We start from the raw sequence: 72089 nt of genomic DNA on the forward strand, positions 1-72089 counted from the left end.
AGTTTTCCAGCATTTCCGAACAAATGGTCAACTGTCATTTGCTCACATCCATAACCATGTTTTTGTTCCAACCAGCCAGATCTGAAGATAAATCTGCATGTGTATGGCCACCTTAAGTGGGCGCCCAACTAACATAAGTACCTATATTAATTCCAAAATAGATATTTTTGTGCATCAGGAAAGATATATTGCACACCCCTCATATATACATACAAATAAGGCAGTATCCTATTAGCTGCTGATTGATCCCCCCGAGGGCTATCCAATTAGCTCCATAAACTGGCACTTCTCGGCTGAAGTGGCACCAGGAGACCAGTTTTTCAGCTGATAACACAAAATCGCTGATAAGACCCATGTGTTATAGCTCAGTAGGGATGCAGTCATTAGGTCTATACCAACTAGGTCAACAAGCATTGGGTCAACACGGGGCAAAGTCGACAGTCAAAAGAAGGTCGACATGGGGTTTTTCACTGTTTTTGAGCGGACAGGCTGTATTTCATGCCCTACCATCCACTAGCATGGTAGGAGAATAAAATAGTGTGCCGAGCGTAGCGAGGCACCGTACCCGAAGCATTACGAACGATGCGGTGCACTTGAAACTGTGTCCATGTCGACATTCGGGTCGAAAAACAGTGAAAAAAAAAACATTTCGACCTAGACCCATACCCGCTCGGTAATGGGTCATTTGTTGCATGGGGGGAAAAAAAAAAGGGCTGTAATTGGCTAGTACTATGGTGCTGGTTACCATGCAGTAAATTGCTGAATGTTATGGGATGCCCCCATAGTGTGAGGTCAGAAGAACATGACTAGTTCTATACAGAAATAAACAGCAACAGGCAGGTTGGTGAAGATAGAAAAACTCTAGTATACATTTATTCATGCTGTATATAACACATTTACGTTTGACTATGTAGTTACATCATTGTCATTTTCAAAGTCTGAAAGTGCAGTTTATTTTCCAAAAAGGGAGAATTTATTAAAAAATAAAAAAAATAATCTAAAAAAATTTCCCCTGCATTCTTAGTCAATGTGGCCATCATACACATGTAGACCTCAGTACATAGGAGCCTCGTTCTACAAATGAGTAGACATGCTGGACAGACATTACGGTTCATGTTTATGGACCTATGAATACTTCTAGTCCATCTACTTTGTATAAGGCATGTGTAGAAAAACAAAAACAAACAATGCACCATACAAGGCCGCGATGACACAACTGTTATATTGACACTATTCAGACTCATTAAAAGTGTAACATATTCCTTACATCTGCATATATAAACAGAGTTCCCAGCATATTACATTCACAGGTTGGACCCTACTGGCCAGTAATGGCTATCAGTAGGCGTCTGTAGTCTCCAGTTGTATCACTGGCAATCATGGTGGCAAGGGTCTTCTGGTACATCTGCGTAAAGGCCTGTTTGATCTGCACGAGATCAATCTGGAAAATGAAGTGGAGTGTTAATATAAAGGTGTTCATTTATGTTACTTACCATGTAGACTATTTTCTTTCAGTCACTGAGTAACTTTTAAGTAAATATCTTCCAAGGGACATGGAACAAAGATTGTGGTCTGAAATGTAAGCAGGTCCAGGGGAGTGACAATACGTCACACAAGAGCACTGATAATACTATTTCAATGGGGGTATCCTTTAATACTCTGGGTCCAAGTTGCTGCCCCTATGAGGAAGCCGCCGATGCACTAGAGGCAGAGAAACGCGTATGTAAGCCCCAAGGAAGGAGACCAGATACCGCTGTTAAACTGCAATTCATTCTACAGGAAGCTGATCAATGGGAGATAATCTCTGACACTGTGGACCTGATTATTGTCTTAGCCTGGGAGTGTGGAGTCCAGCAAAAAGTGCTTGAAGGGGGCACTTATACCCCATATAAAAGACTGCCTAAATCACACCAGGAAGGATTACCCCATATAAATGACTGCCTAAATCACACCAGGAAGGATTACCTTTAAAATACATCTACATGGCCACAGGAGATACCAATTCTCTGATGCGGGACTGGAAACTATGTGATTCCATTGCCTCATATTTATCTATAAAAAGCCGTGATTACCAAAGCCTCATTATAGTCACCATATAGCCTCAAAGAATTGATGCTGAATTTTTATGTTATATGTATTTTGTCTTGTGTGTATTTTTATTGTGTTAGAAGTGCACTTCAAAAATAGTTTTTTATGATATTTAATGAAAATAAATATTGTGTTTATTGAATACAAAATTGTGTTTATTGTCCTGGGTGTAGTTGCGCCTCCTTTAAACGGGAGCTGGTGATATATTCACAGACTCCTACCCCCACAATGAAATGTAAGCAGTCGTTTAAGCACACCGGAGGGTTGAGGACATACAGTAGACACCAAGATGAGCACTCAGAATCCCTGTCTATAGGATGCAGTCACCAGTAGGCACAATACTGAGAAAGTAATACAGTACGTACAAACAATAGAGAATATCATCTGCTCATCGGACGATTGGTGATTAGAAAATATCCTGTAACTATTGGCACATGTTCTTCTCTTATCTCTCTATCGTCGTCTTATCAGTCATGACCAGCTTATGGTATCACGCTATTTAAAGCTTTTTTCCCTCTTGGTACTACACCATGTGGCAACGGCTTCTTATTTGTGACCTCTGTGTGCCAGATTCATAGGTGCACGCAATGTTGTCGGACGCAGGGGAGAGATTTTTGTTGCCAAAGCCGCACTGCACACAGGCTGCAAATAACAATTAACTACGCACGCACGCTAAGTGATTGATAGTGACCGCTATTGAACAGGTTTTTCTTCTACGTTATGTATCTGAGTTACCAACACCTCTTCGATTGTAAGCTCATTTGGGCAAGACCAGGTTTTTCTCATTGCGGTCAAGTTAAACAAATGACACACAAAGTGCCTGAACATAAAGTAGCGCTGTACTGTATAACTAAAGAGGTTGTGTTTCATTAACATTGAGGGTTATTGTTTTGTATCTTTTTCCCCCCCAAGATTAAAGCCACAGAGCACTTTGCAAAGACCTTTTTTTGTATGTGGATGTTTGAGGACAGATACAGAAAGGATAATGCCTGGGCCATTTTCTGTTATAAATGTGTATAAGATGGTGGATGATGTTCCCCACTGAACTGCATGGAGTGAGGGAAAACAGGATGTATTCCAAGAATATAAAGGCCAGGGACTGTAAATAATGATTTGGACCATATATTAAAAGGGGATGCGGTCATTTGGTCTACTGCATTATGGTCGAAAGCCATTAGGTCGAATCCATTAGGTCGACATGCTAAAAGGTCGACATGACTAGGTCGACATGGGAAAAGGTCGACATGATTCTAGGTCGAAAGGTCATTAGTTCGACAAGGTCATTAGTTCGACATTGTCTATGTCGACATTCACAAGGTCGACATGGAGTTTTTCACTGTTTTTTGAGCCAACATGTGCTGACAGGCGGTATTTCATGCCCTACCATCCACTAGGGCGTGGCGGGAGAATAAAATAGTGTGCCGAGCGTAGCGAGGCACCGTGCCCGACGCATAGCGAGCGCAGCGAGCGATGCGAGGGGATGCAGTGCACTTTAAACTGTGTCCATGTCGACTGTGTTGACATTCAGGTAAAAAAACAGTGAAAAACCCCATGTCGACCTTGTGAATGTCAACATAGACAATGTCGAACTAATGACCTTGTCGAACTAATGACCTTTTGACCTAGAATCATGTCGACCTTTTCCCATGTCGACCTAGAGTCATGTCGACCTTTTAGCATGTCGACCTAATGGATTCGACCTAATGACTTTCGACCATAATGCAATAGACCAAATGATCCCAACCCATTAAAAGTTATACAAGTATGCTGTTTCTAGAATACCAAGTTCAGAAAACGTATACTTTACCTCACTGCGAGTTGCAACAATCCTGATTAGAGTGGAATCATCTGTGCCTGCTCCCTTCATGGACTTGTAAAGTCTTTCCGCAAAGAACGCTGGACGGTTTAGCGCACACTGCACTGTAGAGAGAGTCGATGATTACTACAAAACTCACAAGAATGAACCAATATACAGACACTGCCATGATTCTCAGGAAGTTAGGACGGCAACAAGAGCCACGAGGCAGACTACCGCCCAGGCAGGTAATGTCGCACTGTCTACACATGAACAGTGTTACAATAAGCATTGCTCAGCCAGATTAGAACCAGCAGCAAGCCTAGAATAAACGCAGTTCTCTTATCTTTCTGCATGAAAGGTACAATTCATAAAATCTGTAGTTCAGGACCAATATGCAATTTAAACTAAAGGATAAACCTCTGTAAGCAGTTTTGAGCTCACGTCAATGTCCATTAATAAAAAGGTGTAGGCGGCCACTGAACCTTCCTATAACAGAGGTTAGTCTCCAGTGAAAGTCTATTAACAATAAGGATGGCAGCGGCTCCACCCTGAAGCACAGGGGTCCTATCTCTGGCATGGGTGTGGATTATTCCAGAGACTGGGATTAGGTTGACAGTCTTTGGGCCAAACACTATTGACAGTTGACAGTGAAAAGGTTGACACATAAAAAAGATTGACACGAGTTTCACAGTGATAGATCTACATAAAATAACGACAGGGGTCTACATGCTGAAAAAGGTAGTGAATACTTTTTATAGTAACTTTAGACATTTTAAAACAGTGCACAGGCTCCTACCATTACATGAAATACGTATACTTACATATGGCCTTTAATCCATCCTCTATATACCCAGAGAATTCTCTTCCAATTGTACTAAGCAAGTCCCTCTTTGAAATCTATGAAGCCAAAAATAAGAACAGGCAGTCACATAATGGACCTTATTTTGATTGCTTCGGTCCTCCGTGTGAACCGATTGCGCTGCGCGCGTTTCTGCGCATGTGCAGACACAGGGTGCGTGCACCCACTGCAAACTTTCGGTTCGCCGGGTGCACGCACCATACACGCCGAAGGGGGAGCGGAGAAGGGCGGGGGCCTTCCCATTAGACGCTGGGCGGTCTCATGCTAATGAAGCAGTGATGTGGGCGCCGGGCAGCTGACATCTCTGGATGTCAGCTGCCCGCTCACTTCCTTCTGAACGTATATGTGAGACCACATACATGTGTGCACGTTCCACAATATCAGATGGTCGCCGACCAGCGTATGATGTGGGTGTTCCCCTGCACGCTGCAAATGGATGTTCATGTACAGCAGCCATTCGCAGCCAGTGCAAAGGAACGCGCCTTGCAAATGGTGGGCCGGCGTACCACCATTCGCAAGGCTGGGATAGGTTGACTCAAGGATGCGAACAGGCGAATCAACCAGAACAACCCCCTTAATGCAGATAACAAAGACAGTTCTGTTCAGCCATAGATTCAGGAATCTCCGGAACACAAAATAAATGTAAAAATGTTCTATTCAAACAGGATATAATTTTGTTCGCTTCTGTTAGGTCTGTGCAATAAACACAAGAATGTAAGTGAACAATAAATAAGTGAACACGTGGAATTTCCATAAATAACTGTTACAGGAACGTATACAACAAAGAACTTCTACACCACAACAGAAAATGCGTATAACATGCCAATATTGCTCACAGCAGAAATGGACTGCAAAGCTAGGAGCAGCACATGGCACAGAAAGCATTGTGTGTAGCCTAGTGTCGCTCGGCTTCTAACTAGTGGGGTGGAGGAGGAATATGTTCTACCAGGCAAACCATTACATTAATGGACAGCACTGTCCTAGATAATAAAGCAGCATTTTAACATGTTCTGAAGTCAGCCTCATCCTCAATAAAAAGAACTCCCTTACCCTGGCGTATGCTTCAGCCACTGCCTTCAACTGTGGGAAGCTTCGGCTAGCCAGCACCAGATTAAAGGACGACTCGTCAGTGCCTAGCTTCCCTTCACCCGCTTGGTAGAGTCGCTGAGCATCTTGTTCTGCTTGTTGCATGTTCACATTGAGATTCTCATCACGGTTTCCCTAGGTAGAGACAAGAAGAATTCTTACTTTCTGGAACCACCGGTGTAAGAAGACATTTCTGGAACCTGGTAAGTAATGTAGTCACAAGCAGTAAGGATGTTTAGCAAGATACTTGGTTGCATACCTTTAAGGGATTTTAGCAAGATTCAGCCTACCAGGTGGGATCTAGACTTGGAGTATATTTACTAACCGTTAACCAAAGCCACAGATCATCTGACTATTTGGCCAACAGTTTTAAAATAACAAAACTAAATCTATGCTATACTATTTGCCAAAGCAGCAGAGCACTGACAAACTGCCCTCTCGTAAATCTACACCTTCCTCTGCATTTCTGGCCTCACCCAGACCAAGTAGCCCAGCAGCAGCATTTTAAAATCCAATCACATACATAGGGCCTTATTCTGGTTCACTCCTTCTTAGATGGACAAAACCATGTGCACTCCAGGGGGCAGATGTAAAATGTGCACTGAGAATTAGATTTGGGTGAGTTATTGTGCAGGGAAAATACTGACTGCTTTATTTCTACACTGCAATATAGATCTCACTTTGAAGTAAAACCCCACCCAAATCTAACTCACATGTGATGTTGCTATGGGCAACCAATCAGAAGCTACTTATTTATTTAGCACCCTTTAGAAGATAGACAGAATCTGATCTTAGCTGAATACACATCTTAGTACATTTCCCCCATAGTGTAGAGATGCATCCAAACAGGTTCCTGTAAAAGGGACTTGTCAAAAGGCAATGTGTAGAAGCAGCCCAATGAATTTTACAATAGACAAAGTACAAAACAAATAAAATAGGTTTGCCTAACTATACATGACCATTTCATTCTAAACATATGCATTCCTTGCTCTGAACAAGTTTAAGTTCAATTCGAGCATAACCGGCTTGACATGGAATTTGCAATGTACTAAATCTGGGATTGCCAAACCAGCCCTCGAGATCTACCAATGGTCCATGTTTTCCAAATCACCTAGCTGATGCACAGCTGTAGTCATTACTAAAGGTGCCTACAGACGCATCGATCCCGGCGTGCGTTCTGTGCTTAACTAGCACACATAGCATCGCATTGTATGCCTTGTGCATGCAATGTGCATGCGATGCGATAAAAAGCTAGTACAAAAAGTATGTGCAGCACATACTTTTTGTACTGTGCGATGAGGTGCTGCGGGAGCGGTGCGTGTGTGGGCACCATTACGGTCACATTTCCCAGACTCCCTAGCTGGTGCACAGCTGTAGTCATTACTAACAGTCACATTGTCAAATATGCTGCATTCATTCCTACTATAGATCCACAGGTTGCCTGAAAAACATGAACGGTTAGATCTTGATGACAGGTTTGGCCACCCCTGCTCTAAATGGTAAATTGTCAATATGTCAACACCAAATGGTGGAAGTGCACAAGGTCAACATGGGTAAAAGGTTGACATGGCAATGGTCCTTTTTCAGACTATATACACTTTACCATCCATGCAGACTCCAATACAGAATGGTAAAGTATCATAAAATTAAAAAAGAAAAAAACAACTCCCCAAAAACTCATATTGACCTTCTCATGTGAGGACCATTGCTATGCTGACCTTTTGTCTATGGTGATCTTGTACCTGTCAACAATTTGGTGCCGATCTATTGAACGCATACCCGCAAGCTTACTGCTCAGAAATGGTTATTGTCAAAGAAGAGAACAGTTCAGCTGACCTGGCACATGGACACAAGAAGTCTCTCGAAGTGACCAGAAGTGTCAGATCGGATGTCCTTCTCAATGTCCCGCCCAAACTCTGCCTTGTAACACGCAACAATGTTCTTAATCTCGTTGTTTGTCCTTGTGCATAAGATCTCAATGAGCACTCGTTCCTGTGTTCCTGCCCCCTGCAAGAAATAGGATACAGGTTATAGATTTATAGATTATGTAAGATATGAGAAACATGGTATATTGTTTAAAAAAAAAAAAAATGTTGCGATTTTCGATTTCTGAAATAATTATTTGTACAGAGGCCTAAAGAGCATACATATTGCAGGGAAGTTGCAGACATTTTGGGTAATAACTTCCATGGGTTCCATTTTCCATGCACAGAAGGTACCAGATGAGGCAGCCATTTTGTGCACACTATGTAAGATTACCCTGGGTGAAACATGTTACTCGAGCAGAGATGACACAAAATGGGTGTTTGCAGCATCCTTACTCCTGGAGAAGATTCCAAACATAGCCATTAGGTTACAGTATTTTTCATCCCATCCATGAGCATAAAAAAAGGTGATGCAGCCATGTTGGAAGCACTACAAAAGGTTACAAATAGGGAAGCCAATCCCAAACAGATTTTTCAATCCTGCTAGTCGGGATTAAAAAAACATAAATCCCAGGATTGGCCTCCAGATAGGCACACTGCTGCATCTATTACCTCTCCCCACTGCCATGGTCACAGGAGAGGGAGACAAGCGTAGGGAGACAAGCGTAGGGAGACAGTGGGCAGCTGTGCCCTGTACACGGTGGCGGCTGAGGCTATCCCAAGGATTAGATCCCCAAATCTCTGGATTATAGACTCCAATCCTGGGATTCAAATCCTGGCCAAAATGCCCTAAATCCCGGGATCCCACCGACCCCTGGATTGGCATCCCTAGATACAAGGACTCAAGTATTCATGGGAACACTGACAAGTGTGTGTCAATAGGATAAATCCTGTACACCTTGCTCACAGAGGATGCACTTCACTGAAGGTAGATCTTACAGTGCTAAATCAAGGGAACAAAACACAGCACATAGAGGTTGGGAACAGTCTATGGTGGGACCACGTACTGACTAATTCAGGCAGCAGTATCAGCAGGTGGCAGGATAAGGGGGACCCAATTTATATTATTTTTAAAAAAAGTTTGCAGAAAGAACGTGTAGAAAACTTTAGTTATCCAGGTCCCTAAACAGAAGGTTGGTGAGGGGGAGCAGCGTTCTACCAACTCTCTAAAACCACAAAGACTAGTATCATTTGTCTGACAAGAATTAGAGGTGCCATTTATCATATCGTAATTTATAACGGTTCTTTTTAATATTACCTTCATGGCATAACGCAAGCTCCATGCATCATAATAGGTTGGTGGCATAAACAGTGCAATGATCAGTTCTTCTACATTTCCACTTAATTCAGATTTCAGATCTTTAATCAGATCCTTTAAAACAAAACAAAAAGATCAGAATATTAGTAGAGAGATGTATGTATAGTATGTACATTAGAAAAGGCATGGAAATGGTCAAAGTTTCTTGGAGATAAAACATAAGACAAAGACCCTCTAGCCACCTGGACTGAACAAGGACTTATAACTTAATAAAAGTAGGTTTTGTTTTTTTATTATTAGCATCCCCCCTTTATTTATTTATGAACTGAGGTTCTGCTTAACTTTTTCACACCATGCCTTCAAAATCTAAATGCTTTTCTTGTTACTGTGGAAACCAGTCACACTTTTCTAGAAGGGGTGAGCATCCAAAGTTTGAAAGCTCATTTCCTGTTTTTATCTAGAATCTATAGACACACAAAACACTACCATACCACTCTACATCAAGAACGGCAATTGTGCGGACCACTTTTGGTTTTTATGCAGACCGGAAGTGAGCCGCTGCATCACTTCCGGCAATGACCATACAATTTATAGAGGGCACACAGTGACATTTTCTCTATTTTTCTATTCAGTTTTGTTTACAGAAGGATTCGATCCCAATGCGCGCTCCCACGTAGTGTAAATCGAATAGAAAAAAATCTAATAGTAGATGGTGCAAATCTAATGTGTTCACTGTTGCATTAGATTCAGATTTAATTTCAATCTCCTAAAAACAGAGGGGAGAATCGGCGCTCAGAAAAATACTGTTTCAAGTGCTTGCATCAATTCAATGAAAATTATTTAATAAATAAATTCATACACATGTATACGATAAACACAAGAAAAATAATAAATATAAAAACAATAACTAGCAATGGACCTATTGGGAGAGCTGGGGTATTTGTATAGTCACCCGTGTGGTGTTGATAGGACCTGCACTGATCCAAGAAATTGTGTCTATAAAAGTCCAGAGAGCGTCCGTGTGATTTATGGCCGTATGATGGTATGTCCTGGTAACTGCCTAGGAGGTGGGCCATGTTGGCAAAAGATGATATATGATAGCCAGCCAAAAACCAACGCGTTTCACTGTGTTGGCTCACAGCTTTATAAAGCTGTGAACCAACGCGTTTCACTGTGTTGGCTCACAGCTTTATAAAGCTGTGAGCCAACACAGCGAAACGCGTTGGTGTTTTGCTGGACACTATTGGAGAGAGACTCATCAAGTCCCCTAATGAAGTGCTGACGACCTGCTCTATTTACATCTGATCCTGTCCTAAAGACCGTTCCCTTGAAACCGTGCAGAGCCTAAAGAATCCTGATTGCCAAATCCAACTGGAAGGACATCCCGGGCTGCATATCATATATCATCTTTTGCCAACGGGCACACCTCCTAGGCAGTTACCAGGACATACCATCATACGGCCATAAATCACACGGACGCTCTCTGGACTTTTATGGACACAAGTTCTTGGATCAGTGCAGGTCCTATCAACACCACACGGGTGACTATACAAATACCCCAGCTCTCCCAATAAGTCCATTGCTAGTTATGGTTTTTATATTTATATTTATTATTTTTCTTGTGTTTATTGTATACATGTGTATGAATTTATTTATTAATTTATTAAATAATTTTCATTGAATTGATGCAAGCACTTGAAACAGTATTTTTCTGAGCGCCGATTCTGCCTCTGTTTTTTGTTGTTCTATATTCTTACTTGGGGAATTGACCATCCCCTGAAATCGGCTGCTCTTCAAGGGAATAGACTCATATAAAAGCACTCTAATAGATTGACCTAGGTCAGTCTTTTCCAATTTAATTTCAATCTCCTGCCTGAAGGATCAGGAACACTGGGATTTAATTGAAAGCGAATATCGAAAAATCTAATCAAACAGTGCGTACGCACTATTATATACATGGTGAGTTATGCACTATTTTTCTATTCGATTTTGCTTATAGAAGCGGCATCGAATGGTTTTTCGACTTTCGATGCAGATTCAATCCCAATGCGCGCTCCCGTGTAGCGTAAATAGCATCGAAAAATACATTTTGGCAGATCTGTACTATATAGTCAAATCAAATATCAGGAGGACATAGCTACTATGGGGACCTTTTTAACCACCACAAGGAAGAGGACTGGGAAAGCCTTGAGAAAACACTACTGGCTTGAAATGAGTCAGTCCTGTAACCGGTCATCCATTTATTTGCACAGGGTTTTGTTACATTTTTAAGTTTATTATATCATTCTATTATAGGTAGTCATTAAAAGGATCTTATCAGTTACAATATTTCTGCATCATAGTTTTTTATAGCTCTGAGCAAGTATGTTTCCACACACAGGATTGTACTATATAGGTTTATATTTCCAGATCTTGAAAATACCATTCAATGTAAGAAAACGGCTTATTTTCCTCTTCTGCATGCTTTTTACAGCCTAGCACCCAGGGTTTTATACCAATTTGTTTCTTAGGCCTATATTTATCTGTGAATTTAGGGATTTCCCTTGGAAATGATCTTATTTTCAGATTGTATACATAGCTTCACACATTTTCTGGAAGATCAGATTACAATATGCCTTTCAACATGCCAACATACGTAACAGTGAATCATGTTCAGGAGTGCAGCTGTTGGAAAGTGAAATACTAGAGAACCAAACCTGGGGAGTATGCTTTGTGGCTTCTCAGCAAACAATATTCTCAATATCCATAACCGAAACAAGATACACAAGCCGTCAGTTGCAGTAGTATACGAAGTATAATTTAATATTTGGTTGCAAAAAAATTCTCAGTGCAGCGCTAGAACCAATCTTTCACACGAAAGATCAGGTAAGATACTTTGGAACAGAGGACCCTACCTTATGTTTTGAGGATTCGTACAGGTATATGCATGAATTAGGAAAGATTAACAGGAAATGGTTGGCTTTTTGTTGATGCACTAATGTATTGCACTTATACTTGATACGAATTGTAGCTTTATACAATTCTTGCCTACCTTATTGACCAATATATGTATGATATAAACTTGAGAAAAATAAAATAATATTTAGACATGCAATAAAGACATAGGGGGGTATTCAATCCAACGGGGGAAATCGCAGCGGGTGCTTATTCAATGCTGTCTTTCCCAAAAGCATTTAACAGGTATCTTGGGCAGAACGGACCCAACTTGAGAAGCAGTCGGGCCCGTTCTGACCAGTATGTCCGTGGATTGTCAAGCTCCGGGCCGTATCTTGACTATCCACGGCCGTATCTCGCGTCACGCCCCCTTTTCGGCATTTGGCAGGCGGGACATTAAATCCCGCCTGCTGAGATGCAGTCTAGCGTGCTGAGAACGGGACCAGGTCACGAATGTCGGGCCGGCCCAACAGTGGTGACCCGGGATTAAACACAGCCCATAATAGAACTTGTTTAGAATTACTCATTTCTTTTACTCTGTATAAATTTGCTTTTATTTCACAAATCAAAATGATTTTAATTTGGTTGATTAAAAGTTACATTTATTATACCTTTCTAATGCGCCAACAAAAAGACAACCTTCTTTTCCCATTAGTCTATTTGTTGTCCCAGGCAACCCCCCCCCCTACCAGTATAAGACCAAATGGATAGAATCTGATCTATACGTGGTAACTTATTTGGCACAGTACAATAGCGCAATGGGCAACTTGCTCTCTTTGGAGGGTTAGATTTATCTCCTCATTAATAAGTACTGCACCAATATGCAGTTACAGAAACAAATTACCTTTCCATAAGCAGTTTTGAATGCTGCTTTTATCTTTTGTCTCTGGTCATTAGAACGATTAGAAACCACATCAATGATAGCTTGCTCATCAGTTCCTGTAATTGTATTTACAGACAAAAATAAATAAATACATAAATATAAAAACTCCAACTGGTGGCAAATCCTGGAATTATAGAAGCAGATAAAGCACAAGGTAAGAGACTCTCGAAAATAAAGATCATTTCGTACCAAATCCCTTCATTGCCTTCCTGAGTTTTTCTGCATCTCCCAGCGCATCGAAATTTGCAGCTGCTCGGATGGTGCCCTGAGTGGCTGTCATCGCTGCTGCATAAGGCTGCAAAACAGTGACAATTACACAAGATGAAAGTGGGAAAAACAAGGTAACACATATGTATATATATTATAGTGTTTATAAGGTCCATGATCATTACAAAATGTATGAAATGGAAGGTGAGGTTACATAAATACAGAACAAAGAAACCAAATCTCTAAGAAATACATTCATTTACGTTCAGTTTTAAGAGTAGGAATAACCGGTACTTATGTATTATCTGGGCTCCCATGTTAAATGCACCCCATTTTTTCATACCCCTACTATCCAACTACGCATGGAGTTGATTTTATATAGTGTGGCGAGCGCAGCGAGCCCCGCGAGGGGATGCGGTCTCATAAGAAAAACGGGAGCCCAGATATTACATAAGTACCGAATAACCACAATATCGGGCTTGTTTTGCATGTATTACCATCGCCCTTTTATATCCGATGTAGCTGTGAAACTAGGCACAGATTGCTCTGTGTGTACACCCCCAAGTGACTGCGATACCTTGCGTCCTCACTGCCTGACTAGATTTATACCGCATGCAGTATAAATCTAGATAGATTACTACTGTTCTCATCAGGGAACACACTGCATAGAATGATGCTTATATGCTACTCTTCAGCAGTTTATAATGTGAAGCAATGGTTGTATATCTGTTGTAGAATGAGAATAATATAGACTTCACACTGTGAAAGTAGCCCAAAATGAACTTTATGGAGTGGGCAGAATGAACTAGGGAAGACTAGAAGATGCACCCAGATGTTAGAAACTCTTAAGTCAAGAGAAGACCAAATAAGAGATCCAGAGGCAGACCTTCAGATTAGTTTATAAAAGAATAAAAATCCTACACTGATCGGACACGAGCTACAGCTTTGTAAACAAGAAAACCCATTAGCAATCTATTCTAAACCGCATAAAAAAAGCTTTTCTTCTGGTAAATGATCAGGAAGAGATTAGGCATGGTGAAGGAGTGCTCCCTTACAAGTTGTTTTCAGTAGGGACTCAAGTCTGCACAGTTTCAACAATTTTGGGTACTTGTGTATTATCACGGCGCCCACGATATTAGGTCGAACGACATATAATCGCATGGCATACACCCGATGCGATTTTAAATTGTAGAAGCCCCCTATACGATGTTTAATTGTATAAGCACCCTAATGGGGGCTTACAAAGTTAAATGCACCCCCACGCCACCCCCACTATGAACGCCAACCCGAAGCGTGGCTGCGCTTGCCACACCATATAAAAATCAACTCTACGCCGACGTGGATAGTGGGGGTATAAAAAGGTCGTAGGACGCGTACCGCTGCGCTCGCCATGCTTCGGGTTGGCGTTGATAGTGGGGGTGCTTTTAACATACTAAGCACCCATCACGTTTAAATATCTTATAGGGGCCACTTAACATGGAAAAACCCATTAGGGTGCTTATACAATTTTAAATCGCATACCATTGTATATGCGATAGAATGGCATACAATTTAAAATTGTATACCATCGCATACCATTGCATGCCTTATGGTCTGCGATGCGCGCCCAATTTTGTGCTAGAACAAGGCCAGGCAAAAGCTACAGAAGTCATGTAGCTAAGGCACCCAACACCTGCAAAATATTCATGAGGAACTCAGGGAGACAGACACTGTGGCCCAGGTTATAGACAACTTAAAGACACTGTTATAGGGTGTGTACACACACACACACACACACACACACATTTCGATGTGGTCTATTTTTCGATTCAATTGAATCTGGATGGAATAGAAAAAGAATTGTACCATGTGTACACCCTTTTAGTGGCTTAGCTTGACACATACTTGCATATCTTATTATTTCCCTCTCCAGGAGCACCCCCCAGGAGTAGATACATGTTGGTGTGACAGGGCGTAGCCAATATTACCATTAGACCTCAACACAGCATGGAAGAAATTACCATGGCTTGATCAAATTAGCATCAGGGATGGGACAAAAATGTAACTCTCCCATATACACACACCACTAGGCCCCAGCCTCTGGGGACGCAGGGATTTCCTACATAAGTCTTCCAATTCTTCCTACTTCACTAGGAAGTGTCCAAATGCAGGAGGGGTATCTACTCTTCCGAGGCTGTGGTGAACAATCTGAAAAACTGTGGGTCTCCCACAAGATCAAGGATAGCAGGCAAGTGTTACAAAACAGTTAGCGGGTATTCAACAAATTGCCCTTTCAACTTTTTAAGAAGGCCTATAAAAAATGCCGCAATTGAAGTCAGATTTAAAAAAAAAAAAACCTTGCTTTGGCTGCTTATCAATAATTACCACACTTTATGAAGGCAATACTAGCCAAAATCATGGAACCAAGTGGGGGGGGGGAAAAACAACACATTTATATGGATGGCAGTATCTATATGGAAACAAAAAGACCAGATTCTGAGTAAGAAAGTAACTGTATGTGGGGCAAACCATGTTGCAATGCAATGTGTGCATAAACAAATGCATTTTTGCATGCAGTGTAAATACAGTTTGTTTTTACATGTGGCCTGCAAATTCTAGGCTGCTTAATTATTACACTGCCAATTAGAGCTGGCCCACCTGCAGTGCAGCATAGTTTTACCAAGATGCACAGCTTGGGAAGTTTGCTCCCAACTCAGAATCCGTCCTTAAACGCTATATTTGGAGAGTGTATATTCACACACACACACACACACAAAAAAAAAGTATTGATTATGGGAGAAATTGGTCACACATACATGCAGCAATATACACAAACACAATGCACACACACATGCAGTCACCTTGCTCCAAACTAGCTTAGTGCAATTAGAAACACAATTAAGAAGATATAAGGAAGAATTAGGAGCAGCAATAAATAAGGCATCTTTGGTAAATTCATATTAGTTTATAAAAAAAAAAAAAAAAAGTGCAAGGTAGCATTTTATAACAAAAAATAGGATATTGCATTTAGAGGGAACAAAATAAAAGGCCATAAAATAACACACATTAGTGAGTGGTATGGGGGTCACACTAAATGGTTTCATTAAAAATAAAAGTACTGTACATGTGATGCAGCTGCTCTTCTGTGCAATTAAGATGAAGAATAAATGCATGCATTAGCCTAAATATTGCCAAGCAATTTGCTTACAAGCATGACATACCTGATGTTGCACACTAACCTATAATAAACAAAACAGTTATCGACTCTTAAAAAACAGACTAAAGTGGGGTGGATGGGGGAGGGGGGAGATTAGGCAGTGAAAAAAAATAAAAAAATAATTTCAGTGTTGTCTGACAAAATACATTAGTGATCGCAAATACCCACTATGGTAGTGGTAATGTGAGTGGCTGCATCCACAGTTTATAGTGTTCCTGCTAGGCTGTTATAGCAGGCAGTGCAACTTTTACCCCTTTAATGGTGCCCCATTAAAACAGCCTTCACTATCCCTTGCTGGCATGTGAATAGATGCGGTGTCCTGGGCAGTTATTTGCATATAAGGGAGAGCTTGGGGGAAGCCCAGCACCTCTGTAGGAACTGGGTACGCCCTCATCAGCAATGCTGATGGCTGGGGGAAAGACATATCTCAATGGCCACCGGGCATATGGCAGAACAATAAAAGCTGCCATTTGCACCATAAAATAAGCTGGTTAAGAATGAGATTTTATATTTATACATACTAGAGCCAGGCAGGTTATCAGTGGGAACTACTATAGGAATGGGCTTTCAGAGCAGCATCAAACATGGCACCAATATATTCTATTTATCCCTTTGAGTGCCAAATGAGTTTCTCAAAATTGCCAAACATTTTTATTCATCATAATGACCTGTAATGTTTTCCTTCTATTGGAAACTTTATTTTTTACACAACATTCTTTATAAAACAAATGTGAGCGACACTGGCATTTTTAGTAGATATTTTGCACTCAAATGGTTAATCGCAATAAAAAATATTTGGTACTTATGTATTAGCCGGGCGCCCAATTAGCATACGTACGCAGGCGTAGGCTAGCTACGCTGTCAGCATAGTCCAACGGCTGCCTAACGTAGTCACTCCACGGCAGCTTGGCTCTGTCCCCGGGCATCCATGCCAAGTCTAGTGAGTGCCTCTCACACAGCGCCGGTTAACCGCCAGATCCCCTGCGTTGGTGAACACCGACTGAGAGGGGATCATGCGGGCGCCAGCGGAGAGGCGCTCCAGCTGTCTCAGACGCTCCTGCATCTCAGTAATTATTAGCACGTGCGCCTCATGCATAAAGGGGGTAAGTGGGCACAAGTGCGTCCTATGCACAATAAAGAGTGACGCGCAACATGTCCGCTCGCCACGCTACGGGCTGCCGTGGATAGTGGGGGTGTTTCAGGAACACATTCAGCGGTGGCAGCGGGAACACAACGCTACTTCTGACTGACTACGCTATGCGGGAATACTACGCTGATTCCGACAGAAGCTGGCTACGCGGCTGCGGGAACACTACCCTGATTCTGACAGGGACGCTCGCAGGAACACTACACTACTTCTGACTGACTACGCTAATTACGCTGGCCGCGGGAACATTACGCTGATTCTGACAGCGCTGCTACGCTAAGTACGTACCGGGCGCCCGGCTAATACACAAGTACCAAATATTTTTTTATTTATTTAATTCAATTTTATCACTATTAACCATTTGAATGCCTTTTTTGCTTTGGCTTGATAATTTCAGCTGGAGAGTACATTCCCTGTGAGATACATACCGTAGGCGACTGTCCAGGTACCGGCCCCGATTGATATCCACCTTACCAGGAAACAAAGAATGTCGCATTAACGGTCTACATTCTCATTTACACAAAGATGTAGAAATAAAGCAACTTTCACCATCATATAATATACCTATTGGAGTGGAGGCACCACGGACATTTGTGGCCACTTCCCAGCAAGGGGAGAAGGAAGGGGTGAGACCCTTAATAGGGTGACCAGTGTGGTGAATGGGGTGGTGCTCAGGCTGCAGATGATGACTATAGAAACCTTATATGGTAACAGAATGCAGAGATCTTGGTACATATATTTGCGCAAGTGTATGAATAAGCCCCCAGTCATCAAGGCTTCTCTGTATTGGGGGCCCCTAGCGCTATATTAAGTGTGGGGTGCGGTGCCCCTTGATTGCTTGGGCTGGATGGCTCTAGTGAGGCACACCATTACATTCTATTAACACTCATGTCTTCAGTACAGTAAAGGTGCCCATACAGCAGGGCTGGGCAACACCGGCCCTCCAGATGTTAGTGAACTACACATCCCAGGATGCTTTGCATTAGTTTTGCTATGTGGCCATGCTGAAACTGATGCAAGGCATTCTGGGATGTGTAGTTCACTAACATCTGGAGGGCCGGTGTTGCCCAGCCCTGCCATACAGGGTGCGATGGTCGAACCCGTTATGGGCTAGATCGCATCGCAAGGAATGCAATCTGAGGGCATCCCCCACTGGAGCGCGCATCGCACGGTGCTATCGCACCATGTATGGGCACCATAACACTATCTTTAATATTTGAATGACATTTCATTTTTGTATCACTTTCTATATATAGCTTCAGCTTCCTACCACTTATATTTATTAACACTTTAGTTTTTTCACTGGTGTGCTGCTCTGGGCTTTCTGGCTTAAGCTGATTTTTTGGGGTGCCGCACTCTGCACCTAGATATAGCGCTAGGGACCCTCAATATACAGAGAAGCCTTGATGATGGCTTGGGGGCTTATTCATACATTTGCACAAATATATGTAACCAAGATCTCGGAATTCTGTTACCAGTCAGGATTTATATATTGTTAATGGTATCATTCAGGGTGCTGGGGGGAAACAAATTGTGCTTTTCCTACATCAGAGGCTACCCTTCCTCTTACTGACACAGTGTATGACCTAAATCCTACTCAGTGTGCAATGACTACAAATGGAAAGACATTACATACTGAACACAGGCATGCAGAATCTGCATCCTGACTGTCATTAGTTGGATGTTACTAGGAGCAAATAGCTTACTTGTTAACCTGGCAAGTAAACACAACACTGAACAAAACAAATATATTACAAAATATCATACATGTCTGTGTAGCCAAATCAAATGTTTAATTCTTGTTTAATAATTCTGAGTGATTGGCTCGCAGTCATGAGCAATAAAGTTACATTATGCAGATTGGGACACACCCAGTGCACTCCCAGAATATTCCAGTATGGCAGGGATTCACAGGTAGACACCAGCCTCACAGGTTAGTGTGATCACATTTGATTTTGTTTAACCAAATGGGCCTCACACACACTGGGTGACCTGCTGAGCAATCGGAGTGATGCTAGATCGCTCAGTATGATCACTCACCACCCAGCAATGTGCCCTCAGCGATCTGTCTGCATGGAGAACACTGGCCCCAATGAATTAAGAACCTGCATGCGGGTTAATAATCGGCTGCAGATACAGACCTGCGGGGTGCCCACACACAAAGCGATATGCAGGCATTTTCTGAGCGTTTTAGTGAAATTATGTAAAAATCGCTCAGAAAATGACTGATAATCGCTCTGTGTGTAGGCCCATAATGAGAAAGAACTGTTCTGAGCCATTTAGTGAGAGATTTCCCAGAGTCTAGATCGCCAATAAACCCTGAGAGATTTGTGCCGAGTTATTTAATATAGGAGATGAATTTAAATAATGCGTGGGTATTACAGGAGTGAGGTCAGATCACTCCGTAAAACAAAGGCAATTTGCAGTTTCTTGCTAATCGATCTGACCGGATAGAACACATACAAAGCATGCATGAAAGATCTAGACCAGGGGTGTCAAACTCAAATTCATCGGGGGCCGCATCAGTAGTTTGGTCACCCTCAAAGGGCCGCTGTATAATAATAATACAATGACACCACAGGCTGCTCCCGCTGTATAATAATAATGCAATGACACCACAGGCTGCTCCCGCTGTATAATAATAATGCAATGACAGCACAGGCTGCTCCCGCTGTATAATATAACAATAGTAATGCCATGACACAAATTATTATACAGGGGGAGCAGCTTGTGGTGTCATGGCATTACTTTTATATTATACAAAGGGAGCAGCCTGTGGTGTCATGGCATTACTTTTATATTATACAGGGGGAGCAGCCTGTGGTGTCATGGCATTACTTTTATATTATACAGGGGGAGCAGCCTGTGGTGTCATGGCATTATTATTATACAGGGAGAGCAGCCTGTGGTGTCATGGCATAATGCCATGACACCACAGGCTGCTCCCCCTGTACAATAATAATGACACCACAGGCTGCTCCCCCTGTATAATATAAAAGTAATGCCATGACACCACCACCAGATATATTGTTTTTTTATGTAACTTACTGTATTTTATCCCTCAGGCTCCTTTACTGCTGCTGCGGCTCCAGTAATTTCAATTCCACTCTCTGCGCCGCGGCCTGTCCTGCTGCAGCCCCCCGACTCGGCCTGCCTTCCTTCCTCTCTGCAGACGCGTGAGTGGGAGGCGTCATCGTCATGACGTCCCCACCCAGCGTCTGCCACTGCCTCGATAAGAGGGAACAGGCTGCTGGGCCCTCCTCCACGTAGCCGTGGAGGCCGGCGGCCATGTTCCTGTGGCCGCAGACATCTTAAAAGACCACAGGAACATGGCCGCCGGCAGTGCAAAAAAAAAAACTCTCAAAAAAGAGAATAAAAGGTGAAGGCTGGCGGCGGCTGCGTGGGCCACATGACTAGGTCTGTCGGGCCGGATTTGGCCCGCGGGCCTTGTGTTTGACACCCGTGATCTAGACAGTCGATAGTGACACCAGGGGTCGTGCATCGCCATAAGGCACGGGTGTCAAACACAAGGCCCGCGGGCCAAATCCGGCCCGCCAGACCTCGTCATGTGGCCCGCGCGAGGAGATAGCATGCAGGGGCAGTGTGTCTAAAACAGGAGTGCTGCGGGCCTCGACCACGTCCGCCTTACCTGTTCCTCCACTGTCGGCGGCCATGTTCCTGTAGGCACATATGTATGCGGCTACAGAAACAAGGCCGCCGGCCTCCACGGCTACGTGGAGGAGGGCCCGGCGCCTGTTCCCTCTGATGCCCGGCAGTGACAGACACTGGGTGGGGACGTCATGACGATGACGCCGCCCGCCCATGCGTCTGTAGAAAAGTAGGAGCAGGCAGGGAAGCTGGACCGGGAGTCGGGGACAGTGTGGCCGCAGCAAGCAGTGAAGAAAAGCTGGAAGCCGCAGCAGCTGCAGGACAGACGGAGAAACAGTAAGTGAGGATGAGGATCACACTCACAATAAAAAAATATATATATCTGCTGTTTCCTGAGGTGTCCCCGTGTATAATAATAATAATAATAATAATAATAATAATGCCATGACACCACAGGCTGCTCCTCCTGTATAATCATTTATGTGTCATGGCATTACTTTTATTATATTATACAGGGGGAGCAGTCTGTGGTGTCATGGCATGCATTTTATATTATACAGTGGGAGCAGCCTGTGGTGTCATGGTATTATAATTATACAGGGGGACATACAGATACAACCGGCCCTTTGAGGGTGACCAAACTGCTGATGCGGCCCCCGATGAATTTGAGTTTGACACCCCTGCCATAAGGTATACAAACTGAGCGATTTCAGCTTAATTTCTAAGCGATTTAGCCAAATAGCTTACAAATGAAGCATACATATACCAATGTGTAGGCATCATTATATGGCCTACACACTGGGAATATGAGCTTTGTGCTGAGCGATCTAGCATCTCCCAGCACACCAGCTATTTGTGCGGAGCGATCTGACCCTGCCCGTGTTCTCACAAGAGAGAATAAGGACCATGAATAGGATTCGGAATGAAAAGCCGGCGGTCGGGATCCCAGGGTTCAAAATCCCGACGCCGGAATCCCGACAAGGGGGGGGGACGTGGATCGCCCCCCCTTGCGGGCTCGCCACGCAGCGGGCCCGGCGCCTCGCTACGCTCGGCACACTAATTTATTCTCCCTCCGAGGGTGTCGTGAACACCCACGGGGGGAGAAAGTGTTGGGATTTCGGCGACGGGATTTTGAACGCCGGGATCCCGACCGCCGAAGATTTAAACTGCATCCCCATGAATAGATATCTCAAACATGCTTGAAACATCTAGCCCATTGACAGTGACTTACATCATATGGGCCTTACACATACAGATCGCTTAGAAATCAGGTACAAATCACTATGTGTGTAGGCTCCATTAGTCACAAAGCGTAAATATCCACAGTTTACACATAACCAAACTTTTGCACAGGTGGTATAAATCAGACTGACGTCCTAATTAAGTCACCTGTGCCTATGAATGGCTAGACTTAAAAACTGGACTGTTAAGGAGCCCTGAGGACAGAGTTTGAGAATCACTCAGTTAAGGTGTTATTACAGTCCACTAACCTGGTGCTTGGCCTGGTCCCCCTCCTCCATAGCTCTGAGGGGAAGGCTGCTGGTATCCTCCATAACCTGGCATACCGCCTGCAGGAGCCCCATATCCACCAGCTGCAGGTGCACCTCCTGGAGGGACACCATATCCACCAGCTGCAGGTGCACCTCCTGGAGGGACACCATATCCACCAGCTGCAGGTGCCCCATACCCGCCAGCAGCAGGAGCACCAAAGCCAGATCCTCCATATCCAGGACCTCCAGATGGCGCTCCATAACCTGGACCACCAGGGGGAACAGCATATCCTGCGCCTTGACCTGGAGCTCCATATCCTGCGCCTTGACCTGGAGCTCCATATCCTGCTCCTTGACCTGGAGCTCCATATCCAGGAGCTGAAGAAAGAACAGTTTGTTTTAAACAGAAATAAACCAAACACACACACACCCCGCAAGACAAGCTAAATACCCTTTTCGGACTACCACTATGACCCGGGTTGATGCAGGGGCACCCTGGGTCACAAAGGAGCCAGGATAATTGACCTGCCTTAAATGACCTTGCAATAAAATTCGGGCAGCGACCAGGGTTGGAGACTAGATCAACCTGGGTTACAGTGTAATTTGAACAGTCCGACCTAAGGTCACCTTAGAAACATAGAATTTGACGGCAGATAAGAACCACTTGGCCCATCTAGTCTGCCCCTTTTTTTAAACATGTTACCTCAAACCATATTTGATCCTTATTTTTTGTAAGGATATCAATATGCTTATCCCAAGCATGTTTAAATTGTACTACTGTATTTGCGTCTACCACCTCTGTTGGGAGGCTATGCCACTTATCTACTACTCTTTCTGTGAAAAAATTCTTCCTCACATTTCCCCTGAATCTTCCTCCCTCTAGTTTCAGTGCATGTCCTCGTGTTCTGTTGCTCCTCTTCCTGTGAAGAATGTCTCCCACCTGTACCTTGTTAAAGCCCTTGATATATTTGAAAGTTTTTATCATGTCCCCCCTTTCCCTTCTCGGCTCTAAAGTATACATATTAAGATCTTTTAGTCTTTCCTGGTACGTTTTGTGATGTAGGCCATGCACCATTTTAGTTGCTCTTCTTTGTACAGTCTCTAATGTATTTATATCCTTCTGGAGATATGGCCTCCAGAACTGAACACAATACTCTAGGTGAGGTCGTACCAATGACCTATACAGTGGCATTATTACTTCTTTCTTTCTACTGCTGATACCTCTCCCTATGCAACCAAGCATCTGACTTGCCTTCTTCATTGCTTTGTTACATTGCCTACCTGCTTTTAAGTCCCCTGAAATAGTGACACCTAGATCCCTCTCTTCCTCAGTAGTTTCCATTATAGTGCCATTTATACTATATTGAGTCTTTGGATTTCTGAGACCCAAGTGCATGATTTTGCATTTTTTGGCATTAAACTGTAGTTGCCATTCTCTTGACCATTTCTCTAATCTGCCTAGATCCTCAATCATTTGTTTTACCCCTCCTGGTGTGTCTACCCTGTTGCATACCTTTGTGTCATCTGCAAAGGCACTTTTACCCTCAATTCCATTTGCAATATCACCAATAAAGATATTAAAAAGCACCGGTCCAAGTACAGATCCCTGGGGTACTCCACTTGTAACCTTTCCCTCCTTTGACTGTACTCCGTTTACTACAACTCTCTGTTTTCTGTCCTGCAACCACGCTCTTATCCATTCAACTATCTTAAGGCCCCCATACACTAGCCGATTTTGGTCAGATTTCGGCCAGATCAGTCAGATCTGGCCGAAATTTGACCAAAATCGGCTAGTTTTGATGTCCCCTCAGATCCGATGCGCGGTCCCGTGCGCATCGGATCTGCGTCGGGTGGTCGGACCTGCTGCACGTCCGACCACCCGACTTGGGACCTAGTGGGGCGGCGCGGCGGTGGAGGGAGCAGAGGGGGGCTGGGGACGCTGCGGGGGACACAGGCGGCATAGAGCCGTCAGTACTGAATAAAAAAAAAAGCCCATACAATGAATGGGCGGCCTGTGATTGGCTGAGCGCTCTCTCAGCCAGTCAGCAATTGGCTGAGAGAGCGCTCAGCCAATCACAGGCTGCCCATTCATTGTATAGGCTTTTTTTTCTAGCACTGACAGCTCCCGGCTCCCTCTGCTCGGCTCTATGCCGCCTGTGTCCCCCGCAGAGTCCCCAGCCCCCCCTGCTCCCACCAGCAGCCCTGCTCTGTAGCCCCCCCCCTGCTCCCCGGGTTTTTTACATGTGATAAATCGAGACAATTTATCACATGTAAAAAATGGCACATCAAGTGCCAATCTAATCAAGCTCCCCCAGGGAGCAGCCGGGGAAGCTCAGGGGGAAGTCGGGGGCGACTTGTCCTAAGGACAAGTCGCCCTAGTGTATGGGGGCCTTTAGAATCCAATCCCAAGCTTTCAAGTTTATTTAACAGTCTGCGATGTGGGACAGTGTCAAAAGCTTTACTAAAGTCTAGATAAGCTACATCTACAGCCTCACCTTGATCTATTACTTTAGTCACCCAGTCAAAAAAGTCAATAAGATTTGTTTGATATGATCTTCCCCCAGTAAACCCATGCTGACTCATATCTAGAGACAGGATTATATGCAACATAAAAAGCTTGAAATATGCATGCAAATATGCATGAAAAGTGTTAAAATATGCTACATTAAATAATAAAAGTAATTTTTTACTTATTTATTTAAAAATCAGCATACAATTAGTTGCAAATAAACCTCAAAAATAGGCCCACCGCATCTGCAGATGTCTAGTGCTGTACACAGGATTTTTTTTCTTCCTGGCTGCTACAGCATACTGCAGCGTCCAAAGCTGTTCTTGCATCAACTACACGGACCCTCATCTCCAGCACCGATGGATCAAATGTCAGCATAGCGTGTGAGGGCGGCGCAGTGGAAGGCTTCCTCCCTGCGCCACATACTCACTGTGACATGGCATTTCCTCTGCGCCACGTGATGTCACAACCCTTCCGCCCGCCTCCTATTTTGCAGAAGTCTGTCTCTTGGTGTAAAGTCCCAGGCTAGGGGCAGGCAAAGGTTTAGGAGCTTCGTAATTGCATTCACCCAGACAGACTTTTATCAACATGGATTGGCAGCCTAGAGCAGTGTCAGACATAGCGTACATCCAAGGTTCCCCATTTGCCAGTATGTAACATGGAGCACTGGCAAATGCGTCCTTAATTGTGCATGAGACGCACTTGCACACTGCACCTCCCTTTTTGCAGGAGACGCACTCGTTACCGAACCCCTAACCCTGTCCGTCTCCCTGAAACGGACACAGGCAGGGTTGCCGTACCCTGCCGCAATAATTACTCAGACAGATGGAGCGCCTCTCCACCGGCGCCCTCATGATCCCCTCTCTGCCGGTATCCGCCAGCGCAGGGGATCTGGCTGTTACCGGTGCTGTGTGAGGCGCTCACTAGGCTTGCCAGGGACGCCGGGGACAGAGCTGCAGATCGCGGGGACAATATGGTGACTAGCTGCCTGACAGGGACTCTACGCTGACTACGTAGGGCTGCCGTAGAGTCACTACGCTGACTACGCTAGGCAGCCGTTGGGCTATGATGGCAACAACGCTTAGCCTACGCTAAAAATGTAGCGTAGCCTGCCGCTGTGAAACTACACAAGTACCGAATGTCTCTATGTTGTAGATAGGGATGCCAACCCCAGGGAATTTTTTCAATCCCGGGATTGAAAAATGCTCAATTCCGAGATTGGCCTCATAATAACAAAACATGACTCCGCCACTCAAATGTCACTGTAAATGCCCTCTAACTCAACCCCACCTGCCTGCCAATCTTCCCCACCCCCCCTGCCCTGTCACTTACAGAGGTAGTGGTGACAGGCAGCAGCAGGACCAACCGTCCATCTCCAGCGGCCGGGCGGGTGATAGCAGCACAGCGGCATGTGGCTGGGCGTCTGGGTCCCTGACCGTGTGCTGCACTCACTGATCAGTCACTGGTCAGGGGTCACGCTGCCTGGGCACCATCATGCCCCTCATCACAGCACACTGTTCTGCACAGCAGAACCGTCCACCGGGGGTCAGTAGCAGTCAGCATCTGAGCCATTATTCTAAGGTGCTCAGTGCTGCCCGGCTTTCAAAAAAAAAAAAAAAAAAAAAAGATAATTTTGCACTGTGGTACCAATCCCGAAATCCCGGGATTGAAAGCTTCAATCCCGGGATTCAAATCCCAATGATTTTAAGCCAAAATCCCAGGATCCCGCCGAGCCCAATCCCAGGATTGGCCTCCCTAGTTGTAGATATGTACACAAGTGTATTATGTAATAGACAAGTCTTTGACTTACCTCCAGGGTAGGATGGCATCCCACCTGGTGGGTACGCTCCAGGAAAGCCACCAGGAGCTGGGTAACCACCTGCCTGAGGGTATCCACCACCTGCTGCCGGTGGGTAAGCACCTCCAGGGGGAAACTGACCACCAGGAAATGCCTGCTGGCCCTGGGGATACGATGGATCAGCGCCCTATACACAAGAGAGGAAAGTAAATAACAAGGCTAGAGGAAAACCAACATCACACTATGTCTGTTTCATAGAAGCACTTAGAAATGACCTCAAATTTACTTATGTGCTTGTGTTGCAGGGTGTGCATATTTCTTAGAGGGAAAGTACTACATCAAGGTGTGGAGTATTCAATACTGTTTCCAGGTTGACAGGAATTTTTTTTACATTTTGTTGTCAATGTTAACACCCGACCTTGATCCATGCCACACTTTACCATACTCAATTATAGTCCACATGGATGGTCAAGTATGAAAGGTCCAAAAAAAAATGAAAAGAAAACATTGTGGTCGATTCAATATGGTGCACAGTGAATAGTGCCAGGGGGAAGCTCCTGCAGCGACTCTGCAAACTCAGACTAGACAATTTCTGCTCACACACATCCTGGGGTGCGAGCAAAAAATTATACATTTCTAAGGTGCTTTCAGGAGTCATTTCTAGGAAAAAACATTCTCAAATAGTGATTTTTAAAGACATTAAAAAAAGGCACCACACCACATTATCGAATAGATTTAACTCTAGCAAATTCTAACTCTGGGACTGATGCACAGTTAAATAAAAATTAGCTAGATGTGTTCCTGTATTGTGTACATGGAAAAAACTGCATATATTTGCTAATATACAAAAGGTGTACGCAGCTATGTGGCTGGATTGAGCCAAAATCTGTACAGCAAGTCTGTCCTTGCACCAACCCAATTCTCAGTCACCAGTGGAGGTGGTGCTGATATGCACGTGACTTCCCATCACCTGTAGGTGCATAACCTTGCCCAGTACAAAAATATGCAAAATACAATCTGCAAACAGACTTCTCTGGAGACGATTCAATTAGCAAAGATGCTATATGCTGCTGCAAAGGCATGGAAACACCAACACAAACTCACTATCATATTACAGGTTTTTTAAAGTAGCCCTGCAAAAAAAAAAAATCTGCGAGTTCAGGGCTATTGTAGGTACAACCTATGTGCGCATTTACTGGTAGCCAATTAAAATTTCCCTTTACTTTAAAAAACAAAATCAGATCTACATTTATCTCAGCATGTACAAAACTATTTTTACAGCTTAGTAGAGGATGAACTAAAAATACTTACCGGGTACCCTGGGAACCCCGACGAAGAGTATGGGTACGCCATGCTGAAAGACACAAACAAAAAGACTGACTATAGTCATCCTTACATATAAAGAATCACTTCAGCATGGGCAGAACACCAAGTATTTGGTTACTGTACAATCATTTTTTTTATCATACTACACACAGAAATCAGAGGCTAGAACCATTCAACACAGTTCCCTGACAGACTTGGGGAGGACACTTCAGCAAGAATTCTGTGTAAAACATTAGGCGGACCGCTGTCTCCCAAAACACCTGCAGCTCAGTTGTGATACCCCACATCTTATGGAAACATTATCAGTTGGATGTACACAGGCTATAATGTCAGACATCCAGGAAAGCAGTAACAGAGCTATGGCAATAATCACATGCATGTAAGTGTATGAAACTTCAATCTCCACTCAAACCACTTAGGGGGCAATTCCATTAAGGTACCGGAACTTAAGCTCAGGGGTTAAGCATTTGGGAGCTTTTTATTTACTTACTGCAACTATCCCCGAGGCTGCACTGTCACTCCTGCTCGCACCTCAGAGCATTAATGTAGGGCTTCTGGGATAGTCACAAGCTGTAGCAGCATAATGTGGCGAGTACCAGAAAGTTAGGTTGTAATTCAGACCTGATCGCAAGGCTGCAAAGTTGCAGGCCGAGCGATCATAGATATACTGTACATGCTTACAGATCGTACCACGAATGTGCAAGGAAATCCTGCACATTTTTTGGACGTATGCATACTGGGAAAATCATTGGTACTTTTTTAGTATCACAGCGGCCGATCTATCGGATGCGATTTTTTACCTGTTCGTAACCCCACTATCCACTACGCATTGAGCGTATTTTATATAGTGTGGAGAGCGCAGTGAGCCACAGAGCACGAAGCGTGGCGAGCCCCGTGAGGGGACTCCGATTACTGCGCTCGCTAAACTATATAAAATCAACTCCATGCGTAGTGGATAGTGGGGTTATGAACAGGTAAAAAATAGGATAGGCCGATATCGCATCCGATAGATCGGCCGCCGTGAAACTAAACAAGTACCAAATCATTTGATGGCAAGTCTTTGGAACGATTCTGCAGCTGTTCACTGATCCAACTAATTTACTTAAACCCTGCTAAGCAATCTGCATGCCTGCACTTGGCAGGATTTGACTCTGGCTGGCAATTTAGCAGCGATCAGGGATGAATAACCCCCTTAGCCCACAGATCAATTCCCATTAAAAAAGCTGAATCTCTCCCTTTGTATTGACAAGAACTACACAGTTCACACTAAGGGACAGATTTACTAGGTCCATTTTAGAAAGATTCAAATCTGAATTAATGTTGGGCTCTGAGTGTTCGAACACATTTACCATTTTTAAATGCTATTAAATGTGTTTACAGTAAACCCTGGAAGCAAATATATTCCTAAGGGGTGGATGCTGACATGACATATGGGCACACACCTGCTGACAGGCTTGCAATACATTGACCTTCTGCTCAAACTGCAGAGATCTTACAGTGTCTACCCAGCATTAAACCATTAGTGACAACAAGCATACCACTCCTTATTAAATGGGGCCCAATACTCACTCTGATGTGCCAAGTATCGCAGATGTCTTCTACCTGTGGATGTCCCACTGCATGACCATGCATGGCGTGGGAGTGGGAACGCCACTTCCTATTTGAAGGACAGCTGTATTATATTGAATCCTTTTGAATGACCCAGTGTAATACAACTGTCCTTCAAATAGGAAGTGGTGTTCTTACTACCACGCCTGGCGTTTTCATGCACTGGGCCGTCCACAGGCAGAAGGCATCAGCTATACCACTGCTAGTGAATAGTAACAGGTGTGCTTGTTGGGCTCCATTTATGTTTTTATCATTTAGTTCTAGTCAAACAAGCTCAAGTAGATCCGATAAACCTACAGCCCTGTACACTATGCAATAAAAACATACAATATGCATGATAATGATGGTTAACGATATTTTCGTGCATATCGTTCAGTGTGAACAAATTATGAACTTTCTTGTGTGTCATTATCGACCACTTTTCTGGTCTCCATATGCAGCTAAATGTTGCCTATGGTCATTTATGGGGTATGGATCATTAGGTCGACACGGGTTATTCACTGTTTTATGCCCTGAATTTTGACAGTCAACATGGATACTGAAAAGTAGCAACAATTCTCACATGGCTTGCTGCGCTCGCCACAATATTTTATTCCCACCATGCCCTAGTGCAGGGGTGGCAACAGGCAGCCCGCAGGCCATATGTGGCCCGTGAACACCTCCTAACTGGCCCGCCGGTCGGTGCAGCTGTATGTGTGTCCGATGGCGGCTGTGCGTGCACGCAGCATAGTTCTGTGTAGCAGACGGTCAGCCTGAAGGTAGCAGGTGCCAGACGCTGCCCTGCGCATGTGCAAAAGGCCACAGGACTACGCAGCACGCACAGCCACCATCAATCACACAGAGCAGCACAGAACCGCCCACCCCCCGCATGTCACTACAGCTGCATCGCCAACACCAAGGATGGGTGAGTCGCCGTGACTGCAATCAACGCCATTTTTCAAGGCTGTCACGCAGGCGTTTGGTATATCTAAAGATGGGCAGGTGTGTGGAAATGGGAGGGGCATGTGTGGCAATACGAATAGGGGCAGGTGTGTGGAATTAGTAATGTAAGGGGCAAGTACTATTGTGTTGCATGATGTGTAAAAGAGGTATATGGTGTGCGACAATACATTCAAAGACACACCCCCTTTTAAGTGACCCCCTATTTAGGGAGTGCGGCCCTCGAATATCTTCTGGAAGTATTAAGTGGCCCTCCAGGTGAAATAATTGCCTACCCCTGCCCTAGTGGATGGTAGGGCAGGAAATACCGCCTGTCGGCTCAAAAAACTGCAAAAAAAACCACGTCGACCCAACGACCATGGCTACTCTGAAGTAGCAAAAAAAAGTAAATAATTTGCTTTAATTATGTGATGAGGGGCAGCACTTAATCCTGTATGTCCACATATTTTATGGCAGCCACTAGCACTGCTGTTGCCCATTACATGAACCATAAATAATTTCAATTGGTCCTGGACCTCCAATCCAAGGCACTCTTGTGTGTGTCCTGAGGCACCCCAGGGAGCCACGGCACACCGTTTGGCAACCACTGGACTAGGTGCATATTGTTCAGTGTGTACAAGAGAGACAGATTTTTCATAAAACAAGATGGTCAGTGGTGTAGTCATGTAAATCATTCAGTATGTATGCTCTATCAGATTCTGTAGCTCTGGGGAGCGTGAGGGAAATCATTCTAGATACGGTCTGCCTTTATCGCATAGTGTACATGCAGCTTATGGTTATCTTGAGCCAGTTGAAAGCATTTGTAGCCTTATGTCAGGCATGCATGGTCACTGACCGATTTGTGGAAAAACAAAAACACAAGTCACTAATATGCCATTCCAGTAACAAAATGTAATGTGAAAGATTCCAACCGTATTTTCCACCCCAAAGAACAAACAGATGGAAATTCATCCCTGCGCATTGACGTCTGTAGCATTACAGTCTGCTCCACGAACCAAATTAAGACAATTATGTTGGTAATGTGTATGCCAGCCTAATACACTTTGCTACATCTGCCCAGCATGCCATCTGTTCCATGAAGGGATCTTGGGAAAACACTATGAAACATGTGTAACATGGGAAACACATTTTACCCACCCAAAAAAAAAAAAAAAGTGCTAAAACAAACACGTTGTCAAATGACTGATCCTGTCGTTACACTACTCCCAGAACGAAAAATGCCTGAAGATAACTCACTACATACAACAAAGGAATCCTACATAATGCAAAGAATTACCAGGCCAACATTTCCCAGTACTGCATATTTTTAAGTTCCATGAATCACATATAACACTGTGTGGACACAACAGGCTGCGCAACACCTGTTTTTTGTTGGCATTTTACTATAGAACAGTTCGACTTCCATTGTGGCTATCTGCAAGCTCTGTGATGATGTATAATTGCTTGAGGAGAAGCACTTTGATTAAGTGAGGGAAATGTAATGAGACAGCTCCCATTTTTAAATGGGACTAGGGTGTGACACCATGTTTTGCCTAGCGACACCTTACCAGTCATTCACCCTCCGCTAAAGCACAGGAATGGAGCAATAAGAAAAGTCCTAACCTTAGCGGCACTTTTCCGAAAATTAAAACACTATCAGTACAGAAATAATACTGGACAGACTGTTTCTAACATTTTAAATCACAATACCCTTTTCACGCTGCAAAATAACCCGGGTCAACGTGTGGTGTAAAAGGTCCATGTTGAATATCCCGGGTATAAGCAGTGTTATTCGCGGGTGGGACCTGGGTTGCTGGGCAGTCTGAACTGGTATCCGGGGTCCCGTTCACTTCTATGGAGGAGGAAGCAGCGTCACCTCAGTGCTGCCTCCTCTCCCACCTCCGCCTGATACAACGCTGCTATGCCACATGGATGACGTCAGCGACCCGGAAATCTATTAAAGATGTTAGTCACTAGCTTTCTCAATGTGCTGAAATTACTCTATGGGGTTTTATACACACATAATCACTGATCACACAGCTACAGCTAAATACCACCACACACCATAGTGGGTTGTTGTTTTTTTGCCCGCTTTGCATAGATAAGTATATGGCTGCGCTGGTGCTCTAGCTGCGTCAAACATTAGAGGGTAGGATTGATCAAAGCTTCTAAATAGTAGAAATGTTTGTGTTGAATATAGCAACCCGATTCCAGCTGCAGTGTACTAAATAAAGGATAGCCAAAAGCTGATGGGGCAATAGCTCGTCCTCTTTAAAAGGGTTAATAAATCTGATGAATCAAGGCTCTCCTTTATGTGACTGACATTTTTCTGTACAGTTAAGGCCCCCCATACATAATTGCACGCGCAATGCTCCCTTAAGCTGTCCGAGACCTTCCCAGGCTGCAGGGTCCGTTGCGATGCCCAAAGTACCGCATATTGCATTGGACCCACTGTCAAACACAGGAAAAGAGCCCAAATTGCATGGGCATTGCCCAGTGCACATTTATTTATTTAAAGCCAGTGCTTATATGTGGAACAGTCAATGTACTAAAAATACAATTTACTATCTTTGTTTAGCAAAACAGCAACTGCACAGATGTCAACCAAGAAAAACACTTCAAGATTTCATAAGCTATCAAATACAAAATAATGTATAGAAGACTGCCCTTAAAATAGTGTCACAACAGAAGTACACTACAAGTGTAATGGGTATGGATCATTAGGTCGACAGGCAGGAAGGTCAACATGGGGTTTTTCACATTTTTGTTGTCCCAAATGTCGACAGTTGACATGGACAGAAACGTGGCACCGTGTCCACTCGCCATGTTTCGGGCACAGTGCCTTGCTGCGCTCGGCACCCTATTTTAGTCTCCCACCACACCCTAGTGGAAGGTAGGGCATGAAATACTGTCTGTCGGCTCAAAAAATTTGTTGGAAAATTCCATGTCGACCTTTTGACTGTCAACCTAACGACTCATGTCGACCAACATGTTGGTGACCCAATGACCGTATCCCAGTGTAATACACTACATGAAAATTCACAAATTTTGTAATGTTGTAGTATTTCCTGTCTATTTATAAAGATGCAGAATATTTCTCAGTCTAGCCAAGCGACTTATATCAGGCTACACACTACAGAATTTAGTTGTATTTTAAATATATTAAACAACTGAAATCCTGGCCGCTATTTCCACCAGGATTGAATAGCACTGAAAGCAAATGCCGTCAAAACAGATCCGACTTTGAAACAAGTCGTCTCTCTTGTCAGAAACGGCCGCGGATTGTCGAATTCATGGCCGTATTTTAACTATCCGCGTCCTTTTTTCACCGACTGACCCTTGACAGTTGGTACATTAAATACCAACTGTTGAGTTCCTGCCAGAAGGAACAACAAAATGACCCCGAATCCAAACGTCAGGATGCCCGACAGTGGGAATCCAGAATTGAATTCCCCCCCCAAGATGCCTACCCAGCACAACTTAAATCTAACATGCTTCTGGTGAAAGTTTACTCTGCCATATTTAGTCATGCATGCACACTAGGAGGAACGGAGGCATCACCCACGTAACTATCTGGACCTTCTTCCATAGAAAGGAGCTTGTTAATGCCATCTTGAGATGGCACAACTTTCCACAGTTGAGCTCCAAACACACTCCATTTTTGGGGCTTTATTAACAAAAATGCTACATCCCATAATAGAGACTATAGTTGTCCAAGAGCCACTTCTAAGATGCCACTACCTGACGGAAAATATGGAGCAAATAAAAAGCAGCACACACAAAATACAGCAGCAATAGCAATATGGGGATGGTGGATATTGCAAACAAACCCAGAGAGAAGAAAAAGAATCTGCCTCCATGCCCAAACTGCACAGAGAAGATTGTGGTTTAGACAGGAACATGACCCAAAGTACAAAACACAGCTTAAAATGAAGGAAAAGCCATAGGATCTTAAGTGGCCTAGTCCTGACCATAATGCCATCATATATTAACTAACATGCACCATAGAATGCCTCAGCCAGTCATCAGGACTCCTCAACTATCCTGGCCTAGCATGAGCAATTATGCAAGGAGGGATCAGCAAATGTTAAAAGTTAATATTTGTCCATCCCTCCTTGCATAAGAGCTGGAGCAATAACTCCAGAGGTGGTTTAAGTATTGACCAAGGGGATGAATGTTTGTTAATCCCTTCACTGTGTTTTTACTGGAATCTGTGCAGCAACTTATTCAGCAGCCATAAAGGACACTTTTTTTTTTACAAAAATTGAGCATAACATACATATATAATTTTCGTTTCTAGGCATCTTTGCATGAAAAACATTACAGTAACATCGCAAAAAAAATAAAAAAATAAAATAATAAAAGTCACCTGCGATTCCCCTTGAACCGCCAAGGAAACTTGCCGAAATCAAATAGAAAGTTAACAATTAGCAGGAGCATTGCGCTAGTGTATGGGCACAGGTGTTTTTCTTTGCAGTTCTTACATTAGTATTATTTAAAACTGCAAAAGACAGGATTATACACCTGATAAAGCATTACTTATCTAAGCTAGTATTCACGGTTATCAATTCAAACAGTTATGGAAGGCTAATAAGGCATTCCATTGTGAAAAAACTAAAAAGCCTATGGAATGAAATAAGGAAACCCATGTTTTTTATTGAAGGTGGGTGACGTGAGCGTGGTATAACTACAGAGGGTGCAAGGGATGCACTTGCTATGAGGTAGAGCCACTCAGGGGGCCTAAGGTGGGTGACGTGAGCGTGGTATAACTACAGAGGGTGCAAGGGATGCACTTGCTATGAGGTAGAGCCACTCAGGGGGCCTAAGGTGGGTGACGTGAGCGTGGTATAACTACAGAGGGTGCAAGGGATGCACTTGCTATGAGGTAGAGCCACTCAGGGGGCCTGCCTGCCCAGCAAGCAGTCACACAGTACCATTTATTTATCCTTTAGTCAGACACAGGTAAGTATTCAATGGCCGGGATCGTGGCTGGCAGCGAATCCTGTGTAGGATTCGCTGCACTTTCGCCGCAATTCTCTCTTCAGGGAGATCGCCCGGCAGCCGCCGATCTGCCCTATTCAACGCCTCGGGGGCTCTCTGCCCCTGGCAGTGAATTTTAACACCCCCCCCCCCCCGGCAAATGCAGCGGGGAGCTGGGGGACGGCTGCAGGCAGGGAGATGGAAGCCTCCCTGCCTGTGCCGGACACTGTGGGGGTGAAGGAGGGCTGGCAGGGACACTCCCCCTAGAGCTGGCATGGGGCTGGGATAGGAGCTGCTGCACTCACTGGTCCTGCATATGTAATGATCGGGACCATAGTGCAGTGAATATATGAATATTAATGAGTGGCTCCCAGCCCCCTGCTGGCGAATGTGTGAAAAAAAAAAAAAAAAAAGTTGACAAATATATTCATGTGCTGCAAGCACATGAATAAAAATAGCATGCCCCTTCACAGAAAAAAAAAAATCTGATTTTTTGACACCAAAACAAAAAAAAAATTATGGTACTTGTGTATTTTGGCAGCGCCCATCGCATACCATAAGGCATATGATGGTATGCGATGCGATATCGCGCGATATTGTACAATGCCATACAATTTTAAAATAGTTTTTGTATATGGCATACAATGCCATACGATGCGATTAAACATTGTATAAGCACCCTAATGGGTGCTTACAATGTTAAATGCACCCCCACGCCACCCCCCCCACTATAAACGCGAACCCGGAGCGTGGCGAGCGCAGCGTGCCCGCGAGGGGCGGCGGTACGCGTCCTCCGACCTTTTCATACCCCCACTATCCACGTCGGCGTGGAGTTGAGAATAGAAAGCGTGGCGTGCGCAGCGAGCCACCGAGCCCGAAGTGTGGCGAGCCCCGTGAGGGGACGCGGATACCTGTGAAGCACGCGAGGGGACGCGGATACCTGTGAAGGTATCCGCTGCGCTCGCCACGCTTCGGGCTCAATGGCTCGCTGCGCTCGCCACACTTTCTATTCTCAACTCCACGCCGACGTGGAGTATGAAAAGGTCGGAGGACGCGTACCGCTGCGCTCGCCACGCTTCGGGTTCACGTTTATAGTGGGGGGGGGGGGGGTGGCGTGGGGGTGCATTTAACATTGTAAGCACCCATTACGGTGCTTAAAAGCACCCTTTAGGGTGCTTATACAATCTTTCATCGCATAGGGGCCAAAAATCGCGTCGCATCGCATGCCATCGGGTGCATGGCATGCGATGCGATTAAAACATCGCGCAATGGAAATCAGGGGGGGCCGCTATAATACACACGTACCAAAATTATTTTAAAAGATCACATTCCAGTTCACCTAAAAAAGATGACGAATGTTAAACGGAGAATCATGGCGAAAATCAATGGAGAAAGCAGTTCTCCATTTAAGCATTGCATACACTCTCTGCGAATTCCACTAAAAACCCCATTGAAAACCACCGGCGAATCGCCAGACATTCGCTGTTCATTTGCAGCGAATTGGCTCTATTGAATAGGGCAAATTATTTTTTCTGACAGAAAATTCGCTGTTACCCTGGCGAATTGCCAGATTCGCTGAAAAATACGGCGAAGTTACATAAATGGGTGCAATGAGCCCAATAGGTACAACCTAAAAATAATGCATTTAGAACATAAAAAGTCTTTCATTTTAATTAAATCATCCACTAACAACATTTCTGAGGGGTTTTAGACAAATTAAATTAATAGTTTATGGAAAACAGTGGCATTTTATTCAAAAGAAGTTATTCTGACATATGGAGCTATTCTACATTTTTTATCAACACAATGGGGTGTATTCAATGATTTTTGCGAGCTGTGACAGCGAGCAGTGCCGACTGCTCGCCGTCACAACTCACAGGATCAGTATTCAACTGACCCCCTGCACACACACCTTTCCCCCCTCGCTAGGTTTTTGGAGCAAAGGGGAAACGGCATGTGCGGCCACTAAAACAGCGAGGCTCACGGCTAAATGCAGCGGGCTCCTTACATTAGCCGGGAGCCTCGCTGTTTGGAGGAATCCTCGCCATCCTCTGAAAGCAGACAAACGGGAATTTTTGTGTCATGCCCATTAGTTTGGTCAGGTTTAGCCACTATACGTGGGTAACCCCGCCCTTAAGGAGCCCACTAAAAACTGACATTTAAGTATCACCCACAATCCCCCATTAGTTTAGAATGATGTTGAGGAAACATTTGAATCTGCCCCATACAATATTCATACGTCTCACCTTTTAGAATGCTCAAAAAGATTCCCATATGCACACGTTATGGCATAATTCCCTTATAATTGAGTGCATACATTATCTCAAAAACTAGTCAGATCAAATAATAATTTATTTTGTATTTATTTTTTTAATAATTCCGCAATCCCAAAACACCCATAAATCTGTTGAACATCCTTGGCAACTAAACTATTTTTGCGGCTATGCTGTTATTTCTTAATGGTTTATTCCATGAACAACCATATATATGTACATGGCAAATATATTTAATGTCCAATAAAAGCATTTTACAGCAACTTTCCACTGAAAATAAAAGTAGTACAGTAATGGCATTTATGGAAGTGAACAAAGATGTAAGTAGCAAAAGATATGCAGAAATCAAAAGGTAATAAAATCGCTGCGGTAACTCAGCATTGTCCTCTCCCACAGTACTTATACCCCACTTTATTCCCTACCCTGTCAGACTTTAACCAGAGTGAACAGGCCAACTTTTGTTGGCAACTGTTGAATCATATGATCGGATCACGTGGTTCTTCCTGTAGCAGTTGATCTCCTGTGACTTAAAAATAGATTGTCCCAAACATTAAGGGGACAACAGATTACATACAAAAATAAAAAAACAATAGTAATTTACTTTGGACATAGGATAAGTACATGTGAAAATCACTTCTATTTTTAAGTGTTGCCAGTAGGCTAGAGTGGGACTTGTTTATGTTGTCAGTACTGCACAAACCCCCCCCACACACACACACACACACACACACACACACTTATAATGCACCAATACTTGTTCTGTAGAATTGTGCGTAACCCCTAAAGCTGAATACACACTATGGGGTGTATTCAATGCGGCCGGCGAGGGGGTTAAACAGCGAGGATTGCAGAAAACCAGCGATCCTCACTGTTTAACCCCCTCGCCCTATTCAATGTTCTGAGGAAATCCTCGCAGTCACAGGACGGCGAGAATTCCCCAAAACAGCGTGACCTTCGGCTAATGCAGAAAACTCGCTGTTTTTAGCCACGAGTCTCGCTGCTTCTGGAGCCGCGTACGCCAATTCCCCCTCGCTCAAAAAACGGAGCGAGGGGGAATTGGCGTATGAGGGTGGTGTGTTGAATACTGAGAGGGTGAGTGGTGACCGCGAGCAGGAAGCCCTGCTCGTTGTCACCGCTCGCCCACAGCATTGAATACCCCCCACTAACATTACCTGTACAATCTTTATGGCTGGAAAGAAAATCTAGTAGAGTATAGCTCCATACACACTGAGCAATATGATCGCTGTGCAATACTGGCTTAATTATGCTCAGTGTCCCTTTTTTATCATTGACCAGAGATGGTCACGGATAAAAACGAGACACTGCGTGTGGAAGCCGTTGGTCAAAGGAGCAGCGACTACACCAGGGCTGGTCAGGGGAGCCCAGCGACCATATCCCCAGCGATTATGACTGAAATCTTCCCGTGTGTACAGGGCTTACGGGAGCAAATTAAAAATTTACCATTTGCTCCCAAACACAGCAAAACAGACAAAGATGTTCTGACAAATTGTCCAGTCCATTTGATTTAACCACTTTTTCCAAACTACCATTTTCTGGCTTTGGGAGAAAATTGTTGATAGTCATTTCCTCACATACATTACCAGATTTTTGCTCCAACCTGAAAGATTGAACAGAATTTTATAGTGTGTATCCAGGTTTAATTTGCTTGTGACGAGGCGAGATTTGTCCTGAGTGACACTGAATGGCCTGGCACGCAGCGCTGCACCAGCAGTGTGCACGGTGCGATCGGTCACTGCCCGTATTCTCAATAGAGAGAACACAGGCAATAACTAGATATTGCAAGCATTCTTGGAAGTATTGAGCCTGGTGATAATGGGGCAGATGTATTAAGCCTTAACAAAAAATAAATTCTAGTGTGATAAGGAGAGATAACCGTCCAGCAAATCAGCTCCTTACTGACTTTTTTCAAACACAGCCTGTAACATAATGTAACGGGGTGGGTGTAGCGCTCAGGTACTAGTGTGCGAAGGGGCTGCAGACCCAGAGTGGTCCAAACTCTAAATATGGAATATGCAAACAAGGGGGTGCTGCGCTCACCTTCTGAGGTGCTCACACAGCCGATGCTGACTGGGAGCACTTCTATATGTGACCTAATTGGCTAGGTGTGGTATGAAGTGAAAAGGAGGACAAGATATATGGGTGAATAAAAATGTTTATTTATTTATAAACTTGTGGGTGGAAGGATGGGGGATGGGGTGATGAGCCGTGTAGCTTCCACTCGTGTTGAGTGGTGTCCGCTGTCGGCCAAGTGTGGGGATGGGGGGGCGGGCGCAGGTGAGAACAGTCACTTGCTGCGGTGGGTTAAGAAATGAATGAGGAAAGAAAAAAAGGAAAAAAAAGGAAAAAAACAGTCCCGATACTGTCCACAGTAGAATGGTATGGAGATGTCACTGGAGGCTGGCGTCCCAGCAGCTCACAGTGGTGCATTCAACATACCTTTATGCTGCCGCAGTTGCGGGAGTGTTCAGGCGCTTGTGGCCGCAAAATGTCCCGGGCGTCCTGCTGGGTGTATGGAGGGACGCCGGTAGTTGATCCACGCTGTTGCACTCCGTGCGCCGGCGGGTGCCGGATGTTGGAGGCTGACGTAATCTTCCACGGCGCACAGGAGCAGCGTGCGCTCTACTCACTCTGGAGGAGACTTAGGATATGATGACTTGCGATGTAAGTGGGTGTATTCCCAACGCGTTTCAGCCGGGGTTCGGCCTTTTTCAAGGTAGTGAGTCTGTGAAGCTGAGTGGAATATAAGGGGTGATCAGCTCCTCCCCTCTCCTGCGATAGGTCGAGAGGTGTTCGAGCCTTCTGTGCAGTTGTATTCGTAGAATATGTCAGAAATTGACAAGCTGATGTCGACTCCTCTGTAGAAACCTGGCTGATGTCGATTGTTCAGCCGGTTAGTCAATGTTAATGGTGAAAAAATAAAGGAAATAAAAATAAATAAGAATAAAAATAAATGTAATGTCATCACTGAATGATTAATCAAATTGAGAGGAGAAGGGGATGTACGTGCATGCCATCATGTTGCCAGTAATAGGGGATGTGCATGAGCTAAGTACAGTGTCGACATACGGTGGAGGTGTCGACTGTTGTGCAGGTGTGTCAGTAAAGCACGTTAGTCATGGTCAGGTGCTGTGCTGAATGCAGCCAGGTTATCTGCTGCGTACAGAGACATGCTGTGGCCCTGCATTGAGGGGTGATCACCATAATGGGCATCTTTGATCACCATATGGCACCCCTCAATGCAGGGCCACAGCATGTCTCTGTACGCAGCAGATAACCTGGCTGCATTCAGCACAGCACCTGACCATGACTAACGTGCTTTACTGACACACCTGCACAACAGTCGACACCTCCACCGTATGTCGACACTGTACTTAGCTCATGCACATCCCCTATTACTGGCAACATGATGGCATGCACGTACATCCCCTTCTCCTCTCAATTTGATTAATCATTCAGTGATGACATTACATTTATTTTTATTCTTATTTATTTTTATTTCCTTTATTTATTTTTTCACCATTAACATTGACTAACCGGCTGAACAATCGACATCAGCCAGGTTTCTACAGAGGAGTCAACATCAGCTTGTCAATTTCTGACATATTCTACGAATACAACTGCACAGAAGGCTCGAACACCTCTCGACCTATCGCAGGAGAGGGGAGGAGCTGATCACCCCTTATATTCCACTCAGCTTCACAGACTCACTACCTTGAAAAAGGCCGAACCCCGGCTGAAACGCGTTGGGAATACACCCACTTACATCGCAAGTCATCATATCCTAAGTCTCCTCCAGAGTGAGTAGAGCGCACGCTGCTCCTGTGCGCCGTGGAAGATTACGTCAGCCTCCAACATCCGGCACCCGCCGGCGCACGGAGTGCAACAGCGTGGATCAACTACCGGCGTCCCTCCATACACCCAGCAGGACGCCCGGGACATTTTGCGGCCACAAGCGCCTGAACACTCCCGCAACTGCGGCAGCATTAAGGTATGTTGAATGCACCACTGTGAGCTGCTGGGACGCCAGCCTCCAGTGACATCTCCATACCATTCTACTGTGGACAGTATCGGGACTGTTTTTTTCCTTTTTTTCTTTCCTCATTCATTTCTTAACCCACCGCAGCAAGTGACTGTTCTCACCTGCGCCCGCCCCCCCATCCCCACACTTGGCCGACAGCGGACACCACTCAACACGAGTGGAAGCTACACGGCTCATCACCCCATCCCCCATCCTTCCACCCACAAGTTTATAAATAAATAAACATTTTTATTCACCCATATACCTTGTCCTCCTTTTCACTTCATACCACACCTAGCCAATTAGGTCACATATAGAAGTGCTCCCAGTCAGCATCGGCTGTGTGAGCACCTCAGAAGGTGAGCGCAGCACCCCCTTGTTTGCACAGCCTGTAACATGGCAGTTGGCAGGTGATTGGCTGGGCGTTTATCTCTCCTTATCACATTTGCATTTATCTCTTGTTAAGGTTTAATACATCTACCCCAGTGACACATATCGCTATGGCAAACACACAGCAATTTGTACTTTTAAACATCCTAGCCTCTGATGTATGACCTTATGCATGTATATAGTTTCACATTTCACAACTTATATATACCTGAAATAACGACTTGAAGACTTGGGTTTGGCAGAAATGGTTAGCTGAATTTATTTAAAGCACTTTAAGCTAATTGATTGTATTATAGCTTAGTGAATGGTGGCACAGAAAGAATGGCTAGTGATCTAAGCTCCTACACAAGCGGTATGGCTCCACCTACTCGATTGACTGTCCACCTGACCGGGTGGTGTCGCTGTCCCCGAGCGGGTGATCCAGCGCAGGCCTATAGTCAATGAAAGGTGAGCACACCGAAAACAACCGATGCCTAAGCATCGCCTACTGAAGACCTAAATCAATTAATCAGCCGTTCTTTCCCGCCAAGAGCAGGGTTCCTGGGCCCAGGAACCCCCGCCCCGCCACCAGATTAGAGCACCTAAAGGACGCTCCTAGGAATAGATCCTCCACAAATCTAAGCCTCCCTTTCCTTACACAGGGGATTCTAACAGGGAGAAACAGATGGTGGCAACGAAACTTCATTTGCCCATGTGTGGCGACTGCACCTCAGGCCGTGCCACCTTGTCCTACCAATAACCTCTCTAGCACAAACTGGGGCATGATGCAAGTACAAATTATTATGCGGGCAAGTCATGATGCGCTAATGGCCATCAGACTACTAAAGGTCGAGGCCCGCAGTTCCTATGCTGTGCTAATGGTCTCCAGACCACTCAAGGTCAGGGCCCACAGCTTCCATGCTGTGCCCATGGCCAACTGACCACTTACAGGTCAGAGCCCGCAGCTTTTCTACTGCGCTAGTATGCATCAGACCACTCAAGGTCGGGGCCCATAGCTTCCATGCTGTGCCCATGGCCAACTGACCACTTGAAGGTCAGGGCCCGCGGTTACCATCCTGCGCTAGTGGCCAACATACCACTTGAGGTCAGGGTTTACAGCTTCCATTTGGACTAAGGTGTGACCTGCCATCCGTACCCTGATACTATCTCTTCCCGACCCCTTTTGGGTGGGTGCAAGAATTGTGCACTGGTTTGTAAGGCTATGATATGTTAGCGTATTTTAGGAGGATCTGCCAAAGAAAAGAAATTTGATCCCCAATTTTGGTTGCATATATTTTGGTAAAGTACCAATGGAACGCCCATTTCTGACACAAAGGGGGAAGGGTTCTGGGGAATGGGGATTACTTGGCCGGAGGACAAAAACATCTGGACCTGCTGAGGGACTATTGACTATAGAATTCAGTCCGTCAGTTCAGGTAAAAAAGCGTGAAAACTCCGGACGCTCTGCCCAACAACAGAGCGTAGTTAATCCCTGAGTAGGATGGGCATAAATGACATACAAACATCCACCCAAGCACTAGCGCAATCTGGGTGGCGCACTGCCCTCATGGCAGTAGATGCGGGCGGATGTACTTCTTGTAACTAGCAGAACGCCATCGGCCCAAGGCCCTAAATTCTTCCACCGTGCGGCCTGCCCTTGCCGCGGTTGCAGCCGCCCCTATTCTGCAAGAGTGTGTGACGAATTCCCTTGGGGAGAGGCCTAACCCTTCAAGGCATCTACGCAACATCCAGCTGTGGTCAATGGCGACCCCCCGCATTGTGGTAGATAGGATCATCCCCCAACTGGTTTGACTGTTGCATACTGGACTGCTAGCACTGCTGGGCACACACTTCCAGGTGAGGAAGGGCCCAGAGGTATCTGCCTCCCCTTTCCTTCTTGGTCTGTTTTTGATCTCCTTATCCTGTACCATACGGGCCTTCTGGTTGTAAATGGCTTTGGCCACGCTGCAGTACCCTCACCAAGCTATGGTCTTGTGAGCATGCGCCCCAGCTCTCCCTATCGGCCATTCTAGAGAAGTGTTTCGGCCGCAGCATGTCCCTTCTTAGCCCCACTTACTCCCCTTACTGTAGTTAAGCAAGTGGGCTTGCAGTGCTGCACCGCTGAAAACTGCTGTAACTGTTATGCAGGTTGCCCTGTAGTAATGGCCGTTGCCCTCTGATCTGTGAGCTTCAAAATTAAGTCTTGTTCCATTCAGAAAGAAAGGGCCATGATGTCTAGCTGTAATTGGCTGGTGTGCCTGCAGCTCTCTTTCAAGCCTTGCGGATCCGCAGTGTAGTCGTATTGGACCGCCCTTGGCCATGCCGTCCTCCTGCACCTATTGCTGTGCCTTTGTTTGCTCGCCTGCCTACTGGCATACCTGGCCGGCTGTGCACTTGGGAGCCCTGGCCGTGCTACTTACCCCCGCCCCCCTCCTATGAAGAGTGGCTGGCGTGAGACCCAGCATGGGCAGAAAAGGAAGAATCCCAAAAGGACCCCGTCTCACCATTGAAAGGCCCGTCACCTGCTTGCTCCGACTCGGCTGTCCACGCCTCCTCAACACCCTTGTTCGATTTGGGTCTGCTTTTCCCCTGCTTCCACGTTTCCTCAAGCAATTAGTCATCTGTGGAGACATGTGACTGGGCCCTGTCCTACCGCCCTTGCTGAGCGGCCGCTAGCCTTAACCTGTCTGCCTGGTGCGCCTCCTGCTCTTAATGCTGGAGTTATGTTAATGAATGAATATAGTGCGACCAGGTCAATCACCCTACGCCTCTCCATACTACTTACTAATCTCCCCCTACTAGCTTCAATCTCCCCTAGACTAGAATTTAGCAGCTGCGGTGGTGACTTGAAGGCATTCAAGTAAATTGGCATGTCGGCCTTTGTCTGTGTCGACCTACACCCCCACTTTTTGGAATAAATATATATCCCCTTGGTCCTTTCTACCTCCTTAAGTGGGTATCAAAATGCTACTAGGACCTTGCCACATATGGCCATGTCCGACGGACCCTTCCGCTATGGCCATTGGATAACAGGCTAAAGGAAGCTATAATTCCGATGTATGTATTCCTGCCTTTGCTACTATCTAATTGTTAGCGGTGATCTACGTTGTCCTCATATTACGTAGTGCGTTACCGAGAACCCATAGCTCCCTGCCCTGCATTCAATGAACTTAAATTCTATATTTCCTTCCATGTGTATGCATATGGCAATTAAAGATCATTTTGTTGTCAGCAACCAATGAATTTACAAGTATGAGTGTTAAATATTATACAGGTTGAGTATCCCGTATCCGAATATCCGTTATCCGAATTATTCCAAAAACCATACATTCCAGAAAGTGAAATTTTGTATTTTTTTTCCCTAAAAACTTACTGGGGACATTTGTAACAGCAGTACTGGTGACATGTTATGTAACTGGCACTATATATGTATAACACAATGATTGCTTGGCATTCAAATTCAATATCTGAGATAGTACACAAATTTTGTTTCATGTTTTGAAACCTTGTTTTTTGAACAAATAAAATATATTTGTGTGTATTTCATGTGTTTATGCAATATAAATGCAAGATACTTCAAAATACATCATTGAAATATTAAAATATTCCGAAATACGGAATAATCCGTTATCCAAAATTCTCCTGGTCCCGAGCATTTTGGATACGGGATACTCAACCTGTAGTTGGGAATATTGATTATTAACGTAATGCTACAGGTTTTAACGTTACCTATGTTGCTGCTTGTGACCTAATCACCCAGCCATAGCGAATATCTGAGCGGGAACCTAGCTCTGTCCCTGCACCTAACTTCTGTGTTCTGCAGCCAAAACCTGCTCACATTTTTTTATTGGTCTTAACATTTGTAGATCTGAGTAGCGGATGACGCTCTTCTATCCATTAAAGGCTATTGCTCTTAAATAACTCATTATGCGGTGCCCTGGCTTCTACCGACATATTATGTCGTCTATTTATTATGCCGTTATAAAGCCGCAACTTCCAGACAAATGCACTGGAGAACTGTGACCCCTGAGCCAAACGCCTTTTACTGTATACCTAGGGATTGCAGCTGATCTTATTGAGACATAAGACACAAAGGGCAAACGTGTCAATTATAGAAAGAGATTGCTGTTAGTGGGCAATATGACGGAATATCTATCCATTGTAAACTTGCAGCAGGGCCCTCCTATCTCTCAGTCTGTGTGCTGTTACCCAGTTTGTTTTATCACTGCCTACAATTGTAAAGTGTAACAGAATCTGCTGCACTATATGGGAAATTCTAACTAAATAAATAAGTCAATGTTCAAGCGCAGCAATTATAGAAGGAAATTGCTGCCAGTGGGCCATATGACAGCATATGTGCAGTATGGTGGTGCAGTGGTTAGCATCATCGCTACTAGCGGGGACATTGAATAATTGCAATACTTTGTCCACCCATTGAAACACATACAGTATCTGCATGCTTTTCCTTTTTACAATTGTAACAGTATATAATTCTAAGGCCGTCCGTCACCGTCATATATCTAATATGCTTATGGTTTGAATTTTTTGCTAAGGCCTTTTACCACTTATTAATTCATATATTTCTAAATGTCCCCTATTATCACTATACCATGTACATTACGTGCACCAATGAATTTATCTGATACCCTTGGCCTTTTAGCCGATACTCGGCACATGCACCTTAGCAATGTTGGCACTCCCAGGGTTGATGAAATAACCCTTGCTGCCACATGTCCACTTTAGCCCCCCTTTCTGGTGGCCGGTTGCCTACTGCCGTGGGCATATTAATATATGCTCCCTGGTTTACAATTAACATTTTTACGGTGCCTTTTGCTTCCCCCACCGACTCCCCGTTTCCCTGCTAAGTGCAGGCAAACTCCAGCTTGCTCCTCCTCTGTGGGCCTCTGAATTTTATTATCATGCATGTTTCCAACTATATGGCGCTACAGAATGTAATGGCCTTATATCAAAACCCTCCTTGGCCTTCCTTTTTCACTGTGCGCCTGAGGTGAGCTCATTGTTAGCTCCCTCTAGTGGCTGGTCTAGCCCCACTTCTCTGTCTGAAACTGCTGGCATTACACTCTTCCTATCCCGTCTTTTGTGCCCCCCCGCCAGACTTCGACCCTGGCTTCCGGTTTCTCATGCGGGCTTACGATTAGGAGCCGCGGTGCCTGAGCCGACATGGCTGTAACCAGCGACCGACTCCTGCCCCCTATGCGACCCGCTGCCCTCCCTGCCGTGTCTTGATCGCCTGTGTCCTGCGCTCTACCCCACCCCGCCGCCATAAGTGGACGGGCGTGAGCGGCAGTGGCGATGGCTGTGCGGCGGCAACACCGCTGGTGTGGCACCGCTCGGTATTATGTGGAGGGTCCGGCGACGATCGGAGGCAGCGGGGCACCATAGGGAAAGCAGCGATGGCTCTGTGTATGTTGCTCGACCTGACGACCACAGCAAATCGTGCAGGTGGACGGGCAGAGCGATGTGGCCTGGTAGTCGCCATTGTTTGGCGGGCAGGGAAGGGGGCACAAAGTACAACGCCCTACTCCCCCGCTGGTGTCTCCCCACCGATGACCGCCTGCGAGCCCCCTCCCCCTTCCAGTCGCCGCTGGCCTGGCTGGTGACTGGGAGATTGCGGTTCTGTCCGGTCATACAACCGCCGATCGTGCCGAGCGGGACCAGAGGTGAGTGGAGCAGGCTTGGGATCCGTCCCACTGTAGCTAGTGCGGGTGGTCGGGCAGATCGCTGCGGGCGAGACGGGGGTTGTCTAGTTGCGAGCAGGGGGCTGATACCACGTGAACAGTGCAAGAGTGGGAGCTGCATACTACAATTAGCAGCTAATCGTTCCCTATCCCCTTGGCCCTCGGTCTAATATTAATTGCATGGCTAGTAGTTATTAAGTACAGAGTTTGCTGTATGTCTGAACTAAAGCTACATTTAGGGTTAAATCTACTATCTATGAGGCCCCTGTAATCTATGTGGATAAAGCTAACTCCCAGTTAATCATGTTACCATTGTTACTAAACTACTGAAGGCAATTTAAAACCTAGGCCTCAATTCTAAAGCAGGCTCAGTGGTGAAAATAAAGGATTCCACTCACTGAAATCTCACAGGAAATAGGCTATAAGCAGGCGCAGCACTCTCCCCTCTCCCCCCTCCCCCTCACCGACTATCCAGAGGAAATTCCACAGGGAAAAGAGAAAGACCCTTTCCCTGTTCCTATTATCCCAGCTAACTCTGCCCTCCCCTGCTTTCCTATTGGCTCCGAGTCACATGCTCCATGGTGTACACAGCCTTGGATGTTTAATTCACTCCTTTCCTATGGCAGTCATTACGTTGTTCATTTTTAAGCGATCTAGTCAGATGGCTTACAAATGGGGCTTAAATCGCCCTGTGTGTACGCCTAATTTTTCAGATTATAAATCTGAACATGCAACTTTAAAACAGAAAAATAAATAAATATATACATAGTATAGCACAAAGAAATACATTTTCCTCCCATGGATAATTAGAAAGGTCTTTGGACAAGACAAATATCAGGGCACAAGTATCCATTTATCATGATTTCATTTTATAGCTCCACAAATTACACAGGGCTGTACAGACTACAGAGAATATATCTGTCAACAAACATGCACAAAATTATAGATGAATTGGTGAGCAGCCAGTTTAGCTACCAGTAGGTGAGTGGACCATAACCTACCATTACCTGCATTAGTAATTACCAATCCTAACACCTCTCTCCTAATGAAACACACACACACACACACACTGTAGATATATACACACACACACACACACACACACACACACACACACACACACTTGTTTTATACGTAGGTGTAAGTGAGAAGTGCTATATTCCAGAGCTAAACAGGAACCAGTCCAGCCACCTCCTGACATCCAGCAGCAGAGAATAATAACCGTGCTGGGTGTGGTTCCATGTGGAAGCACTAAGGACACCCACCCGGACACTGCAGCTTTCCTGCCCGATGTAATGTGATCTCTGCCTGCTTCACCTCATAGCAGTAGCATGATGCCCAGGGAGCCCAGGCCAAGCATGCTACATGTGGGGCCACCACCTTACACAGTAGTATGATATACAGTGTGTACTGGGACATGCAACATGTGTGGCCACTGCCTTACACAGTTCTAGTATGATGCAGTCACTGGGACATGCTACATGTGTGGCCAGCACCTTACACAGTTATAGTATGATGTAGTCACTGGAACATGCTACATGTGTGGCCAGCGCCTTACACAGTTATAGTATGATGTAGTCACTGGAACATGCTACATGTGTGGCCAGCGCCTTACACAGTTATAGTATGATGTAGTCACTGGAACATGCTACATGTGTGGCCACCGCCTTACACAGTTATAGTATGATGTAGTCACTGGAACATGCTACATGTGTGGCCACCACCTTACACAGTTCTAGTATGATGCAGTCACTGGGACATGCTACATGTGTGGCCACCGCCTTACACAGTTCTAGTATGATGCAGTCACTGGGACATGCTACATGTGTGGCCGGCCACCACCTTACACAGTAGTATGATATTCAGTGTGCACAGTCACTGGGACATGCTACATGTGTGGTAACCTCCTTGCACAATCCATGGCAGTAGTATGATGTACTGGGTGTACAGACAAGGTCATTCATGCAGACATGCTACACAAGTGGCCACATTCTTGCACAATCCATGGCACTGGTATGATGTACTGGGTGTACAGACACGGTTATGCAGACATGCTACATATGTGGCCACCTTCTTGCACAATCCATGGCACTGGTATGATGTACTGGGTGTACAGACACGGTAATGCAGACATGCTACATATGTGGCCACCTTCTTGCACAATCCATGGCAGTAGTATGATGTACTGGGTGTACAGACACGGTCATGCAGACATGATAAATGTGTGGCCGCCAGCTTGCACAGTAGTAAAATGTACAGTCATTCCATGTCCCAGGTGTGGTCACCTGCCCATATGTGGCAGAAAGTTTCCCCGCATTTGCACAAGCCGCAGATCCCGCCCGCAGCAGCAGCGTTATGGTAATGGGTGGGGAGCCGACTCACCTTGTCACTGAGCGCCGTGCAGGAGAAAAGGAGGCCGGGGAGCTGCTGCTAAAATGGAGCCGTCAAGTTTCCCTGGAGTTGGGGCGCAGGTACTAAATAAACTACAACCCGGAAGATGTGACGGTTCAGCCCGAGCGCCGATGACGCAGTCACGGAGACTCGCTGGAGGCCGGGAAAGGGAGAGGCCTCTGCGCTGAACTGACCCCCGGTTACTAAGGAAACCAGGAGAGGCGTGGGTGCGATAACAGGGAGGTCCTGCAGGCAGGGAGAGTGGTGCTGCTGCTGCTGCATGGCCGCAGCTGCAACTTGGCTCTGTGGTTGGAGCAGGCAGTATAAAAGTAACTTGTAGCTACTATACCACATGTCTTCAACCTGTGGCCCTCCAGATGTTGTAGAACTACATGTCCCAGCATGCACTGACAGTTTTGGTATGCTCTCATAGGAAAAAAATGTGGCAATGCATGTTGGAACATGTAGTTTCACAACATTTTAGGGGCCACTGGTTGAAGACCCATGTATGAGATTAGTGATAGGGATGGACATCGGAAGCCTACTAACAAATGATTGCTGGTCTTCCGCTATCGATTTTTTTGATTCGATGATAAACATTGCAACACAAGAATTTGGGGTATGTGTATAAAACCTGGTGAAGAGATAAAGGTGGTAATTCTCATGCATCCACGCCTTGGTGAATTCACAACGGTGAGCGATGGCAATGGACTGTGTATATTTGCTTATACGCATGTGCAGGCCTGTGCGAGCGGATTCGGTGACTTCGCCGGCCCGTCCGCACAGAGCAGTGAGGTGTGACACGAGGCATGCCCATGGGAAAGCCCAGCGTTTCATGGGCGTTCCCATGGTAATTCACCTGTGATGCGGGTGCCGGGGATGGGCAGCTGACGTCACTGGATGCCCTACCAAGGCGCCCCATATATATTTGCGAATGCCTTAGAAATCATGCGATGGTCGGTGACCATCGCATGATTTCATCTACGGAAGCTGCGAATGGATGTTTATGCAAAACATCCATATGCGTGCGGGCAATGTTTACTTGACTCGCAAAGCTGTGAATTTCGCAGCTTTGCAAGTCAATCAGAATGACCTCCAAAGTGGATATAAAATAGGTGGCGATAACACCAGCCAATCAGGTAAGTTTTAAAAATAACAAGCGTTTATTGGCTGGTGCATTATCATCTTCCACTTTATCTCTTCAGGAGGCTTAATACACATGCCCCATCGATAGAAAAAACAACACGCAGAAAATATGCAGCATGACCACCTGAGGCTAGGACTGGGGGTGGGACTCATTGCAGGAATTGGAACACCATCAAATGTTCATCATTCCATGGTGGTAAACATTGGAATGCCTCCATCAAATGGTAAAAAAAAAACAATTGCCTTTGCATAAAAACACCAATGAATGAGAAACACCATTTTGCGTTACCCATCCCTAGTGATAGAGCCTCTCTTGCTAGTGATAGCCCCTGTCTAGTGATAGTGGCGGTCTAAATATTTTATATCAAGCAAATATATATTATAAGGTGGTGTGTGGGTTTGTCCCCTCCCAACCACACCCACCCCTAAAGCCTGCAGACAACCATTGTGCTATTACGGGATGGCCCTAACTTATCAATGGTTAATGGCTGATCATCAGTAGGCCACTGCAGATCGGTAATAGATCTACAGTGGCATTTCTCACCACCACCTAGTTATAATAGATCCCCAATGGCATAACCACCACATAATTGTCCATAGGCCTCCGCCATGTGTCACTATATATCTCTATCAGTGGCATTAGTGCATACCTGGCTCCTCTCCCTGAAGTTACATGAGACAGGCAATCCAGCACAAGAGTAATCAGATCTTCCAAAGAAATGCAAATCACATAATTATAGCCACACTCTGTTCCTAGGAAACTGCAAATCACATCATTTTCCCATGATGAGGTGAGGCCTAGTGACGCGTCTACTCTCTGGGCTTCTTCCGTGAAGAGGAGATTCCCCAAATCGGCAAGTATGTAGCACTATGGCAGTGCAGAGCTCTGTGCGCAACACCATCCACAGGGGCAAATGCAGGATTTTTACAGGGGGGTTTTATATATACCTGAAGACGATTAAATATCGAAACATTGTAACTACACTTGGCTGTGAGGTCTTTGTTCAGACACCTCACGCATTTGAACGTCCGAGAGTGCCGCCCGCCACCCTATATGTATCTATCCCATTGGGGAAGGCACCCGGCACCCTTATACCTTTTACTGGAGTACCTGAGTGCCGAGCAACCTACCCGTATATTTATATATACTCTCACGGCGGCACTCACGGTCAAAATGTGGCTTGGGCAATAACACAACTGTTTTGTGTCCTATTGGAGGGCACCGGGCAAGTTATTGTCAAGGCCATAGGAGTGCCCGCCAGACGAATTGTATATATGTAGATATATATATATATTTATATATATATATAGATATAGATCTATATCTATATATATATATATATATATATATATATATATATACAGGAACATGGGATCCGGCACTCCACCAGCAATTTATATACACAGCTCGCCTGGTGCATTCCAGAGACCAAAGGGCCCATAGACATAGGAAGACGCAAAGGTGGCACTCTGAGTCTTCTTAATTGCAAAAACACTGCTTTATTGCAGGTGAATGGTTAAACACCGACACCAGTGTTTTGAGCAACAGCTCATCGTCAGGGTACAACCAGAATGACATTACAGTGCATGTTAAAATACCATTAGGGAATCCCCACCCACAAGCACAATCATACTCACCTGTGTCAGCCATCTCCCGCCATCCATACTCCATAGATGCCGACCGTCCGATGATCCATGTGCGCTTCCGGGTCTCAGCACTGTGCATCTTGATGACATCAGCGCTATCAGTGACCGATGGACGCCGGATGCGTATCCGGCTAACACAGGAAGGAGGGATAGTAGGTGTGGGTATAGCCTGGTGCAATCAGGAAACACAGACCCGGCCTTCAAAACAGTGGCAAGCCCCCCCCCCCCATTAATAGGAGCCAAGAGAGGGAGAAATTTGAAGGATATGTTGCTCCGTCCTGGTATGTGGCCTACCTCAGGAAAAGGTGGATGATGCAGAAAAAAGATGGGCTGCTTCAAATGTTTGAAGTGCATGACCTGTAGAGCTTTGATTACAGGGGGGTCTTTTTGCCCCCCACATTCGGGACAAAAGATCCGGATACAGCATCATCCAGTCTGCACTGCATGCATCTGGTGCTCATGTGGGCTCACATATGTGGGCAAGATTATTCAGACTTTCCGAGAAAGAATGAACCAGCACCGTTCTTCAATTAGGCTTGCTTATGCCCCCTCTGCCACTGACAAACCGGTGGTGGCACATTTTTTTGAGGATGAACCATCAGATATCATCTATGACCTACTGTATATGATTATTGATTGGGTCCCTCCACTGGAGAGAGGGGTTGATCGTAGCCTACTGTTTATTGAGAAAAGAGGCAAAATGGACACTATTGCCCATGGGGCTTAATGAGTATAATTCCCTGAATGTTTTTCTATAAGATAGTCATATGTAGAGATATACAGTATGTATCTAAGAGAAGGGGTAGTCTACTTTGCGCCTGTTAAATATATATATATATATATTTTTAAAGGGATGTTTTTTAATATTTGTGTTTATGTGTATGTTTTGTTATTTGTCTATAGTGGCTCTTAAATGTGGACCTTAGATGCTAGCAAGCGGTTAATGGAGGTGTTAATAATGTATAGAAGAATAATAAAAGCAGGATAGTGTAAGAATATGTAGGTAGCAGGCTTCTATAGGTTCTTGTATGGATATGTGTAGCGGTTAGATATCGTTACATTTATATATTGATGGTGAATAGAACCATTGTAGAATAATACCGAGTAGTAGTGACACTGATTATATTGAAAGATTTGTGGAACGCATAAACTTTAAAGGTTCACGGAGCAGGTGGAATGCATGAACTTCCGCGTTCCACAGCTCCTTGTGCTTAAGCAGTGTGATAGCGCTGACCGGCGGAAGTGACGTGGCGGATGCCACTTCCGGCAGGTGGAATGCACGCTGGGTCCGGCGTTGATGTGGATGGCATGCAGGGGACCAGCTGATGTTATGTAAGTTGTGAGTAGAGCAGGACATCAGTGTTGTGTATATTATATTTTATATCCTGTTGATGCTGACACTTGATGCATATGAATTTAACACTATTAAGTTGCATATTTTCGGCACTTCTGGGTGTGAAAAGGGGAGTTGCCAAGTTGGTCCACATTGAGCCATTGTTAGTTACACACTGGAGAAGGTAGGAGAGGGGGTCTTGAGAAAGATCTGTGCCTGGTCCTCAAGTACAGTACCCCCAATAGTGCACGTTTTCCATTTCACCCAGCAAGTGCACTCATTATTCAGACACATTTTAAAAGATCCACAGGTGGAGCTAATTATGTCACTTGTGATTCTGTGTGGAGACCTGCAAAAACGTGCACTGTTGGTTGTACTTGAGGGCCAGGATTGGGAACCACTGGCCTAGACTGAAACCTTATTAACTATTCACAACCAGAATAGTCAATCAGGTGCAAATAAGGGGAGTAATTATTGTAAAATTAAAAAGGACGTTAATCTACATATGGGCTGCTCTCAGATACCAACCAGGAAAGTTGTTGAAATAGAAACTATACAGGAAAATATATACAAAGACAAAGAACCCTTGCATATATCTCACAGAGAGCGCCGCACAAGTGGAATCACTTTATCAATAAAAATTTATTTTATTTGTTAAATGTATAATATTAATAACATTCATATAAGAAACATAACATAAATAAAAATATTCCCTAAAAATGAGAATCTGTCCATGATGACCCAAATAGTGGTATAACCCCCTGATGGTGGAAGGTCAGTGATAAAGTCCATCGATAGATGACACCAGGGTTTTTTAGGAAAAAATAATGGTCTTAATGAATCTACTGGAGCATGACTGGAAACCTTGGGTGGAACAAAAAGAGGACAGGAAGCAACATAGTCTTGAATATCCCTCCTCAGGTCCAGCCACCAATACAGACGTGACAGGAATTCATAGGTTTTCTGCACCCCTGGATGGCCAGCAAACTTAGAGTCATGGACCCAACGAGGAATCCGATGTCTTGATTTGGGCTTGACAAACATTTTACCTGGTGGTACTGAAACTCGGTTGCCGCAAGAACCATTGGATCGACAATTGGACCTTCGCCACAAGACTTTGTTTCCACTTCAATCTCCCACGATCTAGACAAGGCATTCATCTTTCGATTTTTTACTCCAGGAAATCCAGAGAATCTGAAATTAAACTTTGAAAAGAACACTGTCCATCTATTTCGACGGGGTTTAAGACATTGAGCACTTTTTAAATACAACAATTTATTATGATCAACAACAATTTTAACACCCAGGCCTTTGATAAAGCCGGCTCAGCGGCTTTATCAAAGGCCTTTGATAAAGCCGCTGAGCCGGCGAAACGCGTCAGTTGTTGTTTATCCCCACTTTTTGGACTGTTCCAGACCAGCCTTGGACCTATTTGGATTTACCTAACTGTGGACACTATACCATCTCGAAGGACCCCAGCACCATCTTTGGGAGTGCCAACTCTGGGTGTCTTCCCTACTCTGGACGGTGACTCAGCCCCAACACCAACTCGGGCCTTGAGTCCCAGGGAGAGGAACTACACACCCCAGCTTTGTCTACAGGTGGACGGTAATCCCTATCCAATTGTTTTGAATTTGCACTTTACATGGTCCTGACCCCAGGCCTTATAGGAATGGGCAGTCCCCCATTGTGACCCAATTTTCCCTTAAAAACCCTCTACAAAGTACCAGCACAATTTGGTCATTAATTGAATAAAAAGTCCAATGCTTTTATTAATTTTCATGTCATTTTAATCAATTTTTTTCAGCGCTGCTACCACCCCCCCACCCCCCCCCCCTTTTTTCCTTGTTCTAGTGTTGTACAGTTCGGGCCTAACTAATCCGACACAAACCAGCAGCTGCTAGTGACTCAACACAGGTCACAGCGCCACCTTCACCACCCTCCTTCCTTGTGGAGGAGCACTTTCTCTAATTCTATAGAGTGACTGTGGTCCTAGAGTGTTATTCAGGAGGAACCGGACATTAAGTATATTTCCCTCAAACCAGGAATTATTACCCTATTACCTATATTGCCTGGGGGTAGATATAACATGTACAGAGAGAGTTAGATTTGGGTGGGGTTTTTCTTCAAAGTGAGATCTATATTACAGTGTAAAAATAAAGCAGTCAGTACTTTCCCTGCACAGAAACAAAATACCTCACCCAAATCTAATTCTCTCTTCACATTTTACATCTGCCCCCCTGCAGTGCACATGGTTTTGTCCATCTGAGAAGGAATTTGCCTCTAAGAGTGAACTAGAATAAGGCCCAATGTGTAATGGGCATAAAAGATTTTGTCATTTTCTGTAATGGGCATTACTGTGTGTAGCCTTATTTGTAATGGGCATATGTAATGGGCAAAACGAATGATGTCATATTCTGTAATGAGCATTACAGTGTGTTCCATAATGTGTAATGAGGATTACGGTGTGTAGCCTTATATGTTATATGCATTACGGTGTGTGCCATAATGTGTAATGGGGATTACGGTGTGTAGCCTTATATGTAGTGGGCATTACGGTGTGTGTGTTATAATCAGAGTGCCACAGTATCATAAGTGGAGGTCACAAGCAGGTGGGCCTGTGTGCTCAAAATGCCAGGGCCTATTTTTGGTCCCAGTCCGGCCCTGTCTCTAATTTGGAGTTAAACCTACTAAAGATAGAGGCCGTTTTAAAGTCTTTATGGGCACATGGGTTTACCACCAACCCTGAGAAATTTACAATTGGTATGGTAGAAGCCAAATATTTTGGGTACATTGTAGGCAGAGGACAGGTTAAACCTCTGCCTAGTAAGGTAGAAGAAGTCCTCACCTGGTGTAAACCTAAATGTAAGTCACAATTTAGGACATTTGCCAGTCTGGTGGGATACTATCAAAGGTTCATTTGAGATTTCGATGCTAGAGCGGCTCCACTAACCGAATGTATTAAAAAAACAGACCCTAGACAAGATAACGTGGTCTAGACCAGTGGAAACTGTTTGGCAGGATTTAAGACAAGCTTTGTGTACTGGGCCTGTCTTGCAAGCGCCTGACTTTAAAAAAACTATTTGTGTTACAGAAGCCTCTGGGACAGGATTAGGAGCAGTCAAGAGGTAGATGGAGAGAAGAAGCCCAACCTCAACCTTAGCCATAAAAGATTTCCCCAGAGAGCGCAAGTACTCAACTATAAAGCAGGAGTGCTTGGCCATTAAGTGGTCAGTAGAATCATGAAGGTATTAATTATTGGGACCATCCACCCTTACAATGGATGTATGCATACAAACAAAGAGGTGAATGCTTGTGTGACCCGTTGGTTGTATATATATAAAACATGTCCCCACAGCTGAACACTAACCCCCTTCTAGGTGCCTACTCCATTGCCTGTAGCCTAACCCTAACTTTCCTGACCACCACAGCCTAACCCTAAGTCCCCACACTAGTGCCTAAACCTAAACCCCCACAGCCAAACCCTATCCCCCTTCTAATTGCCTAACCTCCCTCACCATAGCTTCAACGTAAGTCTCCCCACTAGTACTGAAATCTAACCCCCCATCCTGGCACACACTCGTGCTGCCTGCATACTTACCGTTCGCTATCCCGGCAGTGAGATTTAAGGTGCTGGCATCCTAATTGATTTCAGGAATCTGGCACTGGTCTCCAGGTGGTAGTTGGGATGCTGGTGTCAGCATATTGAACACTGACATCCTGACCAGCGGGATGCTGACTGCATCACATATATATGCATTTTTTAGAGTTGCATGTGAAGTCTATGTGAAGTGATTAGAGGACACCTGAATTAAATCAATGTCTGACCAATGACAAAGGAATCTGCACCTGGGAGCAGGTATATGAAGGCTGCAGATTCTATTGTCCCTCACTCTTTGAGAAAGCTGCTGTGAGCGAAACGCGTTAAGAGAACCCATTTGGGAACACAGCAGCTTCCACCTGCCATTTTTTGGTCATTCCACTATTTTCCTGTGCCTATCCTAGCTATGCTGTTGACACTGACCAGATTCATTGTGTTTTACCGCTGAAAGAGAAGTCCGTACCAGCATGAGACCGTAAGTGGACAACATCACCGGCTGCAGTACTGCCCACACTTGCATGCAGTCCTAGCCACACACCTAACTGCCCATCCAGGGAGATACGGCGGGCGTGAGACGATACACAGAAAACACCATCAGCATGCATGTACCGCTGGTGTCAGCGCCTGTCACGTCACACCATGCCGCACTCACTCAGTGTGGAGTGGAGCAGCAGATCTGAGTAGCCGTGCCCTGGGCGATACACAGAGGAGAACCTTATTTGCAATACCACCTGGTCAGTACGTGCACAAGTTCATTCATCATATACTGACAGTGTGAAGTGGAACGGCTGGTGAGAGGCGCCGTGTCCTGGACAATTCAATTTACAATCATAATCCAAATTCATCTGATCTTTGGTGCATTATCGACTTATCCACCTTTGTTTCCAACAAATCGGACCCCTGCTGTGGGCGTCGAGTCCCTACACCATAGCGGAGATCAGCGGACATAATACTTATTGAACATATTGGAAAGTAAATAACACTGATTTTGAATTGAATTAATTATCAGTTATATGCGCAGGAGTTAAGAATAAACAAAGCGTTATTTGACTTTAGTAGCAGATTGTCCATTTTAATGTTACATTTTATATTTGTTTAGTATTTTTTATTTATGCTAATTGTGTATGTATTAACTGACTGGTGGCCACCCAGTATTTTTTATAAATTTCCTGATCTATCCAATAGTGAACATTTGCGATATGCCTATTTTGCCCAAAAAATAGTGGGATAGCTGAGTTGGTCATTTTTAACCTGATGAATTTCACAGAATCTCCCAAGAAACCAACCATCATTGGAGTCTGACAATCTGTATATCAGGGTTGCCTACCCTCACGAAAATTGGGTCCCCTTCCTGGCCCCCCGGAAAGGTGGGCAACCCTTCCCGGATACAGCTGGACCCCCCATATCCCCAGCGGCAGCTTTAAATTACAGCGTTTTGTGGCTTTTCAGGAGAGGGGCGGGACTAAATATGCAAATGGTGCCCTTTTAGTGCCGCCCCTCATCGATGACCTGCGAATTGTGGGATTTGAATTACTGGTGCGGGGCTTGATGAAGTCTACACCTGGCCCCACCCCCAGAAGTGCTGCTGACAGTCTCCTCTCCAGGGTTCTACCGTAGAGGAGACTTTAAAAGTAGGCAAGTATGCTGTAGATCAGATTATCCTCAGGGAATTCCTCCCACATTACACACATACCTGTATAAGCAGTCACTTATCATGAAAGTGTTTGTGCATATTTATTATAGCTAAACAGCCAGCATCTGGCTAAACTCATAAACCAGACATCTATATGTCAAATGTACTGTAGATTACTGTTTTATAGTCTACACTCAGCCCCTACACTAGTCACCATTTCCTTTATAAACATTTTGGAGTAAACATAGTGTCAGCTAACACTAGATGGCACTGTAATACAAGATAAATGCTAAGTGCAATCATGACCTCTTAATAGTGACTTTATGTGTTTTCTAATGTAGTTATCATTTAAATGCAGAGGTATATATTTGTGTACAGTACACACTGGACAATTTTCATGCAACAAAGAGATTTTTGGCTAACTGTGTAGGATCTGCGATTATATGATTAGGGGGCCTCTGCAATCCTGCTCGCATTGAGATATTTGCCGGAGAGTGACTGACAGGAAGTGGACATTTGGAAAAGTTAACAGGAATTTTAAGGTGAGCAGTTGGGGAAAACATCAGCATATCTTGGGCGTTTTTTGGGTCATGTATATTCTGATGGATGCATGATTATACATGCAAATATATGGCATATAGGAGGTGATTCAGGTTGGCTCGATATGCAGCATAAATTCATTGCTAAGCGAACCAACTAGCGCCTCCCGCCGAGCGCGCATATGGCCGATTCGGTCAGCACATCCCCTTTTGAATATTCATCCATTCGTAGAGTAGCGTACGGACCTGAAATCATTTGCTGGTCACCGGCTATCAAATGATTTTTACTCTGTTCACAAATCTAAGTCAGACTTGACTGAACTAGACATGTGGCATCCAGGTCCAAGAACGGGGCCGGTGGCTGACGTCCCCCGGAAGGTGCCCGTCTGTATTCGCATGGGGATGCCCAGCGTTTTCCTGGGCGCACCCACTGTTCTTATGGTTACGCCTCAGTAAGTGCATGTGAACACCCCCTGCCCACCTCCATTCTGCCACCCCTGTGCGAACGACATGGCGATGGTGCATGTCACCAAAGGCGTCAGAAAAGCAGCCCTGTACATATGCGATTGAGCACATGTACAGAGCGCAAACATCAGTCCCCGTTGCAAATTTGCCCGGGACCGAACAGACAAGAATGACCCCCATAGTCCATTAATGTGCGGGTGTGGGGCAGCGGCGAAGGGCTGCGCCCATGGGAATGCCCAGCAGGTGCTGTGGACGGCAGCTGATGTCAGAGGATGTTACCGTCCGAATTCAGCAGTACGAATGATAGCAAATGAGCACGCCACCATACAACTCACGGCCATATGAGGCCGGGTTCTAACGATGGTGTGTACAGTCGTACACCAGAACTCAGCTGAGCTTGCTGTAAATAAATACGGCAAATCAGAAGCATTCAGCTGATAGTAAATTAACTGATGGTAAATTACCAGCCATATTTCACATTGTATGATTACGAATACATGCATTCGTCCCCATTAGATCTTAAGGTGCCCATACACGCACCGATCCCGGCATGCGTTCTGGGCTAAAATAGCATCGCATTGCATGCCTTGTGCATGCGTTGTGCATGCGATGCAATGAAAAGCAAGTACAAAAAGTATGTGCAGCACATTCTTTTGTACTGTGCGATGAGGTGCCGCGGGAGCGCGCACCTCAAAGCACAGATCGCACCACCGAGATCAGTGCGTGTATGGGCATCTTTAGTAAATTTCCCCCATAGTATGTGATTGTAACCCGCTACAGGAAGTGTCACTGAAAAACAGCTGCAGGCTCTTAAAGGACATACTGTATGTTTAACATACTTTTGGCCAAAGGCTATGCAAAAAGCATGGAAGATACAGTAAGTATTTAGTTATTGTCAACAATCAGTTGTTTTACGTGTTTATATGTGGACAGGATGTTTCTTTAGCACAGTAATCTAAGACATTAGTTAAAATGACAGCTTCAGGGCCGGCGCCACCACTAGGCAGGTCTAGGCATTTGCCTAGGGCGCCGGCCACTGGAGGGCGGTAGTGAGCTGGAAAGCTCTACCACCGCAGCAGCAGCGGAGCAGAAGAGCCGGAGGGAGAAGCAGGTGTTCGGTGAGTGAACACTCTCTCTCTCCCCCCCCCCCCCCCCCAGCAGCACGGCGACCATATCGCACCCCCCCCCCCCCCCACACACACACACACACACACACACACACCACGGAGCAGGAGAGCCGGAGGGAGAAGCAGTGTTCGGTGAGTGAACACACTCTCTCCCTCCCCCCCCCACCCACAGCAAGACACACCGCGCACCGCCCCACCTCCCTGCGTCCGGGCAGACACACCGCAAACCCCCTTCCCAGCAGGGCAGAGACTCCGCATTCCCCCCCCCCCCTTGGCGGCCGGGCAGAGACACCGCGCACCCCCCGCCCGTCCCCCCGGCGGCCAGGCAGAGACCATGCGCACCCCCCAGCAGTTGAGCGCCGGGGCACCCCTCCCGCCTGGGGCGCTCCGGTGCCTAGCACCGGCCCTGGACAGCTTCTGCAGTGTATTTTCACTTTGAGCTGTGACCGTTTATACTTTCACAGTGAACTGTGACAGTTTTTAGACCACAAACTCTCCACCCTAACCCCAGTCTCGATCTGCAAACATTGCTTTCACTTTCTGTTATAACACCTTTTAGCAATCAAAGGAGTAATTTGGTCCATCAAGTGGTCAGTGGCGGTACTCAAAGAGGTGAGGAGTAGTTAGCATTTTATTTTTATATTTATATATGGCAACAACAAGGCAGAGACTATGGGGGGTGATTCAACAGTGATAGGAAGGGGTGGTCTGCATGTGCAGGCCTCATGTGTGAACACCTTCGGCGAGTATCCCCATAACAATGTTGGGCGTTCCCCTGGGAATGCAGGCGGGCCGATGCCTGCTATGGTGGTCTGCGGAGGAAATAAAAGGCAGTTTAGACTGAAGGCAGGAAAAACCATTTGATGGTCAGCGAAACGCAGGATTTTTGTGAAGGGGTTTCTGCCCACACTCTCATAAAAAATACGCATTATCGTAATGTTGCCTAGTTTATATAAACAATGTATGTATGTTAGATGTAAATTGGAGACACTCACATGCTCTTAATTCACTGATATACATGGACCGTGCAGTATATAATGTTTTGGTTTATTAACCATCTTCAGATATGACCGCAACTTTAAATGCTGCACTGGTCCTTGTATATCAGTGATTTAAGAGCATGTGAGTTTCGCCAATTTACATCCACACATATAGGGCAGTATTCAATGAGGCCAATTCGCCATGTGTCATGGCGAATTTGTGCTATTTTCACTTTGGAAGGTGATTTTTTTGTGTCAGAAAGTGAATCACCCTATTCAACGTGCACTTTTCACCGTCTGCGAACAGTGAATGACGGACAATTCGCCGTCTGATAGTCTACGCAATTCGCTGTGGTTTCAATGGGTTTTTCAATGTGATTCGCCGTGTCAAAAATTCAGGAATTTTATCCTGTGAAGGGGCATGCTATTTTTATTCAAGGGGGCCGGGAGCCGAGAGCCGCTCATTACATATTCATATATTCACTGCTCCCGATCATTACATATGCACGATCGAGAGCAGTGTTAGCGGCTCCTACCTGGTCCCCTGCTAGCTCTACCCTACCCGGTCCCCTGCTAGCTCTACAAAAAAGGAATTCGCTGCACATGTCGAATTTGCTCTTTGAATACTGCCCATATATGCACATAGCTGGCACACACAAACACACATCGTATAGCCGATACACACAAACACATATAGTATACATACACATAGCCGACACACACAAACACACATAGTATACATACAAATAGCCGACACAAACACACATAGTATACATACACATATACACACATAGTATACATACACATAGCTGACACACACAAACACATACTTACAGGAGACACACATAGTATACATAAACACAGCCAACACACATATAGAATACATACAGACAGCTGACACACACACACACACACACACTTTTATTTCATATATTTATTAATGATATTGGGGTGGGTATACTCAGCAATGTTTCCATCTTTGCAGATGACACAAAACTGAGCAGAGTAATTAGATTAACCGAGGATGTCTCCACGCTTCAGAGCGATCTTAATAAATTAGAGGAGTGGACAAAAAAGTGGAAAATAGGTTCAATGTGGATAAATCCAAGGTAATGCATCTTGGGAAACATAACCAAGGTGCTAGCTATAACCTAAGCTGGGAGGCACTGGGTATTTCAGAACTTGAAAAGGACCTAGGAGTCCAAATAGACAACATAGACAACAAGCTGGGGTGTAGTGCCCAATGTCATATAGCAACAAAAAAGGCGAACAGGATACTAGCATGCATAAAAAGGGGCATGGAACTAGGACTAGGAACGCAAATGTAATTTTGCCACTGTACAAAGCATTGGTTAGACCACATCTGGAATCAGGGGCAGATTGGTAATAAAATCCAGCCCGGGGGGAGGGGGGGGTGCGGGGTTCTGACGGGTTCATGGGGGGGCTTTTGATTGGAGCTGACACCGGTTGCCGGGGGGGAGGGGGGGTTTATCGGTGTCGACGGGTTGCCGGGGGAAGGGGGCTGACCGATTCCTGGGGGGGGGGGTGGTGCTGACGGGAGCCGCTAACAGGTAGGTAGGAGTTGCTTCTCTTCAGGGGTCCCGGGAGGACAGGGGTCCAGGGAGGACAGCCTGGCTCTGATAGCAGGAGTCGGGTGACAGAGCCGGGCACCCCCACTCTGGGCTGCAGGACCGAACACATGTGGAGCACCGCAAAGGACAATGGGAGGAAGAGGAGCTGCTGCATTGGGCATGGGCAGCAGATCTCCTCTAGGACCACCGGCCACCTCCATCTTTATCATTGGCAGCCTTCCCAGTCATCCCACTTGCGGTTAGCGGATGCGGCCCGGCCAGGGGGGACAGCGGTGGCCCGGCCAGGGGGGAAATCGGCCAAATCCAGACCGGCCGACCGGGAAATGGCCTGGTTTCCCAGTGGCCCAATCTGCCCCTGTCTGGAATATGGAGTACAATTCTGGGCCCCGCACTATAAAAAGGACATCATAGAATTGGAAAAAGTCCAAAGAAGAGCAACAAAGCTAATAAAGGGAATGGATAATTTAAGCTATGACGATAGACTGAACCATTTAGGATTGTTTATGCTAGAAAAGAAACGTTTAAACATGTACAATCAGGGGACAATATAAGGAACTGTCAGATGCCCTTTTTACTTTAAGAAAGGACTCAAGGACACAGGGTCATAGGTTTAGATTAGAGGAAAGAAGATTCCATTCAATTAGAAGAAAACATTTTTTTACAGTCAGGGCAGCCAAACTATGGAACTCTCTTCCTGGAGATGTAGTGTAGACAGACATAATAAACACATTTAAAATAAGGTTGGACAAACATCTATTGATTAAAAACATACAGGGGTACAAACAATAAGCATAATCTGTCCTTAAACATAACATTATACATTACGTATAACAAGGGAGGAAGCTAATATACTGTACCAAGGTTGAACTGGATGGACGTGAGTCTTTATGTTGGTTTTTTTTGGCTAGGTTCTTTGGCGCTGCTCCTGATGTTGTGCTGCCTCACTGTTACAAGAAGGGACTATCCCTTAAAGTCCCAGAACGTTGCAAGTTTGAAAAAAGAATTTTAGTAGCAGTGTTGGCGCTGCATCAGTTAAGTGTAGGGAAAAAAGGGGGTACTTATCTTCAATTTCTAATGTTGTGGCTTCTAGATTTGTTCTTTCTTCTGTCAATGTATCATCCTCGGATATATGAAAGAGAAGATTTTTCAAGGGAAGAAGTATTAGGATGGATTCTGTAATTCACAAAAAGTTCTTTTGTGCCCAGATATGCGAATGGTTCCTACCTCACTTACACAATATTGTAGTGAGGGGAAACCTATTTGGGTTTCTTTTATTTTCAATTTCAAGGAGAAGGATGTACGTTGGCGTACCTTACTCACATGACAACATGCTGTAACAGTCTTATCAAGGTATCTTTTAGATGGCGTACCGGTACTCACGATTTTCACTGAAGGAAGACTCTCATCAAGGTTTCTTTTAGTTTCTGCATACACTTTTATTTGAACATATAGTGAGTCTTTATTCAGCCTTAAATACTATGTAACTATATGTAACTATGGACCTTATTCAGGTAAGAATTGAGCGGCCTCGTGTGCAGACGTGCCGGTCTGAACGGATCACTCACTCTTTCGGTCCGCCCACAGAACATCCGCACATGGTCGTGGAATAAGCCGGCAAAGAGGAGTGGTGTGCATATGAGCGTACGCTACCATGTTCAGACCGATTTGAGGCTTTTTGCTCAGAGACTGAGCGTGCCTTTCCGATCGTAAGTGGAAGCGTACAGCCGAGCACGGTGAGGTACACTTCACATATATGGTCCAGCAATTATTCCCTTTGAAGTTAACTTCTAACAATTACCCAATTATCCTGTTTGATTTTGTGATTGCTTTATATTACCTCATTTCTCTCCCTTAATTAATCTACAATTGAACCCTCATTACATGTATATTTATTGTGTTCTAATGTGGCACTTTTTACACTATGTGTCCACCAAAGTTTTATTTTTTAATTTATTTTGGTGTTTGTGTGCATGCTGTTAATAATGTTAATAATTATTATGTTCCTATTTATTTACATGTCTCGCTACCCTAATGATGTGCGGTGTTTTACTCCACCAACAACTAACATTCATGCATATACAATATGTGTTATTTAAGCCTAAAACCCACACATGCACATACTAAAACCCACACATGCACACACTAAAACCAACACATGCACACACTAAAACCCACACATGCACACAACATTCATTACTTACCCTTGACTTTAAATAACATATATAAGTTACATTACACATTTGTACATGTACCTATGTCCACCTGCCCTCAGAAAGACTCTAACATATTAGTATAAAAACCACAGACAACTAAATATTCAGAAACTTTTATTTTAACTAAACAAAAATAATTAAAAAAATATATATTAGAAAGCAGTGAGTGCAGGCGACCCAGCAGGTTGGCAGCCTCTTGCAAGGTCTGCTGCAGTTGTAGCACTGTCTGTGCCAAGGCCTCCTGGAGATACGGTCCTATTGTCGACCCAACTTAGGTCGACAGTCATTATGTCAACACCGTTGCAATAAAAGCCTACTGCGCATGCGCGCATCTGGAAGTGGTTTGGGGGCGGGGACTGCATGGAAGACTTTTACAGCCGGCCACCACGGGGTAGCGGTAGGCAAGCTGCAGTTTGTGCTGACTGGAACAGGAAGCCACATCAGAGCAGCAGCCCAGCAGGAGACCCAGCAAATGGGGCTCTGCTTTAGTGAAGCTGGCCACACCCACCACATGAACAGTGAGCACCAGAACAGCCTGCTCCTTCTGATCCTCTTCTCTGCCTGTGGTGACCTGTCTCCTCCCCACCACACTGCCAGCCAGGTCTCTGCACCTCCACAGAATGATCAACACAGCCAGGTGAGTGCTGTGTTTTCTGGGGGACTAGGGCCTGTGTATAATAATAGGGAGTGGGGGCTGTAAGTATTATTGGGGGGGGGCTCTGTATTTACTACTGGGGGTAGTGGGGGCTGTTTATAATAGGAGTGGGGCTGTGTATAATGGGGGTGTGGGGGCTGTATGTACTACTGGGGGAGTGGGGGCTGCGTATAATGGCAGTGGGGGCTGTGTATAAAGGCAGTGGGAGCTGTGTATAATGGAGGTGTGGGGGCTGTGTATAAAGGGGGGTGTGGGGGCTGTATGTACTACTGGGGGAGTGGGGACTGTGTCTAATGGGGAGTGGGGGTTGTATGTACTACTGGAGGCTGTGTATAATGGCAGTGGGGGCTGTGTATAATGGGGGTGTGGGGGCTGTATGTACTACTGGGGGGGGAGTGGGGGCTGTGTATAATGGGGAGTGGGGGCTGTGTATAATGGGGAATGGGGGTTGTATGTACTACTGGGGCATGGGGGCTGTATGTACTACTGGGGGGAGTGGGGGATGTGTATAATGGGGTGTGGGGGCTGTATGTACTACTGGGGGGGAGAGGGGGCTGTGTATAATGGGGAGTGGGGGTTGTGTATAATGGCAGTGGGGGTTGTGTATTATGGGGAGTGGGGGCTGTTTAGAATAAGAGTGGGGGGCTGAGTATAATAGGAATGAGTGCTGTGTATAATGGGAGTGGGGGCTGTGTGTAATGGGGAGTGAAAGCTGTGTATAATGTAATGCAGGTGCATGTACTGGCTTTAATGTGGGGTGTGTGTTATGTTATATAGGGGTGCAGTGGTGTAACTATGTAGGGTGCAGGGGATGCAATGGCTATGGGGCTAGATGTTTGGGGAGCTCCAAGCCCAGCAGGCACTCCCCTGCACCCTTTTTCATTTAAATGTAGTGACGCAGGCAGTCCCATGCTCCCCTGCTAGCTGCGGCCCCAATGAAGTCCTATTATCCACCCATAAACAATGATGCTGCAGACCCATTCTGCCAACCACCAGCGGCTCCGCCTCAGTAAAATGCTCACCTTGCAGCCGCTGCTCCTCATCGGCATTGGCGCTCCCTCTCACACACATACCCTCTTTCGCTTCCACCTCTGTGTCTCTAGCACACTCTTTTCTTCTCTCTCTCTCTCTCTCTCTCTCTCTCTCTCTCTCTCTCTCTCTCACTCTTAGACACTCACAGAGAGCTAGGCAGCAAGAGAGGCAGAAGAGTCTTCTATTGTTTAGTGCATTGTTACAGGAAGCAACATCCAGATCTGCATCAGACCCAGAGTGTTCCAGAGGTTTCTTTACCACTGCAGGACACACCCCTTAGTGGACACACTGCCACTGCAGGACACACCCCTTAGAGGAGGTCTTAGATACGCCCTCTGGGCGGAGCATAACACACCCTTTCATTAGCACTGCTCATTCTACTAGCACCTAAAATCTCTTTGAATCTAGTTTTCAAAAGTAGGCAAGTATTCTCTGGGCCCCACCTCTGTAGCCAGCAGAGCTTTAGATTCTAGTCATTAGCTAGGGTCACTAGAGGACCCTAGTGATGTCCCAGAGTTGACTGCACATGCGCACATTTTCTGCAGTGCTGCTGCTGCCGGGGTGGGCCCCCCTGTACTCAGGTGCACCACACACTGCACCCATTATAAATACGCCAATGGCAAAGACTCAGCTGCCCCCTACACTCCAGTCAACACCCCATATGTGCTGCACCCCCTGTAATGGCATATTTTGTACCTCTGGAGGAAACATTGCTCTGATGGTAATAGAGATAATAAGCATCATAGAATTAATTTATATTTTATTTTTAGATTTTTTTTCCTTTTTTTATTGCAAAGCTCTATGGATTTTTCCTTTAGTAAAGGGCATTGGCTGAGTCAGCCCAGCCCCGTGTCTTTAGCCCCCTGGGAACCGGAGATATCGCCTGGCAAAGCTGTAACGTTTTTCCCCATAGGATAATATGGGACTCGTTAATTCCGACTCCCATCCGGTTCCAAGGGTTGCCAGTTCCCCCCCTGGCATCAGAGAAGTTTGTGGTTGATCTCATTCAATTCCAAATCGCTGGGTCTTCAATAAGATACCATCTATATCGGTCGATCGGTTCCAGAGATTTTGCGTGTAAACCGATATTTTTATTTTTGAAATGTAATTTCATGGCTGTTCATGTTCTTTGAGGGCTAATTACTCTGGAACCAAACATTCCAGTTTCACTGGACCAAAATCATTCAAAGCCCACTCAAAAGTTCTTCAATATGATAATTGTCTCATGTAAATGGGTCAGTTGGTTCCGAAGATATAGCCGGTTAAATGAGATAACTGGTTAAAGGGGGGAGGGGTGGTTTTCTCTCCCCTAACACCAGAAAATGCAGGGACTAGGCTGGTGTAAAAGGGGCCAACCTGGGAATGCATTTTCTGGTGTGAAAGGGGTATTATTTCAAATAGCCGGGACCTGCAGTGCTCTGAATACAGCCAGGCATCACTTCTGCCTGGCGGCGGCTGTCCCCCATTTACCGCAAGCATGTATTCCCCCTTGGCAATGAGCATGTAAGCCCACATGGCAACGAGCATGGAACCTCTGGCAATGAGCATGGAACCCTTGGCAATGAGCATGTAGATAAGCAGCACTTATGTAGCATAATTTTTAATAGGCATTATGGTGTTTGGCATAATATATAATGGACATAATGGCTTGTAACTTAATGTGTAATGGACATTACGGTGTAAATGTTTAATGCACGCCTGTTTATGAAGCGTATTGTGAATTTTGGCTTAATCTGTGTGGCATTTTTTGAATTTGGCTTAATCTGTGTGGCATTATGTGAATTTTGACACAATCCATGTGGCATTATGTGAATTTTGTCTCAATCCATTTGGCATTATGTGAATTTTGCCTCAATCCGTGTGGCATTATGTGAATTCTGGCTCAATCCGTGTGGCATTATGTGAATTTTGGCTCAATCCATGTGGCATTATGTGAATTTTGGCTCAATCCGTGTGGCATTATGTGAATTTTGGCTCAATCCGTGTGGCATTATGTGAATTTTGGCTCAATCCGTGTGGCCTTATGTGAATTTTGGCTCAATCCGTGTGGCATTATGTGAATTTTGGCTCAATCTGTATGGCATTTTTTGAATTTGGCTTAATCTGTGTGGCATTATGTGAATTTTGACACAATCCATGTGGCATTATGTGAATTTTGTCTCAATCCATTTGGCATTATGTGAATTTTGCCTCAATCCGTGTGGCATTATGTGATTTTTGACACAATCCATGTGGCATCATTTGAATTTTGGCTCAATCCGTGTGGTATTATGTGAATTTTGGCTTATTCCATTTAGCATCATGTGTAAAAGGGCAAGTATAATGGGGTCTAGTATTTTGTTGCATAATGTGTAGAATTTGTATATGGTGTTGTATACTACACTCAAGGCCACACCCCCTTTTCCGGAGCACGCCTTCGGCGAGCGCACAATTACATCCTTCACTTTTGTCTCCATGGTAGGCATGCGTATTTTAAATGTCAGGGCCTATTTTTTAATCCCATTCCGACCCTCTCTCTGCCGCTCTCTTAGCATGTACACTGCCACCCCTCCCCCACCTAAACCCTCTTTTATCATGGTGCCCCCCCTGTCATTTTATCCTGGATCCGCCCCTGGTAAAGGGTCAAAGTGGCTTTTAAAATTCTTTTAGTGTATAACAGGCATTCATTTACACCGGGAATCTGTGGTCGGTTTATACGTTTACTGACACTAGCTGTCTGGATGTGGGGATTTGGCAATCCATTAAACGTGTAACTACATTACAGATACTTAGCAATTGCTTACATTAAGAAGCATGTTTATAATTCCCTATGGCTTCCCATGGTACATGTCATATACTGTTTACACATGACCATAATATCTGTTTATAGATCTCCACAGTGATCTTGTTTCCTTTCCATTCCCGCCGGCACTCCAGGGAGGGAATATGAAACCAAAGCTCAGTCAAAAAAATCTGATAACAATGTTTCTATGGAGTTTTTATTATCTTCAACTATTTATTTGTTTTATGGTTTGAGTATATTTAGACATTAAACTGCGTAAATATCAATAAAACCTTCTTTGAAATGGCGTTCCAAAACCCCTGATTGGCAGAGTGTCCCCATATATATGGGGTCCATTAGTCAGCAAGTATGAATTTTGGGTACTTGTTTAGTTTCACGGCGGCACTTCCCAGCAGATCGAATCGTCTACAAATCGTATGTAAATATCGGATGCGATTTGCAAACAATTCGATCCGCGCTACGATTTAGCACATTCCCACTATCCACATCAGACCAAAGCGTGGCGATCCTCACGACCTGTTCATATCCCACTATCCATGTCGGCGTGGAGTTGATTTCATAAAGTGTGGCGAGCGCACCGAGCCCTAAGCGTGGCGAGCCCCGCGAGGCGATGCGAAAAACTACCCCAAAGCGTGGCGAGCGGATGCGGAAAATGAGCCCGAAGCGCGGCGAGCACAGCGAACCCCGCGAAGGAACACAGATTACTTGATGTGTATTCCACGTCACCTCACCACGATTCGGGCTGCGCTCACCACCAGTGGCGGAACTACCGAGGGTGCAGGGGGTGCAGCTGCTATAGGGCCCGGTGGCGGGGGGGCTCGGGCCCCAAACACTCCCCTGCACCATAACCGGTAATATAATATTATACCCTTAAAAGAGCCGTCGTGCCTGCCATTTAAGCAGCTTGCGCCGGGCTTGGCTGTGCTGGGGGAGAAGCTGGGCAGGGGGAGGCGG

At 45.2% G+C, this 72089-nt stretch overlaps 1 protein-coding gene across 3 annotated transcripts; it reads right to left on the bottom strand.

The window, feature by feature from the left end:
* Window positions 1–845: 845 nt before the first annotated feature.
* On the bottom strand, window positions 846–50603 carry ANXA7 (annexin A7). 3 transcript variants are annotated; one of them, XM_083148890.1, is made up of 15 exons: window positions 50382–50603; window positions 28099–28141; window positions 26800–26974; window positions 22481–22858; window positions 17810–17850; window positions 16239–16256; window positions 15879–15893; window positions 13021–13126; window positions 12793–12887; window positions 9015–9128; window positions 7668–7838; window positions 5796–5966; window positions 4708–4783; window positions 3896–4008; window positions 846–1441 (listed from the first exon to the last, which is right to left on the bottom strand). In XM_083148890.1, the coding sequence occupies exons 2-15, from the start codon at window positions 28138–28140 to the stop codon at window positions 1319–1321; spliced, it is 1638 nt and encodes a 545-aa protein (XP_083005016.1). In that variant the 5' UTR covers window position 28141; window positions 50382–50603; the 3' UTR covers window positions 846–1318. The 3 variants fall into 3 exon arrangements, with proteins under 3 accessions (XP_083005016.1, XP_083005017.1, XP_083005019.1); XM_083148891.1 differs by lacking the exon at window positions 15879–15893 and having other exon boundaries at window positions 50382–50602; XM_083148893.1 differs by lacking the exons at window positions 15879–15893; window positions 16239–16256 and having other exon boundaries at window positions 50382–50601.
* Window positions 50604–72089: the final 21486 nt, after the last annotated feature.

The sequence above is a fragment of the Crinia signifera genome, chromosome 6 (assembly GCF_055691185.1).
Source record: "Crinia signifera chromosome 6, ASM5569118v1, whole genome shotgun sequence".
NCBI classification, from domain to species: Eukaryota; Metazoa; Chordata; class Amphibia; order Anura; family Myobatrachidae; genus Crinia; species Crinia signifera.

Excerpts from the sequence above, each read along its gene's own strand:
- ANXA7 (XM_083148890.1), bottom strand. The coding sequence starts at position 28,140 with ATGGCGTACCCATACTCTTCGTCGGGGTTCCCAGGGTACCCG. Across the intron at positions 17,851-22,480 it reads GGGACCAGGCCAAGCACCAG|GTGGATATCAATCGGGGCCG; the intron begins GTTAGTGGACTG and ends TTTCCTGGTAAG. Across the intron at positions 12,888-13,020 it reads GAAGGCAATGAAGGGATTTG|GAACTGATGAGCAAGCTATC; the intron begins GTACGAAATGAT and ends ATACAATTACAG.